At 44.4% G+C, this 72089-nt stretch overlaps 2 protein-coding genes across 4 annotated transcripts; both read left to right on the top strand.

Moving 5' to 3' along the window:
• The first annotated feature begins 1743 nt into the window (after positions 1-1743).
• klhdc4 (kelch domain containing 4) lies at positions 1744-8525 on the top strand. 3 transcript variants are annotated; one of them, XM_079291389.1, is made up of 14 exons: positions 1744-1946; positions 2287-2378; positions 2813-2891; positions 3008-3106; positions 3483-3619; positions 3954-4046; positions 4691-4853; positions 4945-5008; positions 5142-5350; positions 5871-6087; positions 6177-6359; positions 6575-6751; positions 7580-7751; positions 8398-8525. In XM_079291389.1, exons 1-14 carry the CDS (start codon positions 1848-1850, stop codon positions 8408-8410), a joined length of 1797 nt encoding a protein of 598 aa, XP_079147515.1. In that variant the 5' UTR covers positions 1744-1847; the 3' UTR covers positions 8411-8525. The 3 variants fall into 3 exon arrangements, with proteins under 3 accessions (XP_079147515.1, XP_079147513.1, XP_079147514.1); XM_079291387.1 differs by having other exon boundaries at positions 4945-5023; XM_079291388.1 differs by lacking the exon at positions 8398-8525 and having other exon boundaries at positions 4945-5023; positions 7580-7935.
• A 17831-nt stretch (positions 8526-26356) lies between these two features.
• jph3b (junctophilin 3b) lies at positions 26357-70256 on the top strand (the record flags this gene model as incomplete). Its single annotated transcript, XM_079290705.1, has 6 exons — positions 26357-26738; positions 39525-40011; positions 41856-42221; positions 56178-56302; positions 58790-59775; positions 70176-70256. 6 exons carry the CDS (start codon positions 26357-26359, stop codon positions 70254-70256), a joined length of 2427 nt encoding a protein of 808 aa, XP_079146831.1.
• Positions 70257-72089: the final 1833 nt, after the last annotated feature.

Below are 72089 nucleotides of genomic sequence, written 5' to 3'. Positions count from 1 at the left end.
GTCTGAGCTTTTGTGAGTGTTTGTAGATGCTGGGAAGGAAAATGAATATCACAATATGCTGACAGATGGTTGGAAAGAGCAGACAGCAGAAACTGGCCTTGATGAATTCATAGGTCATTTCTAAACATCGTCTCCTCCATTTTTCATAACCGTGAACAGATATGAAATACTTCGATGAAGGATAAGACCTCCATTTAACCAGAGAGGGCCGATCCATTCAAAATGAGCGGGAGGCATAGATGAGACGCTGATATGGAGAAAGCATTATACAGTAAAGCAAGCAATCTTGTTTGGTCATTTGACTGCCAAATTAAAATTCTGCAGTTGGCAACATATATATATGTATCTGTAAAGAGAGCCTCCCTCCAGATATCGTTGGCAATAATTGAGGCATCGCTTTAATTGGACATTTTATCTATTTGAGTGTCAGGCACTAAAATATTTCTAAACCTCTCATTATCAAAGGAGATTAACACAATGCACCCGGAGGTTGCCGTGCTATTGTAATGCCGCAGTTTAAGTTTAACTGTAAAGGTTTTGAATGACCAAAGCAACACACAGCTATTATCTTCTGTTTATAATAAGCACCGTCATCCACGGGTGTTGAAGCCATCTTTGAGAAAAAGAGATTACCTGACTTTCAGCATCAAAGCATCACATTATAGCTGAGAGTTAATGTTGTTTAACGTTGCAGCTTTAGTTTACAGGAGAGATGACTGCTGCTGTGGGCCTGCAGGGCCTGCCCAGAGGGGTTTGAGTGACAAACAAATAAAGGTGGCAAGATACTTTCCTGCTGATTATAGCACTTGTGGTTTCTCTCTGTGACATTCCACACACACTGAAGATAAAAGGGCACGTGTATTCAAACATGCAGACAGAGGTAACACGGAGTGTGTAAACGCTACCGCCAATCATTGTTGTTGTCATCCTAATCATTATCATCACCATCATCATCATGGCAGTTACTTACGTTGTAAAGCCCCCAGCAGTGTTTTTCAACCCTTCCTGAGCCGCGGTACATTTTTACACGGCACACTAAAAAACAAAAAAGTTACAAAATGACACATTGTAGCATAATACAGCATATATGCTGACCATTGAATGACAAGTCTCTCAATTTGTGGATCCTGACTCAGTGTGAAACCTGGGCCTGTTTATATGAACACAAAGCTGATATCCTGGCAGAAACTGAAGAAAGGCGCAAGAAGCTCGTCCTCAACAGCTCTCAGTCTCTCTGCTTTTAGTTTTGTTGACCAGGGCCCAGAGTCTGCATTTTTCATTTTCAAATATTTCTCCATCGCTGTTTGTCTTGTCACTGCAACCTCTCCCATCATTTAATTCTACTGTCTTAAAGTAACAAGGTCATTATTGCGCTACCTACTGCCACCCACTGACATTGAAGAGTATTTAATTACTTAGCCAGCCACTATATTGCAGGCTCAGACGCTCAATAATGGCAAATTATTTTCTCGCCAGGTAAAGCACCATAGCGGTCACTTCATTATGTTTTCTCTACAGGAAGAGCACCATAGCGGTTACTTTGCCATTTTATTCTTTTTTACACCATACATATGTATACATTTTGCCCCTTTTGAGCATTCAAAAGGCACTTTTGAGTTTTTTTTGCTGAGGCCACCATTTTCCTCCGCCACACTAGAGGGCGCTGTTACACGTTCATACTGAGCTTAAGTCTGTTGCAGGAAGTGAATGTCACTTGCACTGCCAGAGGAAAGGCATTCGGCACTCGGCATGCGAGTTTGTTTGGATTTCCACGTGACGCCGACCTCATTGAAAACAAGAGATACAAGCCCCCGAAATACAACATCTGTCAGTGCACCGCGACAGTCATGGGCAAAAAAAGCAAGAAAGAAAAGAAGGTGAAGGGAGCGGAGAAGACAGCTGCCAAGATGGAGAAGAAAGTTTCAAAGAGGTCCAAACGAGAGGAGGTAACGTTAATGTGAATATGGGCTGAACTATTAACACTACGTTAATATGTGAACTCTTTATGGGAAACAAAGACGCTGTACAAATGATAATGCTAATATATTGTGAAAATGATGTTAGCTAGCGTTAGCTCAGGTCTGCTAACTAACTGCATAGTTTACCACAAATGCTAACTACAGTCTAAATCAGTGGCAGGTAACAAAACTGTTTGTTATTAGGAGTAGCAATGTTACTGATATTAATACGAGCAATATTACTAGGACCCACAACATATCTCTGATATCTTAAAGCCATTTCTATCCGGTTTTGTTCTCATTACCTTTCATCCTTCTCTGACTCCAGGAGGATTTGGAGGCTCTGATTGCTGAGTTTCAGAATCTGGATTCAAAGAAGACCATAGTAGTGGAGACAACATGTCCACCTCCATCAGCGAGGTGAAGGACTGCACCCCCCCCCCCCCCCCTTCAAGTTCAACTTCACTGTGTCCCCATCGGGACAACTTGTCTCGCATGTACGGTCTCGACTGTTGACGTCTATATTTCCACATTGGCTGAACATATTCTTACCATTCATACTGCGTTTTAATCGTCCATCACTTATGCTGTGTTAGTTTATATCAAGCGACACACGCACACACACACACACACGCCCTGGGAATATTGGCGGTGAACCCATGTGCCAACCAAACCAAGTAATAATGGGAAGTGTGATAACTGATAAAATCACACAGCTGCTGTCACAAAATCTTGTGGTTGGTTCCATTGACCGCTTTCACCCCACAAACCAATCGCAGCGACGCCGGGCCAACTGAGCTGACTGTTTTAAACAGAGCCCTTCAGGTCTCTGACGTCTTTTTGTGTTTTTTCAGATTGAGTGCGTCTCTCTCTGCCCATCCGGAGAAAGATGAACTCATCCTGTTTGGCGGAGAATTCTTCAACGGAAAGAAGGTCGCGGAAAAATCCTCTTGAATGACTGAGTGAGCAGGAAGCTCACCTGCTTTGATTTTTTGCCAATATTATTAATAAATCCTCATCTAAAACCCGTTTATTTATTTGTTTTGCAGACGTACCTGTACAACGATCTGTTTTTCTACAGCATCAAGAAGAACAGCTGGGTGAAATCAGACATCCCCAACCCTCCTCCGCCTCGCTGCTCTCACCAGGTACGAGGATCCCAGATCCTCCTGTGCTGCTCGCTGTCTGTCCCTCTGCCTGTGTGAGCTCTCAGCTTTATTGTGTCTTATCTGATTCTCAGCAACAGTTTTAGTTACTTCCACACGAGCAGACGCGTGTTGACTGATAGAAATCAAATGACAGGTATACAGCTACATTTCATAGACCCTATTTGAAGTCCTTTATTTGATGTGATTCTCCGATTAAACCACAAGATGGCAGACGCCAGTTGAGGAAACTTATCGGCAACGTCATCACGGCCATTATGTTGCAAGACAACTAATTCAATCTGAGGACATCAAACCACTTTATCTCGCTCTGTTCATGCACCCCTCTCCCTCCCCTCCTTTTCTCCCTCCCCCTCAGGCGGTGGTAGTTCCCCAGGGTGGGGGTCAGCTCTGGGTGTTTGGGGGAGAGTTCGGCTCTCCAAACGGGGAGCAGTTCTACCACTACAAGGACCTCTGGGTGCTGCACTTGGCCACGCACACGTGGGAGAACATCAAGTGAGTGCAGAGGGCCGTACAAACAAGATGTGAGGATGAACGGGGGGGGGGGGGGGGCGTTGTAAATGGGATTAATGATCGGCAGAATGAACGTTTAAACAAGGATCTGAGGGTGACCAGCAATACTATGTCATCTTAATGAGTTCATTCCATCCTGTGATGAAGGTCTTATCAGTGGATAGATGAGTTGATTGCTTAGGTAATAAAAAACAACAAGTTAACAGCTCCATAAAATCCAAAGCTCGATTTAAAAAGTCCCACACGGTGTTGTGGATGTTTCAATTTGCAGGCATCAGCGATCCGAAGTGATTTCAGTTTCTTTTTTTCTCCCCAGGGTGCCCGGTGGTCCACCGGGTCGCAGCGGCCACCGCATGGTCCTCAGCAAGAAACAGCTGCTGGTGTTTGGAGGTTTCCACGAGAGCAACAGGTAGGCGCAGCGTTACCGAGTGATCAAACGAGGACAGTGTGTCTGTAATGGAGTGGGCGGAGGATGGGTAACGTGTTCCATTACGTCATTACTTCCCTCACACCCGTTAATGGGAGAGTGGAGACGGCTTGTAAACCCTGTTCATTCTACAAACAAACAAACTCACAGACATCAGTTTTATCTCTTCTGGTAAACGCATCACATGTAATAACTTACATCTTTCTGTGAATGAGCATTGAATTCTCAACTTATCGTACAATATCTGGACATGAGCTCAATATTTTTACGTCATCGGCTTCTCTCACAGCTCCAACGTTGGGACATTTTGTTGTTGCTTATTAATCCAATGTGTTTTTGTAAATAAACTGAAAGTGATTGGCAGGAAGTTCTCTGTGAATGAATAAATTACTCTTTATCCCTTTCTGCCAAAATATTCTTATTTATTTAAGTGCAATTTATGTTAACAGAGCCAGAGAATCCATTTAATTTCCATTTTGGTTGAGATCAATTTTTTATTTTGAGCTTGAGACTGACGTCTAATCGGCAATCTCTTCGCAATCTGCGATAAAGTCGACAGTCCTCGAGCTCGTAAATGTCTCAAAGTTGTGATTTAGTTTCAGCCCGTTCCTCTCCTCCGCTTGCAGGGATTTTATCTACTACAATGACGTCTACTCCTTCTCCCTGGACACCTTCTCCTGGTCACGCCTCGCTCCATCAGGCTCCGCCCCCTCCCCGCGCTCCGCCTCTCAGATGACCTCCACGCCCGACGGCATGGGCGTCGTCATCTACGGGGGATACTCCAAAGTGGTGTGTGTGTGTCTCCCCCCCCCCCCCCACGTATTGATAAGACATTACGTTTGGTGACGTGGTCTGCCTGATTGTGTGCGTTTTTATTTAGCGAGTCAAGAAGGACGTAGAGAAGGGGACCATCCACTCCGACATGTTCCTTCTCAAGCGAGAGGGTAAAGAAGGCCACGGTACACAAACACTTGAGGTTTAATTAATTCATTAATTAATTAATTAGCTTCTTTGCTTGTTCGCTGATCTTCCACTGATTTCTCCCCCCCCCCCCCCCCCCCCGTCCCCGTCCTGCAGAGAAGTGGTCGTGGTCCAGGGTGAGCCCCTCTGGGAACAAGCCCACTCCCCGCTCTGGTTTCTCGGGGGCGGCGGGCCCGGCGGGGCGGGCGGTGCTGTTCGGCGGGGTTTGCGACGAGGAAGAGGAGGAGACGCTGGAGGGCGACTTCTACAACGACCTCTACCTGTATGACACGGTGAAGAGCCGCTGGTTCCCCGGCCTGCTCAGGGTAAGACACAAGGAGCAGCTGGATCAGTGTTTGCATGAAAGGATGTGATATACAATATTTTATCTATTTTTCGTTGGATAGAAATTCAAATGATCACATCAACTTTAAAAAAATATATACTTTTGGACTTTAAAACGCTCTTTAAAAGCTTGAAACCGGTGACCTTACGTTGCACCGATTGCAAGGTTAACAGTAGAAATGTTACAGAGTAATCTACTAGGAATGTACGTGATCGGCCAACGCGGGACGTCACCGTATGATGTTGCGCTGAAACTCTTTTTTTGCCGGATGATGGAGCCTCCTCCGGTGGCATCCCCGCTGCGCTGCTGGACCGGCCTCATTCAAATGAAGAGGGCTGCGGCTGTTATCCGCACAAATATGAATAGCCGACCACTTTTTAAAATGGATTCATCATTTCCATCAAAGTCTTCACTACTGATTGGAACCATCCCCTCTCAAGGGAGCTGCCAGTCAACTGCAGGCTGTCGATGCTTCCACTTACTTATCCTTTTGTTTCCAGGGAAACAAGTCGGAGAAGAAGAAACGGAGACGGGGGAAGAAGGGTGGAGCAGAGGGGGAGGGAGCAGACGAGGAGGAGGAGGAGGGGGCACCGCAAGGACCCACTGAGGTCATCAAGGAGATTGTCACCGAGGACGGCACATTGATGACCATCAAGGAAGTGATCCCTGGAGCTCAGGAGGACGAGGAGGAGGAAGAAGAGGAGGAGGAGGGCGATGGCAAGATTACACTCTCACACGAAACACATTTAAGATGTGAGAAAATATCGATAGGTTGGACAATCAGGGGCTTAGTTTTGTTTTTTCAGCCTCGGCCCCCCTGGTGGAGCCCTGTTCGAGGTCCAGCGCCATGGCAACGGTGCGTCAGGGCAAGCTCTTCCTGTACGGAGGGATGTTCGAGGTCGGCGACCGCCAGTTCACCCTGAACGACTTCTACTCTCTGGACCTCAACAAGATGGACCAGTGGGAGGTTCTGGTGGAAATGGACCCAAGTGAGTGAAAAGAAAGACAAGTCAAGAACACATGAGTGAAATAACACACGTAGATTACAAAAAATATGAATTGAAATGTATTCGCCGTCAGCTCTAAAGCAGCCAGTGTGTTGATTTGTCTCGTTTGAATGTATAGAGCTGGAGGATGATACGATGGCAGGGAACTCTGTGTGCTTTCATTTAGATTTATGATGTTTTTTTTGTTTTCTCCACAGAGACACAGGAGTGGCTGGAGGAGTCTGAGTCAGAAGAGGAAGATGAAGAGGAGGAGGAGACGAAAGGAGCAGAAGAGGAGAAGAAGGAGGCAAAAGGAGCAGAAGAGGAGAAGAATAAGGAGGCAAAAGGAGCAGAGGAGGAGGAGGAGTCCGAAGAGGAGAGCGAGGATGAGGATGGCAAGGGATTATTCCTCTCTTTCACTGTCTTATAATTATCTTTGTCTTTATTTTTCCCTTCATGCTATTTATAACGAGCCACAAGTACAGTATGCAGATCAGGATGCTTGATATTTAAGGTATAATATATGAATAAAATAGCTAATATAAGATAAACTAACATCACAAACACGTGAGAAAGCGTCTCTTATATGATGTCAATGGGTGACTCTAGATGCTGAATGTAGATTTCAATAGAAACCAACTTAATGCGCCACATCAGTATATTGGCTATCAGCTCATTGCAAATAAAGATACAGTGATGCTCAAAGCTAAATGCTAATATATAATACCAACACAATCATAACACCAACATGCTGATGTTGTGCGTATAACGTAAACCATCTTAGTTTACCGTATTTACCAATATTCAAACAAATGGTCATCTTGTGGGTGAAATATTCCTCATTAATGGATTATTTTTCTCAGATTTGACGAAGCTCCTCCCGAACCAGAAAACATATTAGTACACACAGTAGTACTTGTAGTGACTCGAAAACACATTAGTACACACAGTAGTACTTGTAGTGACCCGAAAACCCATTAGTACACACAGTAGTACTTGTAGTGACTCGAAAACACATTAGTACACACAGTAGTACTTGTAGTGACCCGAAAACACATTAGTACACACAGTAGTACTTGTAGTGTCTTAATGACAGTTATTGGGAGATTTGGAGCAGATTGGCTCCTTTTTTAAAGATGTTTGATTTGGCAAGAAACCAGCTACAAGCTGTTCTCAAGTAACCAGGACCAACGTACTTAACCTCTCTAAACGTGTGTTTGCAGATGAAGAGGAGCACCCCGCAGTGCAGGAGGGAGAGACGGTGACGGACTACCAGACCCGCACGGAGCAGTACTGGGTCGGACTGGCACGGGTCAACATGGGCCCCGACGCCAAGGACAAGAAGGTCGCCAAGGTCGCCCTCGCCATGGCCAAAGTCTTCTTTGAAGACCAATAGTGGGATACGCCAAACTGTGTGTGTGTGTGTGTAAAATAGTGTCTTAAAATTACCTTTTTTAAAACATGTCCTTTGAACTCTGCTGCAAATAGTCAGTAATGCTAATTGATTTTTTTAAATTCTGTTAACAGAAAACAAAAACATGAAGTTTTCTCCCACTGATCAAATAAAATGTTAACACATGGACTGTTCTGTTTGTGAATTTATCCTTACATTAGATCGAAGATTGTGGTTTCCTTCATTTTGAATAAAATAACTCGTAACTTATATTCGATGATTTTCAACATTAAAGGGATAGTTCAGATTGTTTTTTTTAAAGTTGGCTTTTATGTGGTATTTATCCATAGTCTGTGTTTTACCTTCAGAAGAAGAAGAACTGCTTTACCTTGTCGCCAGACAGTCCTCTCCCAAGTTCTGTGCTCTCTTTAGTAATAAAAACCCAGTAACTCTTCCCTCGCAGGACACGGCCGTAGACCAGCAAGTGTCTTGCGACGTAAAACTACTGTTTTTGTGAATGGAGTCTTGCGGCTTTGAAGGGAACACAGATTGATATCACTGCTTCAATTCCCTGCTGGCAAAGTAAAGCGCTGAAAATATTCTAAAAATAGCACACACTGAAATTGATATCGATTTGTTTTTTTTTAGCTGTCTGAAATAGGTTTTGCTGCTGCCCCATCCACAGACCCCATCCAGCCCCTAAAATAAGAGGGGCTGCTGTTTACGATCCAATCGGTGATGTCACAGAAGTGCAGAGAGCCGTGTAACGAACCAGCTACAAGCTTCGGCTCGTCGAGATGCAAACCTGCTTTCTTCTTTTGTCCACTTGGTGGCAGCACAACAGGCCCCAAACACAACGCTGACATATTATCGTTCAAAGTTAATATTGTGAGTGTGTTGGCAAACAGCCGCCTGCTCACTCACCCTGCAGGTACAGAGCAACATTAGCATTCATTTGGACTGATATCCCAACGATACATTTCTCAAATATATTTGAAAATAATCCAATATGTATAATGTACCATGTGCATAATGTATTTCTAGATTGGGTGTGCCTCCAGCTGGTGGACGTGCAGTCAGTCACAGCAGGTCGAGCACTTAAGAACAAATGCTTCAGCAACTTGCAAATATTGAGTGGATGTGCCAGCAAAACCAAGTGTGTTAGAGCAAAACAAATCAACACAGAGAGGCGACGCCATTTTACTTTTACACCTGCAGTGGGTTGTGAATAAAGCCCCACCTGAAATTGGAAGTTTTATTGGAGGTTTGAGCAGAAAGGATATGGAAAAGTAGCCCAAAGCTGAAAATCAAACCATGACCTGCATTTCTGTAGTTCCCTCTGATTTAACTGTGATGCTTTAAACTGGTCCCCTTTCCAACATTAGGGCCAAGTTGTCAAGTTCACTATAACTGATTCATAATGATGATATCATGGTTTGATGTGCCCCCGGCAACACATGCCGTTTGTCTTGAGTTGTACTCCTCTACAACAATCAAAGGGGGGGAGACAGGAAGAGAGAGGCAGGTGAGCTGAGTGGAGGAACGACAGCGTTCAGGGATCTGGGAGGGAGAGAGAGAGAGAGTGAAGAAGATGGGGCGACGGCAGGGGAGGGAAAAGAAGGAGGGGACGAGTGCGCGTTGTGTCAGGGAAGACATCAGTCACCATTGCGAGCACCATCCTCTCCCTCTGACCTATTTTATCCTCCATCAGCATGTTGAGCGAGGGATGAGAGGAGGCTGATGAATAATAGAGGAGAGGGAGAGATGGATGAGAATGAGGCTGCCTTCGTCTCCTTCACTACCCCCCCCCCCCTTTTTTCTTCTTCTGCGACCCCCTTTTTTATTTTAACTCCGAGACAAGAAAAGATTTTATAAATAACTCAGGAGGTTTTTTTTGGGTGCGCTTCTGACGTGGGGGGGCACGTATAGTGCGTAATCGTCAGAGACACAGTCGTGAGAGAAACTTACTGGTACGTTATGTCAATATATGTGTAGCTGTTGTCAGGCTTGTTATTAATAAAGTCTGTTTGGAGAAGAACTGAATCACTTTTGGATCATGATGAGGATGTCAAAGGGGCCAGAACTATAGTAACCCAATGAGGTTCCCCTTTGACCAGTGGATGGAAACCACCGTTTGTGTTACTTTCATCATTTTTTTGCACAAAGTCCGGTCATTTTGATTTTGCTCTTTTTTGGGGTCCACCAACTGAAGACTTCAAATGAATGATAACTTTGTCTGTCGTGTATAAATGAGTAACTGTTTACAAGCATGTTTTTCCATATGCATATTTTTAAATTAATTGTGCTATTTAGAGTGTTATTATATTGACTTAAAAGCTGAAAAAATGAAGATGTTATCTTGCTGATGTTGCCCCCAAAGCATCTTAAAAAATCAGTTAATGCAGTCTTAAAAACTGAAAATGTACCTTTTGATTTTCTGCTGTAGATGAGTCCTCCATCACCCCCCACCCACCCTTTCTTTCATGAAATCAGAAGGAAGGGGCTACTGTGCCAAACAATTTTTTGTAACTTTGTGAAACGAAAATGAAACAAGCGTGCCTATTTCACACAGTGATTGGCCAGCTGTGTGGAGGTGAGTAATTAAGCAGGGTTTGATCTCTCATTTTTTAAATCCTGCACACAACAATCTGTCACTATTTGTGTGTATTGATAAGTACAACATTATTAATGCCTTAGATGTGAATATTCAATCCCATCTCCTACAATATTACCTTCTCAACTATAATGCATTAAATTGAAGTGCAGAGGGAAACATAATTTCTCCTGAATTACAGTCGCAGTGTTAAACATGATTAACGTAAATTGAAACAAAAAAACACACCAAAATGACTTGGTTATGTGCAAAAAAAGAATCACAGTACACTTGGACCAGAAGAGTGGAATGCATCAAAAAACGTAACGTAAATTGAACGAGTTAAATGTTAAACTATAAAACCGACATACCTATATTGTACATAATTTCACCAATGCTCTGCTTTTTAAAATTATGTGAACCCAGTAACCGTTCGTGTCAGCGCCTTATTCACTCTGTTCAGAGGATGTCATGGATTTGTGTGCGCAGACACTTGCGTTACTAACTTCTCTAAATCCTAATCCCTCCGTTGTGGTCAGGAAATCCCACTAACTGTGCATCGCCTCTCCTGTTCTCTCGGTCACCTGCTCATCTTCTTCCTCTCTCTCTCTCTCTCTCTCTCTCTCACTCTCTCTCTCTCTCTCCCTCCCTCTCCCTCCTCCGCCCCCCTCTCTCTACTATCAGTGTGTTTCGAGGCCTAAACCTTAATCCCCAGCCTCACAGTGATTTTATTACTGTAATCTGGGCTGGAATTGGTTTAGCTCTCCCACACACTGGCAGACAGAAGGACAAGGACAACAACAGCAACAGGGGCGGCTGCAGGGAGGAGCTGAACGTGAAAAGGAGGACAGGGGAAGAGGTTGAAAGAGGGGAAGGATGAGAGGACAGGAGAGGTAAGAGGGGACAGACGGGGGAGTTGATTCTTCAATCATTTTAGTAACATTTTTTATCGTCTGGCATTTCCTTTCTGCCCACACTAAGATCTGAACATCACAACATAAAACTCAAAAAGGAGGCAAGTAAACCAAAAAATATGTTCCGACAGCAGTGACGAACATAGTTAAATAAATGCATGCAGTCAGGAGGGCATGCTCAATTGGCCCAATGCGTTGAAGCCTTTGGGACCCAGAAAAACCTTCATACCCAGTTAGCAACTTACATTGGACCTAATGGGGTGGCATCTGGGAACACAGTATCCAGTTTTCTTAATACATCCGTGATTTGCCCCTTTTTGCCGACATTGTCAGCTGAAACGCAATGCAACTGTGAACGGCTTTTAACAGAAATGAAAAGTAACGAATAGCAAACAGTGCAGGAGCATCTATCTGCCTGATGTGACGATTTGCCTATTAAAGCTAGGGTAGGTAATGTCATCTTTCTGTTACATTTGTTGAAAATGTAGTTATCCCGTCTAATCACTTCATTCGGCCTGAATGAAATGATCGAACTCTGCCTCTGCACTCATTGCACGTCACCAGTCTTCCACAAGCTGCAGCTCGACAGCCGTGAGTGCTGCCAATAGTCTCATGTTTGTTGTTGACGTTCATTTTGATAATTTCGGGGCAGTGGCTTTGAGGCCTGAAGGGACAGGTTGCAGTGTTGCCGACCCCTTTACAGCTTGCATTTAAATGCATCTCATATCATAATTGTATCTAGATATGATTTAACCTGATTACATTTACACTTGGAATTAATATCAGATGGAAACCTCTGGGTATGATAAGTGACGCCAATGTTGAAGTGACTTAAACCTGCATTCTTTCTAATGGCCATTAGGGGGCGACTTCTCTGGTCGCAAAAAGAAGTCTGATTGTATATAAATCTATGAGAAAATGACTCTTCTTCACACTTTTTTTATTACCTCAGTGAACATGAGTTTATGGTCTCAATCACTAGTTTAGAGTCTTCTTCAATGGATTATAATGTTCATTTTGTAAATTGTCCCATTTAGAGTCAAATAGACCATAAAGCAGGGTATGCTTATGATTGACAGGTTGTTTATGTAGTGTAACAGGGACACTGTTTCTTAAAAGAGATGTAGTAAATTTACTTTTTAAAACTAAAAGCACAAAAACCTTGGGACATCAAACCAAAACTATGTGCATGGCCACATACCCTCAGTCTAACCCAGACATGTTTTAGCTGCGTTTTTCAGTCATCCGTCGAACAAAACAGATGTGCTTTGGTTCTATTTCATCCTTACTGACCGCCAGAGGCAGTGCTTAACACTGGATGTATCCCGTCTCGCGCATGCGCAGGTCGAATATTTATATCAACAAAGTCACGTGTGACCTCGGATGACCACCGTCATCTATAAGTTCCGGTGTCATCCTGAGCTCAGTCCTTTTTTTCTTCTCGCGTCGCAGGTTAGCTACCATGGTAGCTTAAACAAGGATGTGTCTACGATCAAGACATATTAGAGCTCGTCGCTGTAGCCTTGTGACTACCGGTCGGAGTTGCGGTTCTCTCGCCCTCCAAAGGCTGCGACGAGCTGTCCCTCTTCGGAGGGAACGGTGTGTTCGCCGTTCGGACATCGAGCCCCGGACTGGTGGACGCCCCTATCATCGGTCGTCACCAGTCTGATAAGGGTCAGCTAAGTCGTGATGACAGCAATCGGTAAGATCGATTAACATTGTTTTCTATAACAGTTGTTTGTTCCACGGTTGGCAGAGCGCTTCCGCTCTAGTAATCGAGTGGCGCGCTAACGAGAGCGTAGAATTACGCTGTCGGCCCGCCCTTCACAGTGTTACGGCTATCACAGTTAGCAGAGTGTTCCTGCTCAGGCAAACTTTGTGAGACACTAGATCCGCATTGGCGTTGTGTACATGGAGATTTAATCTTTACATCTGACGTAATTCGCAGTTAGCAGTGTCTTCACTCAGGCTAACTTGGATGCTAGCTGGGACTGCGTCCATCAACTTTGTAAACCTTACGGCTGTCACAGTTAACAGAGCGTCCCCGCTCAGGTTAACTCAGTGGGAAACTAGCTAAACAAAGCTGATACTGGGACTGCGTCCATCAACTTTGTATCCTTACGGCTGTCACAGTTAACAGAGCGTCCTCGCTCAGGTTAACTCAGTGGGAAACTAGATAAACAAAGCTGGTACTGGGGCTGTGGCCATCAACTTTGTATCCTTACGGCTGTCACAGTTAACAGAGCGTCCCCGCTCAGGTTAACTCAGTGGGAAACTAGCTAAACAGAGCTGATACTGGGGCTGTGGCCATCAACTTTGTAGCATTACAACGATCACAGTTAGCGGAATGTGCTCGCTCAGGCTAACTCGGTGAATGCTAGTTATACTAAATCAACATTGAGGTTGTGCCCATTGATGGTTTTTACGCATTACGGCTGTCGAGTTCGCTCCGGCTAACTAGACTAAGCTAATACTCGGTGTGTCCATTGATTGTTGTAAACATTATGGACATATCGGTAGCGGATATCAGTTAGCAGAGTGCCCTCGCTCAGGCTAACTGGTAGCACACCAAGAGTTACAGCACCTGTCCAAGTGGAGAGTGTCCTCGCACTGTAAGGACTGTGGGTTTTTTTGTCCGTTTTCACAGTAGCAGAGTGCTCTCGCTCAAGCTAACTGGTGGGGCACCAATATCTGCAGCAACTATCCGAGTGAAGAGAGTGTCCTCGCTCCCCTCTCACTAGGAGAACTGTTTTCCTGACCTGTTCCACAGTAGCAGAGTGCTCTCGCTCAAGCTAACTGGTGGGACACCAATATCTGCAGCAGCTGTCTTAGTGAAGAGTGTCCTCGCTCCCCTCTCACTGTAAGGACTGTGTTCTTTTTGTCCGTTTTTCACAGTAGCAGAGTGCTCTCGCTCAAGCTAACTGGTGGGACACCAATATCGGCAGCAACTAGTTTAGTGAAGAGTGTCCTCGCCCCTCTCACTATAAAGACTTTGCCTGACCTGTTTCCACAGTGGCAGAGTGCTCTCGCTCAAGCTAACTGGTGGGACACCAATATCGGCAGCAACTATCTTAGTGAAGAGTGTCCTCGCTCCCCTCTCGCTGTACGGACTGTGGTCTGTTTTGTCCGTTTTTTACGGTAACAGAGTGCTCTCGCTCAAGGTAACTGGGGGGACACTAATATCTGCAGCAACTATCTTAGTGAAGAGAGTGGGCTTAGAGAGTGTCCTCGCCCCTCTCACTATAAGGACTTTGCCTGACCTGTTTCCGCAGTTGCAGAGTGCTCTCGCTCAGGCTAACTGGTGGGTCACCAATATCCGCAGCGGCTGGCTAAGGGAAGAGTGTCCGAAGGATCACTCGCCACTGACTGCCCCCTGCCTGTTCTCTCAACATTCAGCAGAGCGCTCCCGCTCGGACTGATTTGGAATTCCGCATAAACTAGTGGGACAAGGGTTCCACCAGAATCGCGGCCATGTTCAACTCTCCCGGCTGTAGGACCTGTATAGCTCCTCTTCAGCCGGAGGACGGCCCTGACCTCTTGCCCTAGCAGGGAGAACCCAGGCAGGACCTGCGGCATCACGCCTTGAGCAGTAAGGTCTGCTAGGCTGGCCGAAGTGGAACACCTGATGCGGGAGGTCTACCTCCCCCTGTCAGGGCAGCTGAATCCAGACCAACCTACCCTGGTCATTGGTATGGCGCTTGCACGCCGGGCATACACAGCAGCTGGAACATCCACCTGTGAGTGCCTTCTTCAGGCACCTTCCCGCCCTCACCACCTTTTCTGTTCCTCCCTCCGAGGAATATCTGAGGGAGTTGCGTGCATGGTGGAGACACCAGGGCTCTCTCCCGCCTTACATCAGACCATGCAGGAGGTGGCAAATCTGGCCTTGCACGTATGCCAGCCAGTTAGACGACTATGGCGTCCATCAGTTTCCCCTGAGGAGATTCTGAGGCCCGATGCCAGGTGCCCTCGACCCAATGTCGGGTCAAAGATGACCTGCTATCCAGGGCTTAGGACACAGCAGCGCTGTGCACCGTATCGACAACTCCCTCTCCCACCTCATGCTTTCCCTCGCAGATTCTCTGCAGCGGGCTACTTCGACGCTTCTGCTCAGTGATGCTTCATTGCAGGCGTTTGCGCTCATATCGAGGTTCAGACTCGTCGCCAGGTTTGGCTGGCGCAGTCACCCCTATCTGAGACATGTAGGAGGACCCTCCATACTGTCCCAGTGGAGCCTGGTGAGCTGTTCGAGTCAGCTGCTGTACAGGCGCTTCAGCGGACTGTTAGAGCTAGCCAGACCAGGCAGCAGTTCTCTGGTCTTTGCAGGGACATGCCTGCACCCCCAGACCTAGGGGTCCCATTTTTGGCCCACAAGGCCGTTTTCTCAGCCTCCAGCTTACCCTAGTAGCCGCAACAGGCCTCGGCGTCCTGCTGAGAGGCCGGACCGCTACCTATACAACCCTACTTACGTCCCCGTCCCCCCCCCGGCAGGGGTGCCAGGAGATGTCTCCAGGCCGGCTGTCGGGGTTCTTTCTCCCATCAGCGGATTTCCAAGGGAGAGTGGTTCACGTCTATCGACGCCTGTTCCCATGGTGCATCACCACAACTTTCAGTCCTGGGTGCTTCCATTCGGACTCTCCCATCTCCCCATGGGTGTCCACAGTGTGTTACTGCTGTCCTTTCCCCCTGCAATCGCAGGGCGTGAACATACGGCCGTACTTAGACTGGCTGACCTAGGCGCCGTCCCGGCTTCAGGCGCCACAGGACACTGCTCGCCTTCTCTCACGTGGCCCGGTGGGCCTCAAGGTGAACATGGAGAGGAGCTACCTGAGCCCTTCTCAGAGCATAACCTTCATTAGTGTGGCCCTATGAGGGCCTGTCTGTCGCCCCAGTGCGGATGGCTGAACAGCCTTCACTTGGATGCCAAGTGGCACAGATACAGGGCAATAATATTATCGAAACAGTGTCTATTCATCTATTCACTATCCCCATGGAGGGAGTGCATATCTGGCGAACAGTGTCCCAGGAACCGAGCCCCAGGGGCTCGGTTCCATTCCACCAGGAGATTGTCACAACAGATACCTGCCTCTCAAGGCGGGGTGCAGGGTGACAGAACAGGACAGCCTGGGGGCAGTTGTCTGCTGAAAGACCGCAGGTCCAGGTTCTAGAGCTAGCGCTCGAGCACTTCCTTCCATGTTTGAAGGGAAAGCATATGCTTGTCCGGTGGACAGCACCTCTGCTGTGATTTCCCATGAACTATCGATGGGGCACCAGATCTGCAGAAGTTGCTACGGGGATCACCGTGGCCTTCTGACTTGGGAGGCCCCCCGCCTGACCAGCCTGTGGGCAATGTACCCACCAGGAGAATGGAACAAGTTGTGGTTTTCCTGTTCCGTTACAAGCCTCCACCGGGAGAGTGGCGGCTGCATCCAGACGTGTCGACCCACTGCCCCCACTCGGTCTCCCTGACGGAGGACCAGCCCTCTGGGTCAAGATGCCCTGGCTCACACGTGGCCAGAGGATCTTCTTTATGCCTTTCCACCATTCCCTCTGCTTTTGCTGTAAGCTTGTCAGAGTTCTTCCCCGACAGGAGGGATCTCCTGTCGCAACTAGAGGGTCGGATTTGGCATTCCAATCCCTGCCGCCTTCAATTAGGGGTCACGGGAGGGCCCGACCGGATGCTGAGTGGCTGCATAGAACCAGTCTGACGGACTATTCTGAATGCCAGTGCGCGGTCTACCTGCCTGCAGTACAAGAAACAGGTGGAAGCTGTTCTCCGACTAGTGTGCGGCTCAGAACAAGGTCCCAGTACAGCGCCCCGTGCCTGCTGTACTGAGTTTCTACAGTCCCTCCTGGATAAGGGCCGGTCTCCCCTGCATGGGACCTACCCTTGGTACTGGACAGCTTATGCTTGTCCTTTTGAACCCCTGGCACAGGCGGAGCCTAGATGGCTATCAGCAAGACGGTTTTCTCCTTGCTGTCAATTCAGCTCAATGTGGGGGCGAGCTGCATGCCCTATCAGTGGAAGAATCATGTCTGAGGTGGAACTCAGATGGCTTGGGTGTCACTTTCTGGCCTAAGGCAGTGTTTCTCCCAAGGGGGTGGATACGTTCACATATAAATCGGCCTATCCAGCTGGCAAAGTTGACCCCCCCCTCCCCCATCGGGAGAGGAGAGGTCAAGGCTGCTGTGCCCAGTGTGGGCCCTCAGAGCTTATATGGAAGCCACCGCCTGCATAGTCAGTTATGGTGAGCCTAAGAAGGGCTGTGCTCCTTTTTAAGAAAAAAAAGGAAAAACGGCACCTGTCCCACTGGATAGTGGAGGCCATTGCCGATACATACAAGGCGAGCGGCTGCGCTCGGCCATCCGGGGTGAAGGGTCACTACCAAGAGTGTCTCCACACCGAGGGCAAGCCTGAGTGGTGTGCCTGTGGGGGATACATGTGCGGCGGCCTCATGGGCATCACCGAGCACATTCACCAAACACTACAGAGTTAACGTTGCCACCCCTCACCCACTGGGGAGGGTTCTTGGCCAATTTTCTCTGCCGGAGCTATAAGGGGTAGTTACTGTGCTTCCTCGTGACTCTTTTGGTATAAGTCATCCAGTGTTAAGCACTGCCTCTGGCGGTCAGTAAGGATGAAATAGAACGAAAGTTACGAACGTAACTACGGTTCTATGAATCCTGGATGACCGCCAGAGTTCTTGGTCACTCGGAATCCCGTGAACTCGCGAGAAGATTCCATAGGACTGAGCTCAGGATGACACCGGAACTTATAGATGACGGTGGTCATCCGAGGTCACACGTGACTTTGTTGATATAAATATTCGACCTGCGCATGCGCGAGACGGGATACATCCAGTGTTAAGCACTGCCTCTGGCGGTCATCCAGGATTCATAGAACCGTAGTTACGTTCGTAACTTTCGTTTTAATCAACACAGTCTGTCCAGATGGCATGATCAGCTACAACTCAAAGCATCGTCTGTCTTACATTTAAAGCAAGGAGTCGCCGTGTGTCCTCCTGGGTCTCCATCTTCTATGATGGACTAGATGTCCAGTGGTATACTTCTGGTATTTTTAAAAACAATGTTCTTGCTCAGAGCGCTATATTGCAGATGCAGGAGACTCCTGATGGATATATCTGAGTGGTAGAGAGGACGTAGATTTGCATTAAATACTCAAGGTAAGTCAGAGACAATGCAAGGTGAATAGTATATGCCAGGGGTATTCAATTATAGTTCAACAAGGTCCAGTTAGAATTTCCTCATACAACGGTCCGGAACATCACAATGATGTCTAATTTGCGCTTTGACTTAGTCCAATATATATTGAACTAGCCAACAGTTGCATTAATGTCTGTATGTAATCAACAACTGATCAAATCAAAAAGTTCAATTGAATAATATCTCAACAATATTTATTGTCAGTTTTCAAATTGAACTGGATGAATTATAAATAACTCTAATAATAAATAAATGTTGAGTGGGTACGTTTGCTCAAAAGAGTTATGCTTTGTCTCGTGGCACTTTAATTACCGCTTTTAACGATCACCACAGTCTCTAAACATATGAAACATACTGGTTTTACTGCCCGTGGGAAGAATGAAGATATAAGAGTTCCATTCTTAGTTAAAGACTCTGGTCTCTCTGACTACTTTTCTCTTTTTGGAGAACGTCATTTGAAACTAGAAAATGCATTTCCTGCTGAAAATGCGTTGGAATGCTAAAAGCTCAAATTAATTGTGAAAAAATTGCTGAAAATTAAGAAATGGGAGACTATCTGTCTGAAAAATGTTGAAGCCCGAAAGCATTTAAACTGCACTGCTGAAAAGCCTTCTAGTTGAAATGTCTAACTATGGTGTCTGTAGCTGAAAGTATGAGGAAGAAGAAGGCTTTGAAAGTTGAAGAAGTATAACAGGATTTGAAGATTTTCTCCATAGAGATCCCATTCAAAAGAAAATTGCAAAAAGCTTGATTCAAAAAGTTTAAAGATTACAAATATGAAAAGTCAAAGCACCCCTCTCCTGAAAGAGCTGAACATTTTGATATTTGAACAATTTCTGTACCTTGAAAACATTTCAGAAGTAGTGATATTTGTAGTAATAGTCGTAGAAGTTGTAGTTGTAGTCGAAGTATTATTAGCAGTAGAAGTATTAGTAGCATTAGAATAAGTAGTAGCAGTAGTGATATTTGTAGTAATAGTACTAGAAGTTGTAGTTGTAGTAGAAGTATCAATAGTAGAAGTATTAGTATTGGAAGAAGTAGTAGTATCAGTAGTAGTATCAGTAGTAGTAGTAATAGCTGTAGTAGTGGTCATAGTATTTAACATAACAGTAGTAGTAGTAGTAGTAAAAGTAATGGCAGTATTTGAAGTAGCAGTACTAGTAGCAGTCGTACTAATAGCTGTAGTAGTATTAGTACTGGTAGTAGCATGAATAGCAGTAGAAGCAGTTGAAGTATAAGTAATAGTAGTAGTGGTAGTAATAGTAGTGGTGGTAGTAATACTATTGATGGTAGCAGTAGCAGTAGTAGTAATACTATATTAGCAGCAGCAGTAGTAGTTGTCGCAGTATTAGTAAGAGCATTCATTTTTTTAACAAAAAAAACTAATTTTGAACTCGTTTAAATACAGTTAATCCATTGGGCTTTTCTTTTGAAAGGGTGGTGCTGGGTGGGGGGGAGAGGAGACATAATCATAATGTCTGACACACAAACAGAGGTTATTAAATGCCTGGCTTCATCACAAGCATTTCAGTTAGAATTCACTCTTTGGGGCTTCTATTTTGAAATGGGGTGTGTGTGTGTGTGTGTGTGGGGGGGTCCTCTAAAAGTCTCTAAGACCTGAATGACTGTATGAGAGAGACACAGACAGGGAGAGAATTAGTGAGAGAGAATAAAGAATTAGTGAGAGAGAGAGAATAAAGAATTAGTGTGAGAGAGAGAGAGAGAGAGAGAGAGAGATACTCTGATATCTCTGGCAAACTCTCATTTGGAGATTGTACTATGTTTTATCTTTTACAGCTTACATGACTGTTGTCCTGCTCTGCCATGTCTTTCCTCGCCTCTCCCTCTTGTGTCGCGGTGTGTGTAAATGTCACTCGAATCAGGAAACTTATCAGAATACTCATATCTGATTGGCCGAGCTGCAACACGTAACAGCTGCAAAAAATCATGTGTGTGCGGCTTTTATTTTAAAATGGTGTGTGTGTGTGTGGGGGGGGGGGGATCCTCTAAAAGTCTCCAAAACCTGAATGACTGTATGAGAGAGAGAGCGAGAGAGAGAGAGAGCGAGGGAGAGGAGTGTATGTGCATGTGTGTCTGTGAGACTGGATGTTTACCAACATCACTAATTGGCTCAATCGCAAACACCTGTGTGCCTGAAGCCATTTCATGGAGATAAAACAGGGAAACACCTCTCAAACAAATCCTCAAAACTCCCATAACCGTAGCTCCTATTGCTCCGATATTAATAATTGAGAGGAAGGATGACTTGAGAAACAGATCTTGTAAAAATTGTGTCTGTAGTGTAAAAAATGTGACTTAACTGGCGATCTAGAAATGGGGTACTGTGCTCTGTGGAAGATGTTTTTGAAGCAAAATTTAACATTGGTCTCTATGGAGCAGAAAGTTGGTTTTCCTCTCAATTAACGGCTTCTGTGTGAAATGTGGAAATCTGTGGGATTCCACAGTCATTTTTCTACAACAAGGACAAGATTAGCTACTTCTACATCCAGAAATTATGCATGAAGAGTGAAGATTGTGGACACAGTGGCAAAATACAAATGTTTTTTTCACAAGAATATCAAGCTGCTCTTCACTCTAGCGGTGAAATCACGCACTCTAAACTGCGCAATACACACCCATTATAAAGACAGAAAAGGGCTGAAAAATCTTAAAAGTTAAATTGCTGCAGTTCAAAAAGTTTAAAAGATATCAAAAAGCTGAATAATGTGGCAATAGTTAAGGGTTTTCTCAACATTGTAAAGTTGAAATGGTGTCTGTAGCTGAAAGTATGAGGAAGTTGAAGGATTTTAAAGTTTAAGAAGTTTAACAGGATTTGAAAATATTCTCCATAGAGATCCCATTGAAAATAAAAAGCTTGATAATTCAAAAAGTTTAAAGGTTAGACATATGAAAAGTCATAGCACCCCTCTTGTGAAAAGCATTTTAATAGTTGAACGGTTTCTGTAGCTTAAAATATGAAGGAGAAGAAGAGGTAGGACTGAAGAAATAGAAGTTGAATAAAGATTCGAAGAACAATAGTTGGAATGCTTAACATCATTCCAACAATAACTTCTCTGACTCACGTAATTATCCTACTCTTCGTTATCTTTCCTCGTCTCTCCCCTGTGTGTGTACATCTCACTCGAGTCGGGAAACTTGTCAGAATACACATATTTGATTGGCTGAGCAGCATCACGCGATGTGATTTACAACGTATGTAATTGGTCGCTGTGTTTTTCGTGGACTGCTGAATGAGTGGCGTAAAGGCTAGAAAAGCTACGCCGGTTAAAACCTCTTGCCCCTATTTTTAGGCCTCTGCTCGAAAATTGCATACCCATACTAAAGAGAGTGTATTTCTGCAACTACAAGGTCTATTTTAATGATTTTTTGATTGTATAATACAGGTAACACTTGTGAGATGTGCTGATATCTGTAAAATTGTGTATATGTTACTGTTAATAACAAATACACATATGGCACAGCTCAAATTGAAAAGGTTTTCAGGTTCGCCTGAAAAAAAGCACTTGTGTCTAAAATATTACTTGAAATAAAGCCTAACAATTTCAATGACACAGCCACAGTCATAGCACAACAGGTTTTACAGTCTCTAAAACTGATTTGACTTTGACTGAGTGAAGCAGGCCAGCATAAACCAAGCAAAGGCATGCTAAATTATCATTTTTGGACGCATTTGGTTGCATTGCTGTATTAACATTTGATATAGTATATAACTAAATATTAACTATATATTCACTTTTCTTATCACTAAGAGTGTTCAATAATCCTAATAAAGCAGTTTAACACCATTTGGAATCATTTTTAGCAGTTATGATGTGTCATATATGTCAATCATAAAAATATATGAATCATAATTTGTGTCTGTGTGACTGTAAAATGGACTGTGAAATGGGCTGTGCCTGCTCGATTTTCACAAAAAACACATTTTCCGATGTGGGATAGTCCAACGGGAGCCATGCGGGGGTGTTTGACAATTTCCTTGTCTGTTTACTGACTAAAAATCGGAAAATGCTGGGCGAACCCCCCTCCAAACATGGATTGGTCCAGCTCACAGTTTCGTCTGCCATTTCCTCATTCAGTGTGCCAGCCCATTGATACCACTCACAGACACACAGCACAACATGGCGGACACAGCTGCGCCAAAATCCGCTGGAAAAAGATCAGTTTTTCGTCCATAAAATCATCAAAACGTAAGCTTTTTTACCCAATGTTTTTTGTCGTGACCTGTGGCTGATATTATATATATATATATCCCCATAACTTTTGAACGGTTTGAAAGAGAGTAATTTCGAAAATGATACGCAAAGCGGGGTCGAAGCACGGCCCTCTGGATGTGCTCATTCGCCAAAATCGCTCCGTGCTTTCTCGTCAGAGACCAAAACAAAGATAGATAGATAGATAGACTTTATTTAAGAGTCGGGGTCCATACAGACAGATACATAAAAGAGTATAGTATTGCAGTTTTTTGCAGTTTTCTGGGCAGTTTTTTGCCCAGAAAAACGTGGTTTTGTGGTAAAACTTGTAGTATTCTTCTAGATATGATCTTAGTTCATGTATAATTGTGTTTTGCAGTGTGTAAAATGGCTCCCGTGGTTGTTTCGCCCAGAATGTCTTTGTTACACAGGTATTTAAAAAAAAATTTTTTTTATTTTTTATTCGTATTGCAAAAGTGAATTGTACACAAGTACACCACCCCCCGACCCCTCTCTAGCCCCCTTTAAAGGGGGCTCTCGTGTACAAGGGTTTAAAATAGAAGCGCTCCGTCAAATTGAATAATTCTTAATTATCTATCAGGTTTAGGTCCAGGGTCCGGATACGCCGGCGTCTGTTTCTGGAGCCGGACCGCGGTCCGACCATTAGTGACCCCTGGTATATGCGATGCAATTGCATCGCTAGACAATTCTGGTGTGTTCTTGCCCAGATCAGGGTGAATGTGATGTTGCGTTGTACTTGAGGGGCGTTGAGTACAAGGTGATGTCACAGATTTTATCGTAGGGTTTCTCTGTTAAAACTCAGGATTACTTGATTCTCTCTGGAAAAGGCAAAGAACTGCTGATGCAATGGCCACTACAGACTGACCAGAAGACATTGGTGGCATAATAAAACCTGAGACCAATCGTGAAGTCAAATTGGAAAATTGGCATAAAGTGGGTGGGCCAATGATCCCTTCTGCACTTCCCACCCCCTACTTCTGCCCTCCCTTGCTCAGACCACAACCATCTTCGTGCTCAACCTTCACTTTTACACACCTGCGAAGTTTCGTGACTGCATCTTGCGCAGCTGTGCCTCTATTGCGGAGACATACATGTGAAGCTCGAGTCAATCAGCTTATCTGAGCATAGATATTGGACATAGGTGGAAATAGCCACCCTGGCTCTGTCCAAAGGTAAAACAATAAAACATCTCTACCAGCACTTCTAGTTCACAAGTTACAGTTTTTCTCGATTGCTAAGACACATTTCTTGAAACGGTCACCCATTCTCTCAAAACTGTAAACACAAAACCTCATCTTCAAGCACTATTTACAAAACCTCTGAATCCTCTTGCAAAATGAAACTTTTGCCTCAAAACAGGTTTACCTGTGCTCAAAATCAAACACTGCTCTCAAATCATAAACAAAGTGATCAAAATAATATACACTATCAAGCAGTCAGTAAACAATACACCAATAAATAGAAAGCACATTGTTCAAAACATATAGTTCTCAGGGAGAAGTAGATTTTTTATCTCAAAACAAATTTCATATGAATGAAAACATGTTCTATTACAGTCGCTCAAAATTGATCAGAAATGACTACTGTGCTTTGCTCTTTGCAATTTATTTTGTTCTTCCTCCTCCTTGTACCCCTATTTTTACAGTACTGTACCCTGCATCTCACAAACGTGTCCGTTGTCTCTGTGATACTGTAATTCTTGTTCTTTCTTGATATGAACCTGCAGCCAGTCAAAATCTATTGAGCAGTCAGTACTGTTACTGTAACAAATAGAAAGCACCATGTTCAAGGCCATACAATTTGTTTGTTGTACATTATACAGCCTACAATGCACTGTAGGCCTACTACAGTATACAATACTACAGTGAAAGGGACAAAAATCTAAGGAGTCAACATGTCATCAATGTGCTTCTTCTTGTCTTTGGGCTGGGTCAGGCCAGAGCACTTCGTCGACATCACCTTCAACCACCTGACTGAGGCAAGATGCAGAAAGACGGAGACAAAGGGTGAGTCAGTGATGAAAAGCTACAGGTGAGGGAGGAAGCGAGAGTGCTCGTGTGTGTGTGTGTGTCTCTTTAAGAGCTGGAGCGTGCTGTTGAGCAGGAGGGAGGGAGGGGGGGAGGGGGGGGGGGATTGGTTGGCTGCATTGGAACAGTCCTCTTTAATGAGCAGAGATTCTGAGAGAGAGAGACACACACACAGATCAAGAGAGAGAGAGAGAGAGAGAGAGAGAGAGAGAGAGAGAGAGATCCAGCAGTAGGAGGAGATGAGATTGTGAGAACCAAGACAGCAGCCAGGAAGGAAGGCTGTGCGTCAGCCGGCGCTCCGTAGGGAAACATGGAGACAAGCAGGAGATGCTGAAGAGGACAGAACACACCATTAACAGGATCATATAGATGGATGGTGTTTCATCAAGCGGGTCAACCTGAAGGCAAACCACGCAGAGGATAAACCACTTATGGACGCAGTGGATTAAAGACCTACAGACAGACTGAGAGAGCTGGAGACAGAGAGGGAGAGAGGGAATAGAGGAGGAGAAATTCATCAATTCGGCTGTTTATTTTCATTGTCTGTGTGTGCCCACTTGCTGTCAGAGAGACTGTATGTATGTGTGTGTGTGTGTGTGTGAGCGGATGAGGCAGGAGACTGCATTGCTGCTCTCCAGCACCACAGGACAGACAAAAAGAAGAAGAAGAAGAAGGCAGCCAAGCTGATTACCTGATGTGTTTACCACATTTTTCTGTCTCTCCCTCTCTCTCTATGCATGTGTGTGTTTCGCCGCTGCGCGACCAGGCAGTGTGTGTGTGTGTGTGTGTGTGTGTGAAGGCTGAGGATAAGAAGAGGAGGGTGAAGTGAAGTGAAGTGAGCTACAGAGTCTGACTTTTAAATGGTCTCTTTTTTGTCTGATCATCCGGACCGGGCTTGAAGAAAAAAAAAAACAACTCTATTTCTTTCTTCCTTCATCGCACAACATGTCACAGCTCCAGTTTGGGCATCGGTGCTGATCAGAGAGCCTTTTAGGGTGGCTTCTATGCTGGAGGCTCTACACCCCAGAGAGGCGGAGGCATCATCAGGTAGGAGGCGGCTGAAGGCGTGGGGGCACTGAACGGTAAAGCAGGAGGAAGAGTTGTCGTAGACCACGCAGGCCGATGGCCCGGCCGGTGGAGCTGCCTCATGGTTTAAACCCCTGCTGAGAGAGGATAATGGCAGCTCGGGGCCCGTTCTCCTCCTCTCTCACCTGCGTCTGCCACAGAGAAGCGGGAAAGTGCTAGCCGATGCCACAAGGAGCCCACCAAGAGGATGGTGTGAACCGCGTCGCCCTTTCCCACCACGCCGGAAGACCCCTGACAACCCCTTGAAGGGGCCAGGTTTCTGTTGCTCACCTCGTTCATCCTCCTCCTTCTCCAAAACCAGCCGACAACAAGGGGTGGCGTTGCTCGATTTGTGTGGGAGTTCTCTCCCTCTCCCTCCCACCCTCTCCTCCTCCACCTCCTCCTCACCCCTGACCCCCGAGCTGCGCTCCGTGTACTGGTTCTAGCACCAACCTGTCCTTCTTCTCTCTCCCTTCGTTTTCTTTTTCTTTTCTTCTTCTTCTTCTTCTTTCTGTCGAGGCTTCAGGGGAATTGCCAAGACCTGTTTCATGCATGTCCACTGGCGGCAGGTTCAACTTTGACGATGGGGGGTCATACTGCGGAGGGTGGGAGGAGGGCAAGGCGCACGGCCACGGGATCTGCACGGGACCCAAGGGCCAGGGCGAGTACTGCGGTTCGTGGGCCAGCGGCTTCGAGCTGCTGGGCGTCTACACCTGGCCCAGCGGGAACACCTACCAGGGCACCTGGGCTCAGGGCAAGAGACACGGCGTGGGTGTTGAGAACAAGGGCCGCTGGGTGTACAAGGGCGAGTGGACGCACGGCTTTAAGGGACGCTACGGCGTGCGGGAGAGCACGGGGACGAGCGGGAAGTACGAGGGGACTTGGAACAACGGGCTGCAGGACGGATATGGAACAGAGACGTACTCAGATGGAGGTAAGAGGGGGAGGAGACCCACGGGCAGATGCATTGTGGGTGTTTTGGGAGTGGGTTTAAGTGTGTGTGTGTATCTGAGGATGTGTGAACCAACCAGCGCCTGTCAAGGAGTGTTATTTGGGATTGTCTGACGAATGTCATCTGTGAAAATGACTCGTTACTTGAGAATGATTGACATGTCGATGTTATAGATGAGACAGATGTGCAATAGGAGGAGTTTGCCCAGAGGTCGTCTCGGGTCATCCTTTCTTCTGCCGTGCCTTGTCGATGCGCACACACACACACACACACACACGCACGCACGCACACACACACACACGCACACACGTACACACGCACACACACACACGTACACACACACGCGCATCCAGAGGCAGGGGGTTGCATCAGGACCGGCTATGAAAATGACTCTAATTTTCTACCTCTGTCTCTTCCTCTGTCTTCTTGTCCTCCTCATCCTCACCCCTCAGCTTCATGAGGACACACTGTGTATTTGGAGGCCTTCAATTCAGGCCATGCAGTCTTAAGGGATGAATAAAAGGTTGGAGGGACAGATGAGGACAGCAGCTCCCAAGTAACAAGTCCCAGGAAAAACAAGGTGTTTTAGAAAACAAGGTTGGGCGGAGGGCTGAGACGCTTACATGTACCATGCCAGTTTAATTACTCCGGTTTGCAGTAAAAGATCTCGTCAAATACACCACAGAACAAAAAATTCACACTTCAGTGACAGTGTGGGAGGCTAATTTATTAATACTATTAATATAATAATAATATTCTTTCACTCCAACCGAGCTAGTTGTGGTTTTGGTTGGAGTCTACACCCATTTGTGGCTCTGTGAGGCCAGCTTAGCATCAGTATGTTAGCATGCTGATGCTAAGCTGGTATGATGTTCCATGTACCATCTTAGTTCAGAGTGTTACAATGCTTACATTTGCTAATTAGCCCAAATGTTAACAATACGTGACAGGGAAGGCGTGTCAGCTTTGGCTCATTACATGAACAGTGTCTTTTCAAAATAAACTTCCGCGTTCACAGAAAATGAATCTCCCGCTCATTGTCCTTTCAAAATAAACTTACATGGTAGCCTTACTTACGTTGCAAGTAAGTACTTGCAACAAAACTTCTTGGTTAGGCTTAGGAAAAGATCGTGGTTTGGGTTAGAATAAGCATGTTTTTTTAAATGTAAAATAAGTATGTAACAAAAGTAAGGTAAAGGATGTCAATGGTGACTTGATTTCACACGAGGCATGAGCAGTAGTCTCCTGGGTGAAAAAGCGGTGTACTGTCAGCCATTCACCCCAACCTCCACCCTTAGTGGAGTTTCACACTTTTTTACAATACGTACCTTCTAATACTGACACAGATGGCTTGATATTGGGGTTAGTTGAAAGCCTGGTGCGTCTCATACAGACGCTACAGTGTGCCTCTGTGCTCAAGCTTCTGTATTTGACGAGTTGGGAATGAGAACAGGTTGTTCTTGGGAGAACCCAAAGACAAATCACCACTGAGGTGGACATTAAAATCGAATCTAATCTACACATTAACTATAGCTGAGACTGATGGGAATCTCATTGGTTTTGCAGTTATTTGGTCATCAACCAAAGTATTGCATGAATTGAAATGCTGACCAAATGATGGTGTTCGAAAAAAAGGGATCAGAGTTGAAACAATTCATCTTCTGGTGACAATGAATGTCTGTTATCATCCAACAGTTGTGGCATTTTACACAAAATCACAAATGTGAACCTCATGATGAGGTTAGACTCGAGGAAAAGTCACAGGGTTGCCAATGTGATTATAGGCGTCGTTTTCTGGGAACCATGAGTAATGTTAAGGTTTTGTGCCAGTCCATCTAGTGGCTTTTGGGATATTTTGTGGTGGTTCAACTGATCGGCATTGCCATCCCTAGAGCCATGATGCAACAAATACAACCAAAACAAGTGGGACGCCAGAAAGATCAAATTGCTTTCCTGTTGTGACACTTGCAAAATCTCTAAATCTGAAAGTTCTGCCAAATTACGTTTTGGCCACTTTGATCCATGTAATATATCCATGACTAAATGTTTCTACAGTAAAAAGCTAGAATATTTATTATACATTTTTTTTCATTCATGGTTTATTATTTCTACATGTAAAATTTTTTGGAGCATCAGATTTACCCTGTAATTGAAATCATCAATGCACTTTGAGTCTCTTAGACCGAGACAGTCACTGTTAATGAGACACCGCACACCATATGGATTCCTGCTTAAAAATAGACACATGCGTGCGCACACACACACGCACACACACACACACACACGCACACACACGCACGCACACTCGCACACACATTGTGAGTGTAGAAATGCAAACACATGAAATCTGGTGGTGTGAGTTGAGCAACAGAGCTGATAGCAGCATACACGCAGTTAAAGCTTTGTTACATAACTCTACAACTTGCAGGGCGTTTTAGAATGCCGGCCTGGACCACACACACACAGACACACTCTCACACACACACACACTCCTGAGCTTCCCGATAAAATCCGCAGTCCAGACTGGTTGAATCAGGACAAAGGAGATGATAACCAGACAGATGGGGCAGACGGACGGATGGACGGAGGTGGGGAGGGATAGATGGATCGACAGATGTATAGATTGATGGATGGTTAGATCAGTTAAATGATGAACAGATCATGCAAAGATGGCAGGTTGGAGGGATGATTATCGTGATTGCGATGAGAGATTCACTCTAATCAAGGGAGGAGTGAGATGAAGACAAAATGGATGGAAAAAAATTTATAAGAAAACCACCCAGAGAGAAACGTGTTGGAGAGACGCCGTAGCTCTGTGAAGTATTTGAACCCACATACTGTAAACGCAGCAGAGATTGGCCAAGTTATGAGTGTTTATCTTGCTCAAGCAGTACACCGTGTCCTCATTATAACAGCATCTATTTGTCCTTTGTATAAATATATGAGGTGGAATTATTTTAATGGAGAGAGTGATTGCTTAAGCCAGAGCACAACACCACACAATTTAAAAGTAAGATGATAAGAAATAAGGCCAGAATTATAGATATTAAACAGGCATCTTGCCCCACCAGGTTTTTGATATTTTTGTCTTTCTCTTTCTTTATTCCTGTTTTTTTTTTACAATATGTAATTAATCATTTTACATTATTAGTCAAAAGTAGTATTCTAATTATGTCATAGATCATACCTCCCTCCTTCCCTTTGGTATTTTGTTTCTTCTGAAAGTTTCAGAATGAACTCGATTCACACCAGCAGATAAGCATGCACCCTGCGCATCAATGCTACAGGCTATAGATTTTCATGCTTTCAGGCTATAGATTAACGGTGTGTTGCTGAAGTTGTTTGTAGAGCATCGATCCCCTTTTAAAATGTGTGAAAATGAAATGCAATTCGCACTTAATTGTGTTTGAGAAATATAAAGTTAGCAGCAATATCTCAAACCGGTTGTTAGGTGGCTAGCTAGTTGGGACTTGTGTTAGCATAGCATCCTATTTAAGCTAAAGGAGAGCTGTGTGAATCTTATGGCAGTGAGCTTTCACCACCTCAGTTTCATTTAATATCTCCAGGTCACGATGCGAAAGACAATCATTCTTTAAAAGAAACAACAGAAAGCCACAGTCCTGCCCTCAGTCGGGAGGTTGATAGTGCAAGAGCCCCAAAAATGCCCAGTATCATCCCTTCACCCGAATTTCAAAAATAAAAAGATTTTCATCTTGTCCTTGTCGATTCAACCAATCATAAAATATACCATTGGTTACATTTTCTTCAACCAGTTTAGCATGGCGGGATTGGGAAGCCAGCTAACTAGCCAGCTGTCCACTAGTTAGCTAGCTAGCTTGCTAATTTCACACTACTTTAATGCTACACTGGTTACAGTAAATGAGCTGTGGACAAACAGTGTGATGTCGCACCATTGGTTGGTGGCCTACTGTTTGTAAGACTCGAGTTTGCCGTTTTTTTGCAGTTGCCATCTTTGATTACGGCCCTTGCCATGTTGTTGTTTTTTGCAACCAATGTACGGAAGTTACTATTTTTGGAATGCGGAGGAGTGACGTGGAGACGCCGTATACGGCTCTGAAAGCGGCAGCGACCTGTCAATCACTATAAGCCTGCCCTAAAGCATACTCCGCTTCATGGTCTATTTTACTCTATTTAGTAAATGAACATCAGGCTGTGTTGAAGAAGACTTGAAACGAGAGATTGAGACCATAAACTCATGTTTACAATGTTTACTGAGGTAATAAATCAAGTGAGAAGTCGAGTCATTTTCTCATAGACTGCCATACAATCAGCTTTTTCCAACCGGTGGAGTCGCCCCCTGATGGCCAGTTGATAGAATGCAAGTTTTCAGACTCTTCCGCATTGGCTTCACTTGGCAGATTGCCACCTGGGTTGACCCCACTTGGCACTGCCCACATTCAGCAACAATTCGCGCAGGTGGAACTGTGCCCGTAACAGTCTATCTTTGAAACCTCAGAACTCTATCTGATCCATAGCAATACAAGTCAGGAGCCAAGACATCCAAAGATGCTCTGCTGCCTACATACCTTTGGATCACACTGTGCACCTCAGAGCCAGCTACATTTCCCACAGCCAGGTTTAAGCTCACTGCCAGTCCCACTCTCCCCTCCAACTACACCTGATACCACGTTTCTCGGAAACACTCCTCTATCTTATCTCTGCTGTTTGGCTTTTGGTTCCTCTCCTACGTTTGCCAACATTCCTCTCTCCTCTCCTCCCACCTTTCGCTTTCCTCCCTCGCTCCACTGCATTTCCACAGAGCCGCTCTGTACAGTAGGGTTTCCATAGCAACGCTCACCGACATGCAGCAGGTCAGTGTGTCACGAGGGACTGAGTGTTCCTCGCCGCTATTGGCCGCCCAGCCGGCACTACTGGGCTCTGATTGGCTGGCTTGGCCTACCGGGGTAATGGTTACTGAGATGAAGAGCTAAGCTGACTGATTACCAACCACGCACACACACACACACACAGAGAAAGACAGAGAAAGACAGAGAGAGAGTGAAGTAGAAAAATAAAAAGACCGCTTCAGTAATCATTTTAGTGAGAAATGAAGTGAGTCACAAAAGGAGAGGCAGAGATTACAACTGTCGGTGGTAACAGCTAGAGATTACAGCAGCAGTGGGTGTTGTATGTGACCAGCTAATACACCACACACAGTGTCAAAAGCACAGAAACTCACTCAGCTGTCCCCCTTGCTCCATGTAGACACACACCGGAATTATAAAAAAGCATTCTTATCGGGGCACATCCAATGGCGTTTAACATTAGTGTAAACGACGCTCAGCGGCGTCCTGGAACCTCCCTCCTGTCCCCCAGCTGTTGGCAAATACGCCACATTATAATTGTATTACATTAACATATCTCGCTCGCTTCCTAAAGGCCGCTATCAGTGCAGCAATTATTCCAGCTCGGACCATGTTACGTAAGCTGACATAATAAATTCACTTCTCATGTTTAAGTACACCCATCAATCATTATCTACACTGAGAGGTGATAGGTGGGCCAAATGAAGTCAAGAACCTGCTTCCATAACTATCCCATAACTATCCCATAACTAAGACGTGTTTCTCTGGGCCACTCACGCACATGTAGATGGGTTGTGTTCGGGTTGGAAATATCGAGGACCATTTTTAGGTTGGCCATCCTCTTTTCCTCTTACCCTCGGGGCTTCCTCAATCTTTGTATCATCCTTCCATCTTCATGGTGACAGCATCATGGTGACAGCATCTTTGATGCTCACTTGTCAATGATACTGCGCATGATACTGTCAAGTTTTCCACCTATCCTCCACCTGCCATTGAACAACACAACCTCACAGCAGTTTGAGAAATAGTCACGAAATGTAATCTATTGATTTCATGTCCCTTTTTTTCGTGTAGCTCAGAACAACTTCTTTTGTCCGGACGATATTATGTTACAATACAAAATTTAGGTTTCGGACAACCATCATGGTGGGGCTGAAAATAACTATGTATTACAACACTGGGGACAAAGAGTTTTTTGTCGCTACTTAATACTACATCACAAACTCTGACCATTGCTTCGGCACATGGATGCGTTTCATTTGTGTGTCCACCACGTAAAAGGATCCTAATTGACTTTCCATTGGCATCATTTTCCATCCTGAGTGACATACTATACTTTATCAACCTGCCATGTTACTGGGCTGCATTGTAACTGCACTGGCATTGATTGTGTTTACATTGAGGATCTTGGTTTCTCCCCTGTGGTTGTTGAGTCCAGTTTATCCTAAGACTGAACTGCTAAATTCACTGGTCTTCTCATGCATCTGTTGATAAGTATGGGACAGTAACACCAAGTCCTCTGCAAAGTACAGGTTGTCCGGCTATGTCCAAACTCTTGTGCTCTGCGAAAGGTTTTGATTGTTGTTAACTGCCAGTTAGAATAGAAAATAGGACGGTAGGCATCCTTGACCCATGAGGTCATTGCCTCTTATGTGTTTTTGTTTAAAAATATTCCAAAGAGTCTTCCTATCCATGTCATCAAATACTCCTTAATTAGTTGGATATAGATCAGAAAGCTGTATTCCATCATTGCTCAATCCCGATACACAGAGTTATGATTTGGTCAGTACAGGATCTGTCTCTGTGAAAATCCAGTGTGCTGCTCCTGTTGCTGAATGCAGCGGAATGCTGACTAATTCCTTTATTCTGTTTAAGATGATCCTGTTAAGCACTTTTCCTGGTATGGGTGAGTGAGTGTGATCGCTCCGTAGTTGCTGAGGTTGCCCTGTATTGCAATCTTCATCGGAAGGAGTGGGTAGAACATCTCCACCATACTTTTAAGAAGGGATGTTGGCAGGTCTTGCTGCCTTTCCTGATTAACGCAGGGTGCCTTTAAATCCACCCTGATTCTAAGTAGATAAAGTATATCCTTTCCTTAATTGTGTCTTGGTCAAGGATCGCTTAGCAGAGTGCACGGATGTTGATGAACGCATTGGCGAGTGCAGAACCTGCAACTTTCCAAGTACAGGACTGTCTCTTTGAACACCACAACTGAAAGATTAGTACTCTCAGAAGGCAAACATCTCATAGATTCAGCCACCCACTTGCTGTTGAAGCCACAGGAGCCTTATTTGGAGCCATGCCATTGTTTCCGAAGGCTCATTATTCTGAAACCCCAATAGTCAGAAAAATGTCATATTGTCCAAAAGTCCCGAAAACAAACTCCCATTGTTCCAAAATCCCATTGCTCGGAAAACAAGAACCTTCCGTGAAATGAACAGAAGCACATGGCTAAATATTAAGCAGAATGACATCATCAGACCCTCAGGCCTCTGATTGGCTTACACTACTATTCTTACCCTAAACTAATCTCACTCCTCCTGCCTAAACCTAACCAACCCAACAATAGAAGGCAACGAGTAGTGGGTCATGCCTTCCTCAGTAGGAAAATAATGTGGAAGGTCTGATGAAGTCATTCTGCATAATACATAATAATTAGCCATGTGCTTCTGTTTGTTGCAGGGAGAGTTTGTATCTGCGGAGCAATGGGCCTTCTGAACAATGACAGTTTGTTTTTGGGATAACGGGTAGTCGGACAAATGGGACACCTTTCGGGCTACTGGGGTTTCAAAATAATGGGTTGTTGAAACAATGGGCAGTTCCCCCTTTTGGGGTTGCTTTCCATCCTGTACACATACATATGATTGAGATTTGGAGAGTCAAAAACGTATAACTGAGGACAACCCATTGGTCGTTATTTGAGTTATTTGTGTTAACAAATAATACTGAACTATGATATGCAACGAGGTCATCAAAACAAAATTGGTTACACAAGGACAAACAAGGGCGGACATTTTCAAATCGTCAGGGCAACGTCACGCCACCATGTTATCGTGAGTTTTTCAGCAGATAAATAATCTTCAAATGGGAATCTGAAAGACTCAGACAGAAAAAGGGCCGAAGCGAAATCTCTTAAACGGATAATGGTGCCACACAGTGATTTACACAGGAAGAGGTTTAGCTTTGAAGTGACTTCCCTTGCTTTCAGTGTGCGGTGATTTTCCCACAGTTGGGTAGCTCGTCCGTCTGCTATGTGTTTGTTTATCCTGCCGTCTATATGGCTTGTTGTCTGTCAGTTGTCATGTCTACCTGTCTTTAGTTACCATCTGTCTTTCCTCTTGCTTTCCTCTCCAGCTGATGTGTCACGGTTACCTGATCTTCTCGGTTATCTTGACAGATTTGTTTCTTCTTCTTTTTCCGTCTTAAAATACAATATGCTTCATAGAAAAGTGATACTGTAGGGGACTACAGTATCAGGGGACTACAGTATTCCACGCTCCTACAATACAAAATAATGCAGTGCACCTTGGCCAACTGCTCCCTGAAGGTCTTGTGGGTGAAGGGCTTTCTCTGGGTGGAGTCCTGCCTCAACTTGAACAGCTCCTTGTGCAAGAGGAAACTGTTCACAACAGCGGTGTCCACAAAGTGGTAAAATAAATGTCTTGTACCACTTCATCGTCTTGTGGCGGACGCTGTAAGATCCGATCAGTGAATCGGACAAATCCCCCCCCCCCCCCCCCCCTTGTGCCTTGCTTTTTAAAATTTCCCAAACATGCTTGTTGTACAGCGGAGAAAGGTATTCAGAAGTGTCACTCGCATTCTGCTTTTTTTTTTGCCATTGCTAATACCTACCTCCTCTACTACCACAACAACCCCACTGCAGGCTTTAGCTTATGTAACGGGAGTGGTTTGATGTTTGTACTGAGGATTAGCGGTGCTGTCTGAAACATGAAAACTCTAAAGATCTATCCTGGAAGTCTGCCCTCCAACACTGCTGATGCGATACTAACCGGACATTCTAATGAGGGAGTGTGCCCTGGAAGCACTTGGGATGGCATGGTGCTGCAACTTCTCTAAAACTTGTAATTATAAGGCGACCGTCTGAGAATTGAGTATGGAGGAGGATGGTCCAAAAAGAGCATTTTGCTGATGGTAGTCTCACTTTTTTTGCATTGGAAAAGCACATTAACATTAAGCTATTAAGGCCATAGGGTGCACCATCTGAAATTCATCATGCTTTTTTAGTTATTAATTGTGATTTTTTTGTACCAGTGCTCTTCAATTAAAACAGAAGGTGCAAAAATAGAGAAGGTTCCGCCCCCTTTCCCACACTGAAAATGTTCATGCAATCTTATTATTATTGGTATTTCAATTTGTCTTATTGTCGTTGTTGTAATTATACATGTCTTAGCTATGGTTATGGAGCATTGCATGAGAACTGAAGAATTGAAAATCGCTGCCGCTGGCACGAACAATCTGAGACAAAAAGTAAACTGCGTGCGAGACTTGACCTTGTGTCGTCTAATCTTACACGCCCTCCCCCATTTCTCTCACACACACAAACACAGACAGACTCCGACATGCAAGTGCTGACATGGTGAAACAACACATTCATAATTCATAAAACAACCAATTTCAACTCCCTAAGTCCCTTTTTTGCTTTCTCTTTTTCTTGCTGCTGTGCTTTACGGATCAATATTTTGAGGTGTAAAGTAGTAACGGGGGCTACAATGCGGTGATATAAATGCACATGAGCTACTTTGAATCCTCTGGAACAAGTGAAAGGATTGAAAACCAGAGATAGATAAGACAGTTCAAACAAACCAGCAGAATTCACCGATTTTGACAAGTGTCTACGACTGCTGCATCCTAAGAATGAAATGCAGACCCGAGGAGACAGATGGTTTTTAACCTAGAAATAGAGAACAGACGCGCGCATTTGTTAAAGAGACAATTATGAATTCAGCTTTGGGGTTTGGCGTGTGTTCAAATCGCTGTGCCTCTGTGATGTTTCCGCAGCTTTGATCTCCCTGCGTTAACTCTTTGTGTCCGGCCGCCTCGTGCCCGCGGTAGCCTCGGCCTTGGTTACAGGCCCATGTGATCCGTGAGTGCTTCCTGTTTGGCCTGCAGGCACGAATCACTGAAATCGTTTTGGCATGCGAGTTGTGAAGCAGATTTCCCTTACAACTGTAGGGCCCGGGGTTGAGGCCTTTACATATACAGAGGTCGATTTCCTTTTCAACACAACTGTGACAGGTTCATGATGACAGGAGAATGAGGTAATCTGCCGTTGCATGTCAAAGCGCTTCTGTGCAAAAATGCACAGGGTTTTTTCAGACTGTTTAAAGTGAGTTCCTCAGTCTGGCAGATGCTCATGTTATCGATGTGTTTCCGTGTAATGCACCGATATCACACACAAACTGTATGTGGGTTTGATTTAGAAGGAACATCAGCACCAACAGCCAGACTGTCTTTCAGCACCATGGAGAGCGACAGGCCCACATTCAGAAAGCAGCCTGTGCCCCACTGAATATTTAATTTACTCAGGCATTACAGGTCCAGGGTGGTATATGCTTCCAAGGAATCATAAAGAAGTAAAAAAACACACATATAGTTCTTCACTCACACTCTTAAATCGCCAGTTTCATAGTCACACCGAGCTAAGCAGTCTGATACAACAGCCATTGAAGTTCATATCATGTTCAGCTTTCGTTGAAATGAGAGGTTGTTCATTCAACTTTGAGGTCATTTTGGTGGCTGTTTGCAGTGGCGTTGAAACGTATTGTGTTATTCAGAGAAGGTTTTTTCTGTTTACCATTGGTGTGGACTCAAAGTCACAAATGTGATGTCTTCAGACTTGAAAAAATCAAACATAGGCTTCACTTGGAATTTAACACCAACGACTCTGGACTTTACGTGGACTTGAGCCTTTTGACTTAAAAATACTTAAAAACACCTTTCTCAAAGCCCAAAGATTAAAAAGTGTTATTTATGAAGTTTGCCACAAATCAATTCATTTTATAAATCAACTAACGTTAACTCTATTTATTCCCTTCAGGTCAACACTTAATTCACCCAGATGTTTTTTTAAATATTTATATAATACTACTTTGTTACTCACATCGTGGTTTGTTCAGGACCCAAAACGCAAAGTTTAGGGCGTAGTAGGCACTGGACTCGGCATTTGATTACAAAGACTTGAGGTTTACTTGTGACTTGCAAAACAAAGACTTGGTCCCACCTCTGCTATTTACAGTGTTTCTGTTTACCAACACTGAGGTAGCTATACATCTGTAGGGTGTAGTTTAATTAACTTTACAAATGAGGGACAGATAGTTTAAAATACTCTGTGGGAGCATACTAAAGAAAAAATATGGTGAGTAAAATATTTATTGGGATGACTGACATCTAAGGTTTTTCGCCTCACTGGTGAACAAGACCCAGACACTCAAACTCCTTCACTTGGGGCAGTAACTTGCTCCCCACCCGGGAGGGAGTAATCCATCGCTTCCAGGCAGAGAACCATGGCCTCAAGCTTGTAAGTGCTGACTCTCATCCCGACCACGTCACTCCCCAGTGCGTGCCGAATGTCACCGTCTGATGGAGCATTCGGAACCACATAATCTGCAAAGAGCAGAAAAGCCATTCTGAGGTCCCTTTACCGGACACTCCCCCTCACTGCGGCCTGATATCCTGTCCATGAAGACCGCCAACACGATCGGTGCAAAGGAACAACCCTGGAGTCCAACACCCGCTGAAAACATGTTTGAATTACCGTCCGGAATATGGACACAGCTCATACTCCCGCAGAACCCCCCCAACATTTTTTAGCAGTTAAAATACAAAAAATCAACATACTTGACAGTTTTATAGTAAATAAAATGAATTGTTGGATGTCAATCAAACTGCAACTTTCAATTTGATTTGTTGCCGAGAGTCAGATGAAACGATTGATACCAATCTCATGTCGATAAGTGAATATAAAGCTACAGCCAGCAGTCTGTTAGCTTAGCATAGCATCCGAGCATCAACTTTTCAGTAATTGTTTGACCAGAAATATGACCTGTAGCAGACAGCTGATCATTTTTTTCCCTCCTCCTGTCTGATTCTACCTCTTTCTGCACAGTCAGCAGAGACACTGTCCCACAGAAACACATGTGACGTTCTGTCTGTGGATGCTCAGGACTGTGTCTCTTCTTTGTTGCCCTCTGCATCACTCTCCTGCTCTAGCACGCTGGCGGCCATTTAATGAAATGGTAATCTTGTCACGCTGTTGCACGGGTGTTTTTGTGTGTGTGTCTGTGTTCTTTGATCCGTCTGTCATATGGTCTTACAGCTGTGTGCTGACATCATTACAAAGGCCTGGCCAGATGTGCTGGCCAGCTGTCTATAACACAGACTTTGCTTTTGTTTGTGTGTGTGTGTGGGGGGGGGGGGGAGTATAAGAGGCAGCATATTGTCATAATGACAAGGGCAGGTTCAGAGACAACACCGCTTCTCACTCAAGTCTTTTTTTCTTCTTCTAACAGCTCCCGTGGATGTGCTTGTTGTGCCCGTGTGAGTGCGTCTGAGAACGTAAGCTAGAATATGATTGGCTCACGACATTGGCTTCATTCAGCGCTTCCCACTTCACTGACACTTGAGCCCACCAGGGAAATGTTTGTGTGTGTGTGTGTTTGCGATAGAGATGGAGAACGTGGTTGCACTCCTTATATGGTCGTGTAGTTTGGTTAGGAGCGAGTGCGTTTGCAACAGAATGAATCAGAGTGCTGTTACATCAGAGGTACGGGCAGGCGGGATGGATCACTTGCACTCTTATTGGAACACCCTTCTGTTTCAGTGTGTGTGTAAAATCCTGTTCTATAATCAGACCTATAGGTCTACATAGAAAATAATACATATAGAAATTTGGTGTTGATAGAGTTTTCTCCCTTTTCTTCAGGAACATTTCAAGGCCAGTGGGTTGGAGGGATGCGGCACGGCTACGGAGTTCGCCAGAGCGTCCCCTACGGCATGGCGGCCGTCATCCGCTCCCCGCTCCGTACCTCCATAAACTCTCTCCGCTCCGGTTCGGAGCACAGCAATGGCACAGCTCTGCTGGACCGGACCGGGGCGGTGGTCCCCGGTCCCCCTCCCGTTCACGGCACTTTGACCACCAGCATCTCCATGTGCAGCACGGGCAGCAGCGGCAGCAGCCCCGCCGTGTCTCGCGGGGGTTTCGTGTTGACGGCACACAGCGAGGCCGAGCTGCTGAAGGGGAAGAGGAAAGGCGGGCTGTTCCGGAGGTCCATCCTGTCCGGGCTCAAGCTGAGGAAGTCCGAGTCCAGGAGCTCCCTGGCCTCCCAGAGGTCCAAACAGAGCTCGTTCAGGAGCGAGGCCGGGATGAGCACCGTGTCTTCTGCTGCATCTGATATCAACTCGACTATCAGGTAACAACAGGAATAGATGATGTATGATTTGAATGCACTAAACTGTTTCTCCACATATTATGATGTCGAAATGATCTTTTACCATGCATTCATATGATTTTGGGGCAACCCACCCAACCCTTCCTCAAGAATCCCAGAATCCTGTTTCACGCAGTGAAAATGAAAACTCATTAAAAAACAAAACAAGCAACTCTTTACTAATTGGAGAGAAGAGTGTGTCATATCTGTCCTGAGGTAATGGAATGAATGCAAGTGGGGAGGAAGGTGGAGTGAGAGGACAAGGAAGGATGACGTACCGAAAAGAGAAGCCAGCCTTCATGTGAAGGCCAATAAGGCAACAACAGGCACCTGTCCTACATAAGTGTCTGTAAAATGGATTGGCACGCGGCCCAAAGGGGCCAATAGGTGAAAAAGGTCAGCTTACTGGTCAGCTGGCCGGATAAAAGCTTTACATTGTGATATACAGCGATAAGCCTGTTGTCTTCGTCTTTCCGCTCCGCTGTTGTCCACACGGTTTTCTTTGGACAACTCGTAGTCAGACAGAGCGGACGTGCTGCTGGGTTCGTCCTTGACTCGAATGTGTTGAATCAGTCGCGTACTGCAGGAAAGACTTGGTGTCGAATTCCAAGTACGCTGGATTGAAAAGGCACCAGTTACTAGACAACACGAGTCAGCAGCTCACTGCTGTACACGTACAAATAAAAGCCTCCGGGGGCTCGTGTATGAATGCAAGATCAAATACGAACATTTTATGTGATGTATTGCGATTAATCAATTATTTACCAATGTGTTAAATGTTCTTCTCATTTGAACAGATTATAGGGCTAAATCTTCTGCCGGGGCCAGTGAAAACATACTAAAGGGAAGTAGAGATCTAATTAATGGGCCAGAGGAGGCGAGACGAAAACAAGCTTGTGAATCCTCGTTGAGCAAAACACTTCTTATTCCCTACAAACTTCAGAAGGACTGTGCAGTGGCTCACCATGAGGGAGTGTTAAACTAGGGGTTGGTGTCATATGAATAGACAGGGCCAAGGGAATGTCTGTGAAGCACTGTGACTGTATGGTCAAGTTCTTGACATGTACATTCTTCATAAGACATCCTGAAAAATAGAAGAATTTTCCATTTGGGATTCTGGGATTTTATTTTAATGTTAATATTTGTTTCAGGATGTTTTGCACTAAAGTACGAGGAATAGTTCAACATTTTGAGGAATACACTTACTTTCTTTCTCTCCAAATTGCGACTTATATCAATCTCATGTCTGCGGGATAAGTATGTCAATTGAGTGAACACGACGAAACGGTGGTCTAGATGTTTACATCGTATCTCATTTATTTGATCTGTACAACACAGAAATATACAAAAACATTTCGGGGGAATTTCCTTCGGGAAGTATTTCTTGACAAGCAAAAGTCGGCCTTCCGGGAGTGTTGTTGTCATGGTGAGGTTGCAAACTTTCGTTCCGTCATGCCTGTAAAGAAATACCCATGCTCACAGACCATACCTGGCAACCCATGCTGTAACTGGTGCTGCACAGAACTTGTTCGTAACTCCCCCTAAAATCACAAATTCATATTTTTACCCTGTCTTTGTGTACTAATTAAACAAACGAGACACAACATATCAGTTTGTTGAACTTTAGAGGTGGTGGTAGGCATATTTTTCAACTTTGGACAGAGTCAGCCCTGCTTCCAGTTTTTATGCTAAGCTAAGCTAACCACTTCTAGATTCCAGCTTTATTTTAGTGCACAATCTGGTAGCGCTCTCATAGCTTACCTGTAGGATGTAGGATTATTCACTGAACACACCAGCCAACCCAATGCGACCTTTCACCTTTCCAGTCTCGGAGACGCAGATGCAGACTTGGCCGTCGCAGACGACGACGTGGACGCCACGGCAACGGAGACCTACTGCGGGGAGTGGAAGAACGACAAGCGGACCGGATTCGGTGTGAGCCGGCGCTCCGACGGACTCCAGTACGAGGGGGAGTGGCTTAGCAACAAGCGCCACGGCTACGGCTGCACCGCGTTTCCCGATGGCACGAAAGAGGAAGGGAAGTACAAACAGAACATCCTGGTGAGCGGCAAAAGGAAGAACCTCATCCCACTCCGGGCCAGTAAGATCAGGGAGAAGGTGGACCGAGCCGTGGAGGGAGCACAGAAAGCAGCCGACATTGCCCGGCAGAAGGCGGAGATCGCTCTGTCCAGGTAGAGGCCTTATGGTGGTTTGTGGATGAGTCTGTCTCTTGTGTTTGTCATTTCCCTCCATTCCTTTAGTTGAAGTAAAAGTCTGTGTGTGTATGCTGACTCGGTCATGGCTAACGTGTAATCTAAATTGACATAGCCCTTGAAAGTGCCTGATATCCCTAAATCTGCACAAACATTCCTGCCAAAGTTAGACTGATTTTCTTATTGCACACGAGAGATTTCTCTTCATGTGTTTTCTTTGTTTGCCTCTTTTTACTGGTTTTTAGTGGTTGGGGCTGTTGGAAAAGGTCATGTCACAAATTGGTGTACTTCTGCACACCAATCAGGATTTAGAAATATGCCAGGTCAACCTGTAAAGTCAGGTCATATTTTATTGTAGATGCGCCAACTTGCCAAAGCTTATGCAACAGTCTATTGCATAAAACACCACGCTGCAATGATGAGCATTTACGATTTATCAAACTGTTGATGCAACTTTTTACAGTTTCCTCTTTGCACCTATGACCGTTAACACTAATGGTACTAATAGCTTCACTCACACCACTCACGTCTTTCTTCACATTTCCACAAGAGGTGTTCAGAGCATGTCCAAACAAATCATTAACACACAATCTTCAAGCTGAACTGACTACACTGAATCACCATTGTCACTGACTGAATCGGTAGCTTTCTAACAGTGGAGACTGGAGCGGCAATAAACATGTTACTTCCTCATTAAAAGGTTTCATGCAAGACATTGAAAGACAATCACAATGTAATAATTGTCTTGTCATTAAATGGCTGCTTAGCCATTAACCTTATAAACAATATTCGTATGGACCCAGTTTTGTACTAAACTGAAAGTAACACTCTGAACTAGCAACTTCCTGAATGCACTGCTGCAGTGACGACAGTCAGAATCAGCGCTGAATGTTGCAGCTGTATGAGCGGTGATGCCTTCACTGACTGATTGCTTGGGTTAGAAAAAAAGTAAATTAACTACATAGTCAGTGACTTCGGAACTTTGAAGTGAACTGAGCGAAAGGATTCAAATCAGCAAACCGATTTCGTAATTTCCATTTCTAATATTCCTCACCTCCCATTTTAAGCCTCGGTTACACTCCCAAACGGACGCTTACATGGACATGTGCGGACATCACGAACGCCTCGTAGTTCCGTTTACACTCCGCTGAGAGCCAGATGAAAATGGGTGACATTCGGGACGAGGGAGTTGGGTGTGGCTGTGTTCACATTGCCATTGTGTGCGTGGGCTCCAGTACATTACATTCAGTGTCAACAAACAATAGTTACATTAATAGTAGTATAGTCTTTCCTGCAGACTTTGCGAAACGCTTCGTTTGGATCTTGTAAGGCGGTAATGATCCACGGGTATTTACCTCCCCACTTCTCCCGCTACCTGCAGTAACGTTTTTGAATTTTGGCTGGATGTTCACCAGGTCTTAAGACATCAGGCCCCATGTCAGCGATGGATAGTTAACTTCTCCCTCCATAAATGATTTCATTCATCAAGTTCATTGCTATGTCTCGTCGTTATGCGTATAGCTGTTCATCAATTTGTGGCACTACTGTACACGGCTAAAAAAAACAACTACAACAGCTGTGCAGGCTACGGACGTAACAATAACCATCTGTGTGCAAGACCAAAATAATGTTTCACAACGATATGTATTTATTGTTGTATTAAAAAACTTGGATTTATTGGATTTGGGATTCAGGGAGAACTGCTCATAATTCTGAACCCTATCCTTTACTGATGTCTCCATGTGTCTGAATCAATGGAGGAGTTGGCTCTACACATGTAAACCCTTGTGGATGGCCCAATTTGGCATTATAATTGAGATCAATGACAGATTAAACACAGGATTAGGGTTGAGAAGAAAGTAGGGTGACGGTACAAGTGAAGCAGCAAGCGAAGCGAGACCGTCAGAAGCTGTTAAGACTCTGATGAAGCTGCTCTGCTGAATGGAAATGAGAGCCGGCGCTCATTTTAACTCTGCTCATTGAGCTAAAACAATGAGCACAGTTGGGGTTACGATGTCAATGGGCGTGCCCTGACCTTCTTTACAGCAGCATGAAACGTTTGGACCGGAATATAAAGCAACAATTTCTGTTTTTCAGCTCAGGACTCAGAAATGAATTAGCTGTCCTGGGACCTGTAGCCATGGATACACATCGATACCCATCAGAAGTAGGCCTGTGACCCATTTTGGTCCCAGACCTTGTTGTTTCAAGGAACCAGGTTAGAGGGCCATGGGCACAGTAGTTTTGTGGCAGCACGTGCTGTCAAAGCTTCTTTTTTCAAACATTATTTGCAGTTTGGGCTTGTACGACAAGGTTTGAACAAGAAAAAGGTGAGAAAAAGGTTTGAACAAGTGTCAAGGTGAACATTTGGATGATGAGTTCAATCTGGGGATACACACTGAGCCAACAATTTGGCTGCTTGCTTCACAGGAATCTTATTCCAAAGTTGAATTTATGTCTGCTAAAAGACGGTTTGCCCCTGAACCAGTTCTCAAATGTATCACAGAAGGTCACAAGTGAAATATCTATGTTGGGTCCCCACTGGCTGTATTGTTATTTAAACCGTATTTCTCTCATACCATAGCAACAGTCTTGAGTATTTGCTTAAGGAAAGAAAAAGTTAATATCAGAGTTAAATGGACTTGTACTTTCAGTCAGAAGTTTAAGTACAACCCCTGGTAAGATATACTACTAGTTGATACAAGGATCTCTATGGTTCTGACCAAGGAGCTCACAAACCACCAGCAGGTCCGAGCAGATCTCCGGTTGAGCTAACAATCCAGATGAAAAGTGTTTGGAGTGGGAAGTTGATTCACCTCAAAAGAAATGATCCGCTTCGGCCCAGATGTTTCTTTCCTAATGTATGTCAAATGTGCTTCAAAGCTCGGCACTCTTCCTGGTGGCTTCCAACAGGCATAGAGAAAGAGGATAAAGCCCCGCCCACACTGATGGGGAATACAATCCATCGCTCTCCATTGTCTTTGTATTGCATCAAGGTGCCTCCTTGTCAATTCTGTCTGCTAGCAAACAACAGTATAATGCTACGTGTGCAGCAAGCATTCTGTCCCAACGTCAGTGTAAGGCCAACTATATTCCAATCAAATGACACGAGAGCATTTTAACAGTCTGCAACTTGTGTTATAGTGGAATATGGATACATCAGAAAGTTGGCGTACATTGACGTTGCGCAATTGCGCAATTTAGGATCACATTGCAGCTCATTGTCGTGGCCGCAGCCCTCTCGCTCGATACTGGTCGAATTTTAGAAATTGTTCTTCCCATTCATCACTTAGACACGAATACATTGGAGAACAGGGGGAATGAGAGTGGCTTCAATCCAGCGAGAAAGCAAATATGCGTATATATACCAAAATGTCAAAGTATTTCTTTCAGGTGCTGGTCATTGTCCTACGGATTACAGCTTTAGACAAATACAACAATCTTTGACAGTTTGTTGTCACGGTCTTGAGTTTAAAACAAGGAAAATACTTGGGAACTCCTCTGACTTTCACTTCTAAAACTAAAGGTTTGATTATGACTCAAAAATTAACACTTTTTAAAAAAGTAATTATTCCCGTTTGGCTTGGAAAATGAAATCTAATTGGATTTGTTTTCTCAATTTGGGTTTTTTAGTTGCTGGAAGTGTTAACCAAGCCTAAATTTCAATCCTCAACTGTGTGGATATTTGCTACAAAATCAACCGGTGACTTGTATTTCAACACCCAACAACGGAAAAGAAGCAGAGACTGTAACTTAAGCGCTATCCACGAAGATACTTAGCCTCCCAGTGCCAACACACATGTTGGCCTCTGTTGGATTATGTTGTAAGACAGATGTCCTGTCCTGCAAAGGAAAGATACGAGCAACAATTGGAGTGAACGGCTGCAGAGCGAAAGCAGCCTCAGACAGCGGGATAGTGACACTGAGTTTGTGAATGAAACCGGCTGTCTGAAAAAATGTGGGATCTGATTAGCAGCTGACCTTGAACCAGATCAATAATGTGACACACGCCGACATCATGGTCGATAACTGTAACTGACATGTATGTACAGTGTATGCATTCATGTTGGCACGTGTTCGAGGGACGATCCCCCTTTGGGACGCAGAAGGACAAGCTCGCCAGGGAGAAAAGGCACAAGAGTGTGTCAAAGAGTCGCAGAGATGAAGGGAGTGTAGAGGTGTGAGTTAGAGACAAAAAGACAATAAGAAAGTGAGACGGAAAAAATGAAGGCTGAGAGAGATTTCCGCATTATGCCAACAATGGCAGGCAACCTGAGAGAGAGCAAGAGAGGCTCGCACACAAACACATGCACGCACACAAGCAAGAGGTCACACGAGTCGAATCATTAAAGATCCAATCCTATTAGTCCTGACGACAGTCTTCTGCTGAGGCCACAGCTCGCTACAGCCGCTCACCTAACTCATCTCACACTGTGGATATAGAAAGAGAAGGAAAGGAAGACATGTGGACACATTAGAGTTTGTATATTACGGCGATTAGATCTCTCGCCGCTTATCTGCTTCCATGTTTTCACGTCGCGACAGATTGAGACCTCGAGCGCTGTTTTTGTTAGGTTGTAAAATACGGCAGCCTGTCAATTTGAATATAGTCTAACGTCAGTGCTTTCACAGTTTGAAGTGTTTTACCGTAATACTGTAATGTCCCTCGCATATTTCAACAGAGCATTAACTCAAGTATTCTGTTTTTAAAACGTGGTTCCCTGGTTCACGTCCTCTCAAGTCAAATCAGTGTCGTCGAGTATGAATTATATTATGAAAATGATTTGGCTTGCTGTGTGTACCTCCACACTAACAACATATACAATGTATAAAGAGTTTATCAGTGTGATTTATACTCTCAGTACTAATAGAGTATGTAGGCTGTAATATAGATGTATTAATATACAAAGCGGGTAATCTATTCCTCCGAACAGATCGTCGATGCAAAGCAATAAACAGCCAAGCAAACATACAGAGAAGCATTCTTTTGCGGTTTTATGAATGTGAGCCCTCACTTATTAAAGCACAAAATCTTTCCACAGACAGACAGACGGAAATATAAACACCTGAGGTCGTTCCTGCTACACACTGCGTCTCCAGGAACACATTTTGCCACGATGACTCACACACAGACTCACGAGGTGAAAACTCTACTCTTTGTAGATGAGGAAATCGTCAAGTTTCCTCCCTGTGGTACAGAGATCGGTCCTATGTATTCGTAAAACACCTCATAACACAGTGTTGGAGTTGGTGGAGGGCATATTTCTGTTGCTTCAGCGGAGGCTAGCTGTTTCCCACTGCTTCCTGACTTTGTGCTAAGCTAGGCTGAACATTTTTGGACGTATTACTCAAAACAGAAATTAAATTGTTCTTTTTCATATGACAGAAAACAAGCAAGTAACTTATAATGTATTCTTTGAAGGTATAACATTTGACTTAAACTGTCAATATTTCGTTGTCAAATCAATTGTGATACTTTCATCAATTATTGAAAACACATGGGCAAGATATTCATTATGGCATTTATCTGACAGCAAGTTGTATTTCTCAAAGGTACAACCACATTTCCCACAACCCCACTTTCGCCAGGCTGTTCCTGTCCCGTGTGAAACAAAAAGCTTAAATTATTTTTGGGGGTGGGACAGAGTGTCCTTGGTTAAAGTAGGGTCCACGTTTTGCATGCTGAAAGTAGATAAACACCGATCTCAACACAAAAAGTACTTGAAAGAACCCTTTTTATTTAGGGCAGTGAGAGTAGCAGAGGAGAGAGTCTACAGCCATGCTAGCGGTGCTGTGAGGCAAAGCACCACTCAGGTGCTCTATCTGCTGGTGGGGAGGACATTAACAAAAGGTCAGCGAAGTATGAAAGTTATTAGACTTTAGCCTATGGGGACCATGAATGTCTGTACATTCAGCTCAAGCCATCCGGTCCTTATAGAATCCACTATAAAGTTGGGTTCATGCAATTGTTCTGGAGTTGTTCAATTGTTTGTGACTTGTTACTTCCAATTCAGTTCAAAACTTTCTTTATCCGTCCCTCAATGGGCAATTTGAGGGATCCGTTTGAAGTAGTCGTAGAAGACATGTGTTGGGTCACTGATACTAGGACCTAACCCATGCCAACTCTGTCCCAATGAAACTAGCTCACAGCACCAGCTCCAAAAGTGACAAAATCTAGCGAGAAAGTCGCCAAGTCGGCAACACTGACAACCTGTCCCTTCAGCCACAGTGTAGGCTGTGCGGTTACATTGGAGCCAGTGGGGACGCAGAGACCGAGCCCTTGTGATTGATTCAAATTTGTACTGCTGAAATATGTCTGTGTTCACAAAATAATTCAATAAAATTGAAATAGGTGTCATTTGCTATACTAATCTTCGATAAGGCAAACCCATCCCCGTCATTGTTTTCTTTTTCTTCTTCAGTCATTAGCACTCAATAATACAATTGTATGGCTATTCTGCATGAACTATAAAGTAACAGTTCAATTAAATTGATATTATTTGCTTTGGTATTTTTGCCAAACACAGATATGCAATGATGATTTCTGGGTAATATGTATGTTGATGTTGTCCAAGGTTAAGTCTCCATTTGAACATGTGACGAGACGATATAACATACTGTAGCTAGTCCTGATAGCTTTCTTTTGAAACTCTCTACCTTCCCATTACAATAGCCTAAGTGAGTAAGCCAGCTGGCACGGGGGCATGTCCTAAATACTTACGCCACTGGATCAGGTAGAGAGGCAGGTACAGTAGTTGGTCCAATCATTTCATTCGGGCCAAATGACATGAGTGGACGAGGTTATTTCAGTCCCGCGACAGCCAAGGATACCAGATCTTTTTCTTTTCCCCTCAGAGCATTTGGTTTATTGTTTGTTGTCGAATGTAAAGGGAATTTCAGCAAATATAAGACGATCACTCACTCTAGCCTTGTGCTGCGTATGAGATCTTTGTGTTTTGCCAATAATTATAGAGCTGAGGTCAGCAACACCTTGAGAAAGGCACGTAAACCTCCAAATAAATAAAGGAGTTTATATACTTCCAATAAGAGAGGAATATGTTTTCTCTGATCCAATCCAAAAGAGTTTAGAGTACGCAGACTTTCTCACTGATGACTGCTTCACCTGTTGCACTCTTTACCTTTTCTGTGATGCATTACATTAGCAAGAATAGCAAGAATGATGATGTCTCCTTAGAAACATCTCACATCTACATTATTACATTACATTACAGTCATTTAGCAGACGCTTTTATCCAAAGCGACTTACAATTCACAGTCTATCACATTTCTACACCGTAGGCACAACTACGGGAGCAATTTTGCGGTTAAGTGTCTTGCTCAAGGACACATCGACATGCGACTAGCAGAGCCGGGGATTGAACCGCCGACCCTCTGATTGAAAGACGGCCCTGCTAAGGTAGTCAACAATCTTTAGAGGTAGTCAACAATCTAAATTTACACTAGATTTAAAAAACAAAACTTATTTTTCTATGTCTTTGATGAGGTCTTACGCAGCATGAAGGGCTCTCAACACTGCTGCGTCTCAACGTAAGATGCACATGTTATAACTCCATGAAAATGGTGATGCTCTGAATATATGAATGAATGAATGAATGAATTTTATTTATATCGTGCTTTTCACAGACAATAGTATCACAAAGTGCTTAACAGAGCAGACATTTAAAAGCATAACAAACACAATGTGACCCTAGGGTCAATAAATTATATACACAGAGAAAAGTAAAAAATAAAAAATAAAATAAAAAATAAAATAAAAATGTAAAACATATTTTAAGAGCAGGTCTAGGACATGGGTTTACTTTTACACAAACGCCAGCCTAAACAGGTGGGTTTTTAGCTGGCTTTTAAAAGCATCCACAGTATCTGCGAGGCGCAGAGTTGCAGGCAGAGCATTCCAGAGCCTCTGGGCCACTGCCTCAAAGGCTCGGTCACCACGGGTCTTAAATCGTGTGCGTGGGACTGACAGAAGACCTAGAGCATTTGACCTGAGAGTGCGGGCGGGTGAATAGGGGCGAAGTAGATCAGCTACATAAGCCGGAGCCTGACCGTGAAGTGCTCTGTAAGTGATGGTGAGAATTTTAAAGTGTATCCGAGATGCTACAGGAAGCCAGTGGAGAGATCGGAGTACGGGGGTGATGTGAGACCGTCGATTTGTCCTGGTGAGTAATCTGGCGGCAGCATTTTGGATGACCTGCAGACGGTTAAGAGCAGATGCACTGAGTGATGTGAAAAGTGAGTTACAGTAGTCAATGCGAGAGGAGATAAATGTGTGTATGATCATCTCTAATTCAGGTGTTGATACTACAGATCTCAGTTTACTGATATTTCTTAGATGGAAGAAACATGACCTGGACAGCTGCTTAACATGAGGGTCAAATGACATGGAGCGATCAAAGAAAATCACAAGATTACGCAGGTTGCAATGGGCAGCAGAGGAGAGTGGACTAATAATCTGCCTGATCATGGGGACAAACTCCTCTGGAGCAATAACTAGGACCTCCGTCTTAGAGTCATTGAGTTGCAAGCAGTTTTCTGCCGTCCAGTCTCTGATGGCATTGACACAGTCCAGGAGCCTAGTTAATGTGAATGCCTCGCTGGGTTTGAATGACAGATGGAGTTGGATGTCGTCTGCATATAAGTGATAGGACACATTATAGCTTTTTATAATCGGCCCCAAAGGTAACAGATAAAGGGAAAATAACAGAGGCCCCAGAACCGAGCCCTGCGGTACACCACAAGACAGTGGAGAGGTAACAGACACAAAATCACCCACAGAGACATTGAAACTTCTGTCATTGAGGTAAGATGTAAACCAGTCTAATGCTATGCCAGATATGCCCACCCAATCACGTAGCCTCTTAATCAGGATGTCATGGTCTACAGTGTCAAATGCAGAACTTAGGTCCAGAAGAACTAACACAGAGCAGTCACCTGCATCAGCACACATGAGAATGGCATTTGAAACCCTCAGGAGAGCGGTTTCAGTTGAGTGTTGCTTACGAAACCCAGACTGGAACTTGTCGTACATGTTGTGCCTCTCCAGTGCAGCAGTAAGTTGTTTGGCCACCACTTTCTCTAAAATTTTGGACAAGAAAGGCAGTTTTGATATGGGCCTGTAGTTCATGGGCAAAGCTGGATCTAAGTTAGGTTTCTTTAATATGGGCTGGATAGTGGCATGTTTGAAATAGGAAGGGACAATTCCTGTAGACAATGAGGAATTGACAATAGATGTTACTGCAGGGCCAATAGTTAGCACAACTTTCTTAAATAGAGAGGATGGTATTATATCCAGAGGGCAAGTTGATGGCTTTGTTTTGTTAATTAAGTCCATCAGGTCTTGAAGGCTGATAGGCTGGAAAGAGTCCAGAACAGAAGGAGATTGCGAGGAGCTACAAGTAGATGAACAGATCCCAGGCTGAATGCCAGACCTAATACCTGTTACCTTATCAATAAAATAGATAAGGAATTTGTTGCAATCTTCAACAGAATAGCAGTTCAGTGCAGACGTTCCAGGGAGGCGATGCGGGTTGCCGGTTTTCTCTGATAATAAAAACAAAGGTTGGCACTCTGTTATGATCCGAACTGTACAGTACATCCAGTACAGTTGTAGCCTGGCCTATAAATCAGCTCTTTCTCTGTGGTACACACATACGCAGACACACAGAAGTGCCTAACCCAGATTCAGACAGCAGCATAGCCCGGGACAGGACAGCCTCTCCTTCTCTCTCCCTGTGTCCCAGAACAGTGCGGCAGGGTATTTCCTTGTGGAACACCAGGAGAACACCCTGAGAGGTGAAACACAGTCACGGGATGTTAGCTTCAGATGCTCTTGGAGCTAAATGAGAGCAATCTGGTTCAAGGATGATGCAGCACTTTGTCCAACTTTCCTGGAGTGCGTGTGTGTGTGTGTGTTTCTAAATATGTTCATAGGCTTTTTATGAACGTTTATCCAACTTCTTAACGTCGATTCCATGTCAGGAGGCAGAGCGGTCAAAGGTCCGGTTCAGCTCCAAATCCCGTAGCTGGTAGAAAGCCTGCGTCAGCTCTCCACGTGCCTGCTGTTACAGTAAATCCCATATTTGTACGTGTGTGTATGATAGGCGCATATGTGCCCTGATCACTGCGGTCACATGTGCTAATGTAACTGATGTGGCGTCAGGCCTACCTGTGATTAGTTGGTTGTTGTTGTTGTTTGTGATTAGTTGGCACCAGATAAACACACCGGTGACTCACTGTGCTGTGTGGACGGAGCCATTCACCGCAATCCTGTGACCTGGTTTCATCAGCGAGCAACAAACACACACACACACACACACAGACACACACACACACACACACACACACACACACACACACACACACACACACACACACACACACACACACACACACACACACACATACACTTAAGCAGTGATGCACACCGCAAAGCTCAGTTAGTTATTCAGGTATGAATCACCCTCATCAGCTGGTTCAGAGTAAAGACAGAGATGATGGAGTAGCTTAGCATGAGTCCTGGATTAGACTCTCTCTCCTCACTTCACCTCAGCGCGCCTGTGTTTGTCTTCCTGCGTGTGTTTGTGTGTATGTGTGTGTGTGTGTGTATCTCTTTCATCTAATGCTTGCTGTAACTCGTGTGTTCTTTGCTGTCCGCCTTTATCTCTTTCGTCCTCTTGGCCTCCGTGTCCCGGGGCTATATGTAGCATTTTAAACCTCCACATACCTTTGTGTAAGTGTAAGCCCTGCTGTAGTAAAGTTGAATGTTCGCTAAACCCCTTCAACCCCTTAAAATCGGAGTTGAATGGACATTCACATTCAAATCAGCGTAGCAGGAAAATGTAGTGGCGGACATTTTTATGTGTATCGTTGCCATTGCGACCGTTGTGGCTAACTTCCGTATAAACTAATCCGACCTCGAAGTCAGGGAGGTTTTGCAGTAGTAACGACTAAAACAAGCAGAGTAGTAAGGTTAGGGACAGTAGGGAGCCAGATGAGTAGAGTTTTTCAAGTTAATGCTTCATCCACACACTCTTGTCACAGTAGTTGAATGCACATTGCTAGATGACGTTCACGTTCTGTGTGGAATTAGCAAGCTAGCTAATTAACCAGCCGTACGCTAGTTAGCTAGCTAATTATTTAATATTAGGACAACATTCAATTTGCAGTTATAGAAGAGGGGAAAGCAGCAAATCGCCATATTTGAGAAGCTTGAATCAGCATATGTTTGGTATCTTTAGCCACACTGGCGGCATGGCTCTGGGGATGGCAGCCTGTCGGTTTGGTCCACCACTTTGGTCCAGATTGAACAATTTTTAAAAGAATTGCCATGAAATGTTAAACAGACATTCATTGTCCCCAGAGGATGAAGCAAAATGACTCTGGTGATTGCTTGACGTATTCTCTAATGCCTCCATGAGGTGAATATTTAGAATTTGCCCATTAGATGGTGAACATTATGGGGCTGCTAAACAGCCCAGTATGAGACCAGAGCGGAGATAATCTGCATCCCTATTTAATGCATCCATTGCGTGTGGCTCTTAAAATTACAGTTCGACCATCTCTCTCATAAACCCTGTTCCTTTGTGTCATAACCTCCCCCTTTTTTACTTTTCGCTTTTATGCAGAGGTTGTCAATCTTTCGGGCACTTCATTTGGTAATGATTCATTGATATTGAATACGTAACCCCTTTTCACTCCATCTTCTTTCTTCCCTTTCAGTCTCTCCCCATACCTTTATATATTACACCCTCTGTACCTCTCCTTTGTCACGCACTCTCCTCCCTCCTTATCACCTCACTACTTTCTCTCATCTTGCCATACATCTGCAAACCTTTTTTTTCTCCTTTCCTTTGGACAGAATGTTGTGTGTTTTATCACCAAGCCTCCATTGAACAGGCATCTCTTTTTCTCTCCAGGCAGAAATGCATCCTGAAACAGGTTGTTCCCCGGGTAGTGGGACAGGAAATTGTGCGGGGAATCAAGAGAGAGAGACAGAGAGAGAGGGAGAGAGGGAGAGACAGAGAGAGAGAGAGAGAGATTATAGAGTGTTTTGTGGCTTGGTGTGAGCACCAAGGTGAGAGCAGGTTGTGCCAAGAGTATACGTTCGCATGGGAAGCAGTTTATTCATGACCTTTAAACCTTGGGAATATGAGACTCCTGTCAAAATTTCTACATGCGATTATGTCATGTGAAACAGGAAGACAGTCATCTTCTCTCTTCTCACACCTCACCTCCCCCGCGACCAACAGGCGCGCACTCACACACACACACACACACACATGGTGGTGTTGAGTATACTGTGGGCCCTGGCATAGCAGCGCTGGCAGAGTGTGCAGCGAGGAGCAAAGAGAAACATTGAGGCAGAGAGAGGGAGAAAAAAAAAATCAATAGCCATCGACATGCAACACTGCATCAAGACTGTTACTGCCCAGAGAGAGAAAGGGGGAGGGAAGGATGGAGAGGTTATTTTACACGAGTCGAGAGCCCCTCAAAAGACAGCGAAAAATAGGCGAATGGAAAGAGGGAGACAAAGTTGAGAGGAGGGTTGTAATTGAGAGAAAATATCTATTTGATATAACCAGAAAGAGAGAGAGAATGAAAGGCAGGGACAAGAGGATTGTGATAAAGATGGAAGGAGCAATTAGGAAGAGGCATAAAGGAACATGGGAGGAAATAAAAGAGAGAGCGAGCGAGATATGAAAAGGAGGCTGAAAAGGAGCAGTTAGAGGGATGAAGGAGATGTGAAAAGCCCCACAGACAGGCAGAGAGATTAATTATGTTGTGGGAGTAAACACATTTTCAGGCAAATGATTAAACAGATGAATACAATACATACTCCAGCTCTGTAATAAATAAGTTACTGCGTGAGGTATCGTCTAATGTGTCACGCTGTTCATTGTGTTTGTGTGTGTGTGTTTGTTTTTTTCTCACCATCTGGCTCAGGTGTCTTTTATAATAATATTCGTCAGCCACGACCACACACAATAGAGCAGATGACTCAGATATGAATGAAGGAGTGTCATAATGGCACCTGAGAAGAAATGATTGACAGTGGCTCAATGGGGATGTGACTGTATGCAGATGTATCATTTGAGTTCCCATAAAAAAATGTCAGATGTTCGTTAGACAGCTGCGATTGAGAATTGGTGGGTCATCTAACCCCGCCTTCCTGCAGTAGATCATCCACATCCACACCAAGCCAGCTCATTTTGGAAACACAGTTGGCATGTGTAAATGATGATTTTAATACCACATGGTTGCGCATGCAGTGCTTTTTGCACGCTAACCGGCCGCTCTCACACAACCAGCGAATAGCTGTTATTTGGATAAACGGATCACATATTGTGAATTTAAATTGTTACTTTCTCGCCTGAAAAACTATTGAAACTTAATAACAGCTTTTCAATTCAAAAGCTTAATAACAAACTTCTAGCGAGTAATGGTAAGATATCTTACTACCGCTCTTAAACAAGCATGAGATTACAAAATGGCGCAATGTGGAAGCGACCTAGTTCAGGCAAAGAATATTGTGAATACAAAGTTAATGGAGGTGAACCGGTTGCCTCTGAGTCTTGTGTGTATCGAAACTTATGTTGATAACTTGATATTAAACCAGGGCTATATCAGTGAAAATCTCAAATACTGTGGTGCATTGTTGGCACCTTTAATGTCCCAAAGGTCAGTTATATTTTTCATTTCATTATACACGTGCACAAAAAATGAAAACACTTGCTCTTTGATTTTTATGTCATATGGTGCATTCTCATCAATAAAGTATATATGTAAAAAAATATATATATTTTTCATTTCAGAATTTGTTCTGGACACCAATACCAGCCAATGATTCTGAATGTGAAAAGTTTGAATTATTTATTCAACTCTGCACTGTCTGTTTCCCTGTCTTCTGTGCGTCAGGACGGCTCATGCGCAGGGTAAAGCAGAGGCCGCGGTGGGAGCAGCTCAGAAAGCCCAGGAGGAGAGTCGCATGGCAAGGGTCACCGCCAAGCAGTTCTCCCCTTCCTTCCAGCACCCAGGAAACGGTGGGCGCACACAACTCATCGAAATCACAACACGCATATTTACTCATATGTCAATAATTAACAAACCCAGCAAAGCAGACATATAGTGAACACTTGTGACTTCACATGCATGAACAAACAAAACACACGTGTGTGTAGGATGGTAATAAAGGTCAGTGTTAACCACCCTCCAGCTTTGCGTCTCTGCCTCTGTCAGTCACAGCTGTACAGCACCGCAGGTAGCCAACCCACAAGAAGATGAGCACAGTGACACACACACACACACACACACACACACACACACACACACACACACACACACACACACACACACACACACACCCTGACTTCATGACTACTGTGCACTCCCACACATGGATACCTGCGATGACAGTGATTGTTCTTTTGCCATCTATTCTGCTCTCAGCGGCTGTCTGTTTCTATCGCGAGGACATCTATGTTAACAAGTAGTGCTGACATTTTGTTTGTGTTGATGCGTACCCATCCTGGGCATCATCGTGTGCCTAACCCAGGGGTCTGCAACCCGCGCCCCTCTGTTGCGGCTCCCTGAGTCTTTGTGCAAAAAATAAAAAATAAAATAGAAATATATATTTTTATGTTTTTTGTCAGTGGACAATCTTTCAAAGGGAACACCTCATATCTTGGAGTTTGAGGTGATACTGTGTCACGGAAAATAAAAAACGTTTTAATATTTAGTCAACTAAAATGTGCGTCACATCCTATTACGTCGCCGTCAAGCTTCCCCTGCAGGTGGCTCGTCGTGATTGCAGACTCGGTGAGGTTATCAATGGATAAATCCAAAAAAAGAAAACTCCTGGAAGAAAATAGAGAATTTAATTCTGCGTGGACGTATTTATTTGCGTTCACTGCCAACAACGCTGGCCTACCTGTATGCTTAATATGTGACGAGAAATTTGCAAACAACAAAAAATCGAATGTTGAAAGACACTTTCAGACCAAACAAAGCATTTGCTGAAAAATATCAAGCTGGAGATGCGCAAAATATCGCTCCCGCCTCACAGATGACAGCCTGCAGTCCTGTTTGAAGCTCAACGTCACATCTTACAGCCCTGACATAGAGAAACTGCAGCGATGTTCAGAAACAAAAGTCACATTAAACAGGTGAGAACACCATCATTTAACAGGCTGTTATCTTGGAGAAAAATATTAATTTTAGATCCTGAACTGATGTAGTTGTGTTTTTATGTTCAGACGCGACGGTTGATGGCTGTACGTGTCTGAGGAAAGAAGAGGATGACCTCGCACTGAAATGGACTTTAGTCTTACTTAAATACAAACTGCCTATTTTTTTTTATCTTCACTCATTTTAAGATATTAGGGTGCAGCTATATGTTGTATTTATTTCAAAGTAAGCTACTTTTTATTGAATATTTTTTCCACAAACATGGGGAGAGGACCCAAATAGACTTGACTTGTTCTGTGTTTGGTTCACTTCTGCAGCTATGTGTTATATTTATTTCTACGTTTTTTATTTATTTTCCACAAAAATGAGGACCCAAATCGACTTGAATTGTTCCGTGTTTGATTCACTTCTGCAGCTATATGTTATATTTATTTCTAAGTTATTTCCCACAACTATGGGGAGGACTCAAGGCCTGCATAGTTCTGTGACCTCAATGTAGGCTTACACATGCCAGTGTATTTTTTTTCTCCTCTTCATGAAAGTTAAAATAGCAATAAAATGTCAATAATTGTCTTTATTCTTGTTCTATTATTTCATAAATACAACAAACTATAGTTTTTGTACATATAATATAACTATATATAAAACGTATATCAGCTGTGATATCGAATAGCTTTTGCGGCTCCAGACACATTTTATTTGGTGGAAAATAGAGCAAAATGGCTCTTTGGACAGTAAAGGTTGCTGACCCCTGGCCTAACCGCTTCCTTTGCATTTTGTTGCGGATAAAAACTGAGGGACTGTGCAGAAATGATTAGGATTAAAATCTTTTTTATCAGATTCACTCTTAGATTTATAGTAAAAAAAAATGTTTTAAAAGATTAAATAGATGGCTTTGCATTTTCTTTTCTTTTTTTACGATGCACTCTGTGGACCAGCCGTCTGGAGTAAACATCTCCAGCAGGCCTTGTCATGCCACTCAGTATGTTGTGTAATTGATTTGATGGACATTTTTATTATTTTTGTTATGTTTGCTATAAATTGTGTTGATATTATTAAATTGTGTTGTGCTTTTTGTCGACGATGCAGTCCAAAGAAAATATGATGATGTTGGAGGGGGGTTATGCTTTAAAAAAAAGATCCTCATCATTCACTTTCATTCAGTCCCCAACATGTTGTGAAATAATGTGCCTGTCATCATTGGCTGTACTGATACTTGCACATTTAAACAAGTCTAAAGTAGTATTTGTCAAGTAACGCCAACAAGCACACAGACAGCTTCATAGCTTCCACCGCCTCCCAAAAATGTCCGTCACCTTTCTGATGTCATCTGTTCTTTGCAGGCATGGAGGTGCAGCGGCCCAAACGCCAGGTGTCCAGCGAGGTGGAGGGCGAGGGTCTGTCGAGTAGCGTCGGCACCGCCGACAGCCCCGACCTCTATGTGAAGAGCGCGGGCTCCGACGAGCCCTCGAACGACGCCGCCACCCCTGACCTCAGCCCCCCTTCCTCCTCATCGGCCCACACGCCGCCTCCTCCCGCCCGGCCGTCCCAGCGCAGCAAGAGTGCCCGCTTCCACCGACAGACCGCCGTGGACCACGGGGACAAGAGTAAGGACGGTGAGAAAGGTGGGGGAGGAGGGCAGACGGAGATCCAGGTGATGGTGGAGGGGGGAAGCGGGAAAGTCGAAGGCGACGGAGGAGGAGCAGGAGGAGCGAAAGGGGAGCACCCACGGGCCAAGAGCTGGAGCGAGGACAAGAGGAGGGGGGTGTTGTCAAAAGCGGGAGGTGGGCTCAGCGGACAAGGAGCGAGCCGGACCAACGGACACAAACACAGCTCCTCCAATCACAAGTCCCGGGAGCATGGATCATCCAATCACAGACAGGCCAGTGGGGACAGGTGGACGGAGTCGTCCTCGTCGGCCTCTTGGACATCGGGGCACAGGGGCGTGCACGGTCGGGGGGGCCGGCTGCTGGAGCAGGATGAGGAGAAAATTAGCAATTATGAGATGGAGATGAAGCCTTTACAGCCCAGAGACTCCACTACCCACAAGCCCCATGGGCACGGGGAGGAGAGGCCCGGGCACAGTCATGCTCACGGAGAGGGGCGCTCGCACACAGTGCAGCGACAGAGGCATAAGAACCGAGACGGGAGGGAGGGAAAAGAGGGGAAAGAAGGGGGTAAAGACTCGGTGCACAAGCTGGACAGAGCGGGGGAAAAGATGGATTCACGGCCTCTGCGTCGGGACCTCACCCTCTCCCCCCCTCTGAAGTCCTCCCCCATCACACCGGAGCAGCAGGACCACAGCCTCTTGCAGAGCAAAGGCAACTCGGTAAGACTCATACCGAGAACACCAGCAAATACAAATACAACACCCAACGAACTCTGAAAGATGAGATTAAAGCTACACAAGATTTTGCGTTTCACAAAACTGCTGGTGTCCTGAACACGACACTGCACTTTACGCTCAGGCAATTCGCATAGTCACTGAAATCCCCTTTGGTACACAGGCAGTTTGAGTTGAAATTTAAGTGAAAAATACAAAACGGGCTCTTACAGCAGCACAGAAAGCACTCTTTCCAGAGCTCACCTCAGTGAACAAATGATCATTGCCTTCACCTCAGCAGCCACATCAGTAGGGAGCCAAGTAAACGGCTTCCACTCTGCTGAAGTGTCCTTCAGTGAGACTCCGAGTCCTTATCAGCTGCAGGGCTGCTGCTGATCTCTTACCTCCACGTGGAGAGGGTCAGGAGCCAATTTACAGAGGATCAAAAGCTCTAAATCAGTGAGGTCTTTTTTAAGTTCACATCACAAGTAATCATATTTTTTGACTGCAATGGTCTGTTTCATCCCTTGTAAAACATCAAGTCAATCAATTCTGTAGTTTGACTACTAAAAACAATATTAGTTCCAAGATGGTTATATATGTAATGTTTGTAGCACACAGGCACTCCTGGGTGAAAGTCTGTGTTTGTTTGATTCAACCACCCACCCCAACCTCCCCCCGAACAGGACTTTCTTGCTCTTTATACTACGCCATTTGCTCAAGCCGTCTCATAATGACGAGGATCTGTTGACATTGGAGTTAGCTGAATCCCTGTTGCGTCTCATAAAGGGTGCCTCGGTATCAGACGCCGAGGGGCACTGGCCAAGAGTCGGTATTTGACAATTGGAAGTGGGAACAGGTTGTCAGTACAGCCATTGTCATGTGTTTGAATTAAGAAAGAACAAAACACACTAATTATTTTCAATTAATGATGCGCAAAATTCAGAGCATATCTATTGCCTCCACACAGCTCTCAGAACTTGGTGACGGCTGACTCGGTGGCTAGCTGTGCTAACAGTGTGATCTGCGGCAACATTTCTTACAATGTTAACCTGACGGAGAACCAAAGGGTGCGCGCTGCGCTTCCGCTAGTTGTTTGCGGCAATATTAAAGCTCTGTCACAACTGCACAACTGCAGTTGCAACTGTCACAACTGCAGCGAATGAGCAAGCGCGTGAGTAAACACTGAATATCATCAGTACATGAGTTGTACAGCAGTCAGAACTTGAACTGCCCTGTTATACCTTTACACCAACCACATGCAATAAAATCTTGTTAAATTTAGCTTATGTGTGAAAAAATGTGCAACGAATTAAAGATGAACAATGTAGACTATTAACAAATACGGCTAATGCACAAAATGACATTACTTAACACCATTATTTAATCTAATTCAATTGGCTACTGTCTGCAAACTGCATTTCAGAGAAGATTTGAATTTCAACTGCGAATAATAATTCAAACTTCATAAAAAAGAATACATTTTGAAAGTCCAATCTGACCTCAAAAGGACAGTACAGCCCCTCAGTGTTGCTTGAAGGATCATGCTGGTGTGATTATACACAGCAAAAGGGTTTAATCAAATAGTAATATTATTTAAGAGAAAATATTAAAATATCGAGATATATTGTGTAAATGGCTGCATAGCCTAAAAATATCGTCATATTATTTATAAACCATATCGCACAGCGCTACTGCACAGAGTACCTAACCATCTGAGAATTATAGTGGACATACACAGTGTAGGGAACGTAAAGGAGCGTGTTTGGGTTATCAGCATCTAAGAAGCTAAATTCTTGACATCAACAGAATTATTGATGTAAGTAACAATTATTAATGATTTTTAATAATAACGGGGCACCACCCTGCGAACAGGGACCAATAACCAAACGATAAAACTAAGTCTCATAATTAGTGTTCACTCACAATGTCAGTAGTCTGAGTACTATTACACATTCAGAGTGCAAGTGAAGGTTTAAGTTCGAGCACAGACCACATATACAGTTATTATCACAACACGCATGCACAAAGTAATCACAGACAGCTGCTCTTTAAAATACAACAGAGTTTATTAAGTTCTAATACTAATGATCTAGTCAACTAATATCTAAACTAACAACAACTATACATTCATGAGCACGCTATCTAAAATCAACAGACTATTGAAAAAAGAGGGGTGTGTGTGTGTGTGTGTGTGTGTGTGTGTGTGTGGGTATGTGTGAGCAAAGGGGGGGGAGAGCGAGGGAACAGCTCAGTGACATGTGACGTAGTTGGGGTGTGGTGACGTCTCTCATGCGTGAGACCCAAAATGGCGGATAGCCAACAGGAGACCCGGTGTCTACATGTGCTGGTAGCTGTTCAGCACGTAGCTAGATTAGCTCAAAGCTATATGTGTGTGTGTGTGTTAGTAAAAGAGAAGGGAAAGGAACCCAAACAAAATGAAATAAAACAAGCGATTACGATCCTCTGAGATTGCTCTCTCAGCCAGGGGAGAGAACAGCGACTTTTTGTCTCAGTCGGCGGTTCTGACCTCCTGAACTGATGAGAAGCAGCTTCGACCTCACTAGGCGGCTCGCTCAACACAGATCACAGTAGCATGGAATACACGCTACTTCTACACCACCCCAACGATCTCAGCGATCGTTAGTGTCGGCGATTATTAAGCATACACCACGTTATAAAAATGAACAGTACTTTAAGCACACACAAGAAGATAAAATAAACTGCGGGCCGCGGGAGATATGCTCTCGGCGGGAGAGAATCGCTGTCGTCTGGATAAGGGACTTTCGTGTCCTTATGGCCGGAGCAGACGAGGCGCTTAGTGGAGTGTGGAGAGTGGAAGTTCTCGCTCTCTTTCTGAAGGAGTCTTGCTTCTTCACTTCTGCAGGATTAAAAGGGTTCGCTTCGTGGATACGAACAAAGATAAAATAGACAGTTTGGTGAATTCGGCCAGCGAATATAACTGTGAAACATAGGTTGTGGTTGAAAAGGGAAACAACGTTGGTGTGCTCCCTAGCTCGACGGAGGTCGAAGGGGGAAAAGCATTGAGGTGGGGGCTGCAGCTAGTTTTGTCAAACAGTGGCTGAACCACAGGGGTCCTGGGGTGTCTTGGCTCTCGGCCAATGAGATTGCAGCGGTGCTTTCAGGTGACTTCAGGAACGCATAGTTTTTGGGGGAGAGGAAACTCACACCCTAATGTGAAATTCCTTCAGAGGGGGTTTGGGGCTCATCAAAAGACCTGACTCTTTGTTCCACAGCACATGTCGAAGCCATATAGTCAGAGCCCAACAACGGCTTGAGGAAACGTTTGTTTTGCACACCTCCCTTGTTTCCTGATCAAACGGAACTGAAGCCAACGCACAGATATGGGTCAAGTTGCAGTGCTTCATTCACCTGTAATATCTTTTCTGAAATACCACTTGTGTCCATGAATCCGATTGCTCGTTCTTGTATTTGGCACGAACGGCGACGAGTTCACGCTTTGACTCATCCCTAGATTATTCTGCTGTAAGAGTATAATAGGTGCCTGCTGTTTCACGAACTTCTGTTTTGATTCTGCGCAACATCAGGGGGGCTGCTACATCCAGCAGCTAATTTTGAACATCTGGGTTCATCAAAGTTCTGTTTGTGGGCAGCTGCTCCGGACGATTCTGGGGCTGTGGATCATAGTTGCACATGCGCATGAACAATTAAGTTTCCTTTATTGCGATCGACCGCATTTCTCCTGTGTCTACGTAGGCGACAACACAATACCCCAAACGACTTTTAGATGGTCCCAGTTCCTCTTGTTAAGTGAATGGTCCATAGCAACACATTCCCCCAGCCAGCTTTGAAACTCGCCCAGTGAAACGGAGTGGGGCTTGCTCGTCTGGTGTTTTTCGCACGCCTGACATAGATGCTTCCAGTCCACAAACCCCTCTCTCGCAAATGGGCCCTCTGCACCTTTTGCAGAAAAGCTCGTCCTTATTTACACCGTATTCCAACCAAGAAAACTGTCCATACCACTTCGATGAGAAGCACTTTGATTTCCCGTTCTTGACAGGTCAGGGAGGTGCCTTCACATTTGGCTGTGAAGGTGGTTCATCAACTGCAGAGAAATTGCAGAGTGAGTTTGAATTTATCAATTGACGTGCGATTTGTTTTGCGCAAATTGTTCAGGTTTGGTCTGTTATGTTCAGTTACCTACATTGTTGTGTTTTTTGAAACAAAATGTATTTTGATCAAACTTGGCTGGGTGGGCCATTGAGTAATGTGGGTTGGCCAGGCCCATTACTGGCTAGGCGCCTGGTGTGAACCTCTGCATGGCTCTGTTTGGCCCTATTATCACCGTGTACGGTGCATTTGTCATATCTGTCGTGTCACTGCCACCCATTGATTTGACTAAAGGATTTGTTGCCCACTGTCATGAGGATACATTCCATCCCCAGTGACATAACACAATGTTATCCCGCATATTAAGATAATCCTGGGGGAGAGGCACAAGGTTTAACCTTTTGAAATAAAGAAAGATTTTTTTTGTGCTACGAGCAAGCAGGGGGAAGGATTACGCCGTTTTAATATCATTTTTTGGCTACGTCTTGACTCAGGCTGGTGGACGGCTCCAACCACGCTAATCCTGGTTGATAGTACGGTCGCAGGATTAGCTAATGAAACCAAGTGAAAAAGCTGCAAGTGAAAGCCACACATTATAAATACGAACTCTCCCTCTCTCTTGCGCTCACACACACACACACACACACACACACACACACACACTCACTCTACATGTGTATAAACTGTTAAACACAGTTCCACGCTACTCACACAACTTGCTTTGATTCAAATTTGTCTGCAGCAGTGTGATGACTGACACTGTGGATGAAGTCGGTTATTTAGTAGTTCAGTGACTGCTGCTGCTGCTGCCACCTGCTACGTGAAAACATGAAGCCTAAAACACACCAAACACGGATACACAGGCGGAGAGACAACCCCAGCGGTCCTCACTGCACCTTAGTAACAGCAGACTGGCAAACTAGCCCCTTCCTCACCAGAAGGCCCCTTATTGGTTAACAGGCGCTCTGTTGCTAGGGAACAGCTTATGCCTTGCTTCAACAGCGGCCAATCGGAGGGCGTGTGTCAGTGACAGGGGGGCGGGGGGTGGGTGGAGGTGGTGTGTGTGTTTGTTTGTTTGCAGCCGCAGAGAAGCAAGTGAGATTTGTGTAAGACAGGTTCACAGCACACAAAGATGCTATCACAGTCTGATATATACGCTGCAAACACCATGCTAACACTGGGGCTGCTCACACACACACACACACACACACACCTACACACACACACACACACACACACACACACACACACACACACACACACACAAAGGACCTCCTTTTACCAATCAATCAAACAAACTTTATTGATATGGTGCTTTTTGCGCAAGATTGCAATACAAAAGTGCATGACATAGAAACTAAAAAAAAGCGTACTATTTTTTTTTTTTACCTTATCCAGTATGAAGCCTCTGAAATAGCACTGCACCTCTGTGTCCACTCGATGACATGAACCAGTCGTCATCATGGAACACAGAAATGAACCTGCGTGCATCCCAAAGGCTCATAGTTACAGGAACAACACCTCAGTCAGACGTGTCCCCAGATGACCGAGCCCTTCATGGCCCACAATAACAAACACTATCATGACGATCAAGAGATCTTGACAGTAACAAAATAGAATTACATTGAAAATGAAGGAACAGGTTCGTGGACACAGCAGTAACAATAAAAAAATAATATCTTAAGGATTCTTTGCTGAAAAAAGTCAACAGATTGTGATGCCATCGTCAACTCCAGATAGACATTAAAACCTGCTTCTCTGTCGGTCTTAGTGGAAGATCATGGAGCAAGCGAAAGGCCTGAGCCTATAATGAAGGAGCAGATTTAGCAGGGAGACGTCTTTAAAGCGTTTTTGACATGTTATCAGTCGCTGCTCCAGTGAGGGATTTAAAAACCACAGGCAGAATCTTAAAATGTCCAAAGAAGAATCGACTTTAAAACAGGTGTATGTATACATAATATGTCCTCGCCTGCTGACTGATCAGCACACACGCTGCTGCATTTCGGCTGGTCTGCAGTTTATGTAAAGCTGTCTTAGGTGGGCCACAAAAGGAGGCATTACAGTACTGTAGTCAAGCCTGCTAGTGATAAAAGCAGGGATAGGTCTTTTGGCATCTGCGTCTGAAAGATGTGGCTGTACTTTTGCCGTATTTCCTAAGACGATAAAAGGCAGTGCTGGTGATATTAATATGCGAGCATCAAAATTCAGACGAGGATCAAAAAGCGGACCAAGGATACTGGCTTGGGGCTTGATGTTTAGTGTCAAGGATTAACTGCACAAGTTCTGTCTCAGAGCCTGTGTTCCAATTATGAAAACTTCTGTCTTTGATCAGTTGTTGGAAAGTTTGTGACATGAAAGAGCGGGTGGTGGTGTATATTTGCATATGGTCTGCATGGCAATGAAAATGTGGTCCTAAAATGGAGCCTTGGAGCCACAAGTCATAGTTCGCTTCACCTCGACTCACTTTTGGTCCCAGGTCCATTTCTCTACTTTGCTTTCCAATGATAGTACCCCCCCCCCCCCCTCGGTGCAGAAGGGATACTCAGGTGATCGCCACAGTGACAATTGTCTCTGACAAATCAGTGGTCTGCAGTGTTTTAACTCCACCCTATGGGCTCAGCTCGCTTGGAACTTCAACCAAGGTGGAACCAAAAAAAGTAGTTACTGTTCACAACTTTTACTAATGAAAAAAACTAAACAGAGCGAGTCGAGTTGAGTCATTTGTGAAAACAGCTGCGTGCTGCTGAGAGATGAGAGTAAAACTGAACAAAACAGTAAATCTGTAGGCAATAAAACAAAAGATTAGAAGAAGAAGAATAGTTTGATGAGTCACTGCGAGCAACCTTATGAAGTTATTCATATACAAATGTGAAGCATTATAGTTAATATAGCTTTCCAATGAATTTTCTGAATAATTGTTTGAAAACGGCCTGAAGGATATAGTTTACTTTTCTTTAAGAGATGCTTCACAGTGGCAGTTCTCAGTTCCAGGGGACGCCAGTAAGCAGGTAAATGATTTGTTTTTTGCCAACACTTCATCCTCAGGACAATAAGCATTCTGTTATAAAAGGTGTTTGGTTGGGTCAAGGGAGCTGGTGGAGAGATTAAATTGCATCTCTCTATTAACGACAGCAAAGTGGTTCATAGCAGTTTCCAGCAAAGGGAAAAGAACAACAAATGGGAGCTTACACTGTTTGTTCTGTGATTATACTTAACCTGATCTTTGTTTTCTCTGAAGAGTACCGCTCTGTGCTCTGTGCACTTTAATGATTAGGGTTAGGGTTAGGGTTAGGGTTAGGGTTTAGGGATCTGTAAGTAAATAGTAGTTATTTAAAAAAAATAGGTTGCGAGTTCAGCAGTTTTGCTGAACCATACTTCAGGATTGAAGAAATAATGGTAGAAATGCTGATTTCAGAGTGCTGTACCAGTCGTAAAGATTAAAATAGATTGATTTAGAAATACATTGATGTCATACAATAACATCAATTACAACAATTATCAAAGATAGTGGGAGATTTTCCTAGAATGAATCAACGTAAACAGCGACACCTCCATACATTTCCTTTAAAAAAGATCAAAAAAGAGTTCACACATGGGTGGATGAATGATTGAACAGGCCTACCAGGCACAGGCCCAGGGGCACGGATGTCACTTGAAGAGATGCGTACCAACCAGTAAGAGATTCAAAATGTCCATAAAGAAACATTAAACGACCACAAAGAGACAGAAAGAGGCCAAAGAAACTGCAAAAATATGCAAAACATCTGCAAAGAGACCACAAAGAGACATGCATTGACGATGAAAACACAACACAACTACAGAGAGACACAAACAAAACTACAAAAAGGGGCAAAACAACCACGGAGAGACATAAAGCAACTAAAAAGGAGACACAAAAGGACAACAAAAAGAGGCAAAACAACTATAACAAGGGCAAAAGAGCCACAGACAAAAGACAGCTACAGAAAGACCAAAACAATTATAAAGTGACACAAAAACAACTACAAAGAGATTCAAAATGACCATAAAGAAACGTAAAACAACCACAAGGAGACACGAAAAGAGACACAAAGAGGCCAAAGCAACTGCAAAAAGATGCAAAACAGCAGGAAAGACACCACAAAGAGACATGCATTGACTACAAAAAGTGACAAAACAACCACAGAGAGACAACTTAAAAAAAAGGCAAAACAGCCACATACAGAATATTGCTCCAAAAAGATCAAAACAAAGAGACACAAAATGAGCACAAAGAGATACAAAACAACAACAAAAAGACGCTGAACAAGAGGCGATAGGGCCTTTTGCATGTCTGTGCCAGGGGGCCCTTTGTTTCATGCAATCTGTGAAAATGGACATGCCATCTTACTCAATTCTCATTGTTTGTCCCTCACATTGAGGGCCGACTTAAAGGTACTGTGTGTAGCATTTCGGACGATCTATTGGCAGTAATGGAATATACTATTAATCAACGATGTTTTCATTGATTTCAGTGTCATCACCTGAAACTCAAATTTGTTGTGTTTTCATTAGCTTAGAATGAGAGCGGGTCCTCTTCACAGAGTCCGCCATGAAACGATTAGACTCAATCAACTCCATGCTGTTGTCCTGGAGGTGAATCCTTTGAGACCAAAAGGCCAAAATACACTTCATGTAAATACTTTTAAAATGTTACATTTCCTAACAAAGGAGACTATTTGTGAGGGATTCAGCGTGGGGTAAAAAAAAAGAAAGTCTGCTGCATTGATAATAATGTCAGTGAATATACCAGATTCACTTTCACATATTTACCCAGAGTGGTGAGAAAGGCTGGCCTTCACCCGCACGACCCAGGTTGTCAGCCAGCATCTGCTTAAGTGTCCCTGAGCAAGACACTGACTTCCCGCCAGCTCCAGGCTGCCGTTCTGCAGCCGAGCTCGCCCTCTGACCTCACTCTGTCAGAGAAGCTGGGCCTCCCCGCGGGACCAACGCGGGATTGTATTATTTATCTTAAGAAGCAAAATTGCTCCTTCATCGTTGCGCTTCGTAACACGTATCACCGTCGCTGCCGGGTCTTATCTCCACGCGCTGCCAAAGACACTGCAAATATTAAACAGCGTAACAATTTCTTGCTTTTTTTTTTTGCAACATTTGTGTTAGATGTGACCATTTGTATTCATGTATTCACCAACACAAAGCAAACCAGATAACAAGAGAGCGAAGTACGTGGGACATCTTCTTAGATTGTCTGAGGAAATAGGGTTGACATATCTAGTAAGGATCTGCCCCCCCCCACCCCCCATTTATTCTATAGAGTGCTGCAGGGATAACATATTTTAGTTGGACAACCCCCCAGAAGTTAGCATCACACTGGCTCCATCGACAAAAGAACAATGGTATGTTTCCATCGGAAACATTGCCAAGCTTGTCCCTTTATCTTTTAAACAGCTCAAGTAATTGTTTTGAAATGTGCTGAATAGATGCAAGTTGTTTTCGTACTTGCATGCTATTTCTAAAGGAATATGGCTGGATAGAGAAAAGAAAGAACACAAACTCTGAAGAGACCATCAACTGTGGCTGACAACTCATACTCCGGATTCATTAGTTTTAGCACCACACAGCAGCACTAAAGTAAAGTATCAACATGTATTCAATAAAGGACAACATTGCTGCTGTCAGGTGAAAACCTTGCTAGAACATTGTGTGTGTGTGTGTGTGTGTGTGTGTGTGTGTGTCTATATATATATATAGACCCCAGGGCTGTATGATTTTCAGAACCAGTAAAAAAGGCTCATAGCGGAAGCGACAGTTTCCAGAATCCCCCTGACAGCCGTGGGATTATTGACGTGCCTGCAGTTATGCAAGGTCCAATGAATGTGATATTAAAAGTGTGAAAATATTTCAACACAACAAGAACCCTTCAATCACCAATAACTTCATATGAACACATGAATACAATGGAGGACAATCCTCTACCTTTATGTTTAAAAGGAAACAATTGGTTTGGTCCTTTAAATTGTGTGAACACAGAAACGTACCACCTTACATTTAACCACGAGGAGGTTTAGAGGTTTGCGTTTCCTTTTACTTTCTCTTCAATGAATCCCCTAATACTGCATCGCATGTTTATTGTCGTATTAATGTCCAACTGTGGTAATAAGAAATGTGTTGATTTGGTAAACAAGGTAAATGGATGACTATGAATGACTGCGATCAGTTGTGTGTATTAGAAGGTTAGATATACTGTCTGTATGAAAACTGTGTGTGTGTGTGTGTGTGTGTTTGTGTGTGTGCGTCCTGATTATTGACACTCCCCTTTCCTCTCTCCTACGCAGGCCTACAGCTCTATCCTGGTTGTCATGGTGATTCTGCTCAACATTGGAGTGGCTATTTTGTTTATCCACTTTTTTATTTAAAGACAGCACCGCTTTCAGAGTCAGCCTATCTATCCTACAAGAACTATACATTTCATGTGAGTATTACGACGAAAACCTGCAGCCCCCCCCCCCCCCCCCCCCCCCTTTCGTGTTGCCCAGCAGGAGGACTGCTACCGGCTGAGGGCTCCACCGATATTTGGGCTAAAGGTAGCTAACCCGTGGCTAACCTCAGCTGAGTTTGGTCCTGCCGTCGGGAAAAAGAGATGCTGGAGTGCATAGCGAAGTGGACAACAGAGGGGGTAAACCAGTCCTGGACTGTGAGGAGGCGATATAGAAAGTGGACTTACGTGAGCTCCAACAGCTCCGCACAAAGACTCAAGTGGGCTGAACCGGTCTGATCCCCGGGCCTTGAGAGCTGCATTACAGCGAGATGTCTGCTTCCACTGTCTGCAGACAGGACTGACAAGACAGACTTTTTTTTTTTTTTCATCTTTCATCAAATCATAGTTTTCAACAGATTTGTAACTTACAATTTATTTATTAACATTTTTTTCTCTCTCATGTACGATATGTTGATGAATATATTCTTTATTTTGTAACCCTCCAGCCCTCTTTATATAACTCCTGCCTCTTTGGTTCCTCCGTCTGGCCCAGATGTTGTTACCGATGGTTCAGAGTGTGTGTCTGTGTGTGTGTGTGTGTGTGTGTGTGTGTGTGTGTGTGTGTGTGTGAGCTGGCTAGTCATTGCTTCCACCACATCCGTCTCAATCATCCGTCCCCTGCGCTCTGATATCTATCTCCTCTCATTCTCCATCACGCGTATGATGTGCGCGTGTTTGAAATGAGTTTATTTGAGCAGAATGTGAGCGTTTTTTCTCCCATACAATGTGTGTTTGAATGGCAGCGTGCGTGGTCTCCCCATGTAGCTCCGTGGCCTTTTGCACTTCTCGTGAACTTCACGAGAGCTGCTCGCCGCTCATCCACAGCTAGCTCTTTGCATTAACTGACGTCTCTTTCCCTCCCACTCTCTTCCCACCTCCACACACACCAGTCAGAGCACGGAGCTCCGTCTGAGTCAGTGGTGGTGGTGGTGGTGGTGGTTCAAGACAGGCCCTGTCAGAGGAAGTACTGCATCCACCGGAGCCCAGCCTGTATGTGTAACACCAGAAATATGGCTTCAAAGGGCAATGTCACACTGATAAATCAGTGGCAAATTGATAAAAGTACAAAAATGCATGCATTTGTACTGTCATATCTCAGTCGTGAGTTGAATCTGAAAACAAGAAGAAGAAGAAGAAAAAAGCTTTAAGAAGCACATGTCACGTGCTGCGTTTTGATTGGAGCAGTGTCTGGAGAGGAGGCTGTTTGGTACCCGTGATGCTGAGACAAAACAGCAGAGTCGAAAAGAAATCTTCTTACGGGCTGCGATTGGTCTTTGCTGGGTTACATGAAACCGATCCGAGTGTGTGAGGGATGCTCCGAGCGGCCTGGCAGGAACTAAGTGTTTGGAAGGATTTTGGTGAAATGATGCAGGTATAGGTTGTGGCGTGGTAGCGAACAGCGGCCAGGATCAATGACAGACAGACAGACATAAACACCAGTCACAATTTGTTTTTATAGTCAAATGAAGACACCGGGTTTGTTTCTGTGTGTGTGTGTGTGTGTCTCTCATACCAACCAGCCTGTGTCTGTTAGCATGCGCGCACATGATCGCTCATCGGACTGTGTGAACATGTGTGCGCATCATCCTCCTCCTCCCTCCACATGATGCTGACGGGATGGCCGAGCACGTTGCCATCGGTAACAACTTCCAGCGGGGCAGAGAGGTTCGCTGCTGTTTTTCCTGTCCGACGCAGCGTTCCTTGAAACTAT

Source organism: Melanostigma gelatinosum (genome assembly GCF_949748355.1).
Source record: "Melanostigma gelatinosum genome assembly, chromosome: 1".
NCBI classification, from domain to species: Eukaryota; Metazoa; Chordata; class Actinopteri; order Perciformes; family Zoarcidae; genus Melanostigma; species Melanostigma gelatinosum.
The sequence above is the reverse complement of the archived record's forward strand: the minus strand, read 5'-3'. Positions and strand labels throughout refer to the sequence as shown.

What these genes read in the sequence shown, in the direction of transcription:
- klhdc4 (XM_079291387.1), top strand. Translation starts at nt 1,848, where the DNA reads ATGGGCAAAAAAAGCAAGAAAGAAAAGAAGGTGAAGGGAGCGGAGAAG. An exon ending in AATTCTTCAACGGAAAGAAG is followed by an intron (nt 2,892 to 3,007) that starts GTCGCGGAAAAA and finishes TTTGTTTTGCAG; the next exon opens with ACGTACCTGTACAACGATCT. An exon ending in CGCCTCGCTGCTCTCACCAG is followed by an intron (nt 3,107 to 3,482) that starts GTACGAGGATCC and finishes CCTCCCCCTCAG; the next exon opens with GCGGTGGTAGTTCCCCAGGG.